The sequence below is a fragment of the Rutidosis leptorrhynchoides genome, chromosome 6, assembly GCF_046630445.1.
Source record: "Rutidosis leptorrhynchoides isolate AG116_Rl617_1_P2 chromosome 6, CSIRO_AGI_Rlap_v1, whole genome shotgun sequence".
Taxonomy (NCBI): Eukaryota; Viridiplantae; Streptophyta; class Magnoliopsida; order Asterales; family Asteraceae; genus Rutidosis; species Rutidosis leptorrhynchoides.
In genome coordinates, this window is record NC_092338.1 from 21,328,223 (window position 1) to 21,400,311 (window position 72,089).

At 31.7% G+C, this 72,089-nt stretch overlaps 3 protein-coding genes across 9 annotated transcripts in view; 2 read left to right on the top strand and 1 right to left on the bottom strand.

Annotated features, from left to right (window-relative positions):
* Positions 1–22,905: 22,905 nt before the first annotated feature.
* Positions 22,906–26,458, bottom strand: LOC139853251 (bystin-like). The gene is made up of 11 exons (XM_071842622.1): positions 26,253–26,458; positions 25,967–26,167; positions 25,533–25,656; positions 24,743–24,806; positions 24,337–24,664; positions 24,146–24,225; positions 23,958–24,005; positions 23,710–23,856; positions 23,519–23,591; positions 23,357–23,432; positions 22,906–23,018 (listed from the first exon to the last, which is right to left on the bottom strand). The coding sequence occupies exons 1-11, from the start codon at positions 26,370–26,372 to the stop codon at positions 22,939–22,941; spliced, it is 1,341 nt and encodes a 446-aa protein (XP_071698723.1). The 5' UTR covers positions 26,373–26,458; the 3' UTR covers positions 22,906–22,938.
* A 1,967-nt stretch (positions 26,459–28,425) lies between these two features.
* On the top strand, positions 28,426–33,681 carry LOC139851504 (UDP-glycosyltransferase TURAN-like). 7 transcript variants are annotated; one of them, XR_011760635.1, is made up of 18 exons: positions 28,426–28,574; positions 29,035–29,069; positions 29,197–29,252; positions 29,355–29,495; positions 29,930–30,078; positions 30,161–30,205; positions 30,381–30,447; positions 30,523–30,586; positions 30,690–30,804; positions 30,898–31,064; positions 31,158–31,268; positions 31,677–31,738; positions 31,902–31,954; positions 32,048–32,123; positions 32,221–32,349; positions 32,941–33,014; positions 33,268–33,394; positions 33,482–33,681. XR_011760635.1 is itself a non-coding variant. In XM_071840575.1 (16 exons), exons 1-16 carry the CDS (start codon positions 28,552–28,554, stop codon positions 32,962–32,964), a joined length of 1,317 nt encoding a protein of 438 aa, XP_071696676.1. In that variant the 5' UTR covers positions 28,426–28,551; the 3' UTR covers positions 32,965–33,142. The 7 variants fall into 7 exon arrangements, 4 of the variants coding, with proteins under 4 accessions (XP_071696676.1, XP_071696678.1, XP_071696679.1 ...); XR_011760634.1 differs by having other exon boundaries at positions 33,268–33,681; XR_011760636.1 differs by having other exon boundaries at positions 33,279–33,681.
* A 37,633-nt stretch (positions 33,682–71,314) lies between these two features.
* LOC139855423 (probable sugar phosphate/phosphate translocator At3g14410) overlaps positions 71,315–72,089 on the top strand; it is a 4,582-nt gene continuing 3,807 nt past the window's right edge. The window contains exon 1 of the mRNA XM_071844648.1: positions 71,315–71,438. Within this exon, the coding sequence (XP_071700749.1) occupies positions 71,355–71,438 (84 nt within the window). The 5' untranslated portion in view covers positions 71,315–71,354. The remainder of the gene's footprint in view (positions 71,439–72,089) is intronic.

Genomic DNA, 72,089 nt, shown 5'->3' on the forward strand with positions numbered 1-72,089 from the left:
CATTATTACCGTTATCCATGACGACCTCTATCAAATTTCGGGACGAAATTTCTTTTAACGGGTAGGTACTGTGATGACCCGGGAATTTCCGACCAAATTTAAACTTTAATCTTTATATGATTCCGACACGATAAGCAAAGTTTATAATGTTGAGTCTCGGAAACTTTAGAACATCTTACATAAATGCATTTGCCCTTTTGACCATTCCCGACGATTCACGAACAATTGTGTATAAATAAATAATTACATAAATTTATATATGTATAAGTGTATATATTAAGTTGAATTAATATTATACCATTTAATCATTCGAATTAAATATGTAGAGTAATATACAAAATAATCAAGATATATATATATATATATATATATATATATATATATATATATATATATATATATATATATATATATATATATATATATATGAATTCTATACACAATTAATATAAATTACAAGTAAGAATATAAATAATATATTAATATTGATATTAATATCTATCTTATAAATATTATTAAAAGTTGTTACATATGTAACTTGCTACATTATTATTATTAGTATTATCTTTTACAATATTATTATCATTATTAACAATATCACTATAATTCTTACAGTTATAGAAAATAATACAATTTATTAAAATCATATTTTTTTTTGATGATATTAGTTATTATAAGTTCTATTATTAAAAGTACTAGAAATTTAACTATTAATTAAAATATGACCTCATATGAATCAATTAAGAATCTGAATTAGTTTCACTTACCTATCATTCATACAAAATGATTCCAATTATCTCAATAACAAACAAGAGTTGTTAAAGTTGAGTTTGTCTTTTGTTATTTTTCCTTCTGACACAATATATGCTTGTCTAACGAATCAAGCTAAGAAACAAGTTTCAAATAAGTCAAATTAAGTGTAATAATATTATTTAACATCTAACTATCTTTAATCTATAGATATATTACATATTATACACATACAGACATAGGTATCAATGGATGATCAACCATTTCCTTTCCCTTCTTTCAACAACTCAACAAACTCATAAACCAACTCGCCATAGTGAAACATCATCACCCTTTCGTATTATTTTTGGTTTGATCAAGAACCATGACCACGACTCAGTTAACCATTCTCAATTCACCACGAACCACCCACGATCCCTCTCCTGTAGTTGTGAACCGAAGCAAGTGTGTTGTTACAGGTGTTCCTCTTCTACTGCAAGACCATCTCGAATTTTGCTACAATTACTTCTGTTTCAACGTATTCCATTTAAATTGTATGTATTGACATATAAACATTCACGATTAAGATAAAACCATATCACCATATAAAGTTTCTGCTTCTTTCTTGATCTTATCGAGCTCCACACACGCCATCACAACCACCACCATTTAATTTTGTACTGTTTCTGCAGCCACAACAGAACCACAATCTCTTTTTCTCTTCACCATCTTCACTCCCGGCACCACCTTCAAACTCCATTACCACCACTTCCAACATGACCCATTTACAAACCTTCTCTTGTTCCTTTATCTTCATTGATCACATCATCCTTCATTCCCTTGCCATCATTAACTAAGAAGAACTTGCTTCTATTCGATCACCATGAATCAACTAAAACGATTGTGACTCTCTGGGTTAATCGATCTAACAAAAACCCAAACCTCACAAACCTGCAACTCCAACTTACCTTGTTTCACTTTGGTATTTTTTTTTTCTTCATCGAGACCAGCCATCAATTGAAACTGCCATTGTTTTGTTACACTACTCGATTCCTTTTTCTGACTTGATCACAATCGACACCCAACACAAAACCTCCAACTACTACCATCATGATATCACCTTGAACCACCACAAACCTACTTTTATCACCACCTAGACCCCGTTAATTGTTACTACTTCTGAGTATGACTGTTTTACTATAAAAACCGAAGCCAAAATGGGTGCTACTGCTACAGCTGCTGTTCGCTAATGCTCTTGGTTGTTTCCTGTTATCTATCGCCAATTTTTTTTCTTCGATAAAGAGAGTAGGAGGAAAGGGAATGGTGATGATGAGGTTTTAATGGGATGATTTTATAATAAACCACTTGGACGTGGAGTGATACTCATTATCTTCTTTAGGGTTGCAGTAGGGTCGAAAGACATATCCACCCTCCATTTGTTCGTTGATAAAAAAAAAAAGGGAAAACGCTGGCTGCTTTTGATCTGACCGACAAAACAGAAACTGATTAATCCTAGGAACGGGTTGGCTTAATACTTGGTGAAACTGGGTGATACTAATTGGGCTGCTATTAAACCGAAGATGGGCTACTATTTAAACAGAATATGGACTGATTTTATTTCCTTTTCATGTTCCTTTTTGAACCGCCTCCTGATTCGCCCAGCTATATTTTTTTTGTTTTATATCGACAATCAACACAGCATATACGGTTGTGATATTGTGCTGTTGGATTAAAACGCGAAGACAAGAATAATGACGATGATAAATGCATAATAATAATAATGATATTAGCGAGATAAAACGATGGTGAAGGTTGTAATGAATAAGGTGAATTATGATAATGATGTTATGATCATAAAAGATGATTATGGTTATGAAATTTATTGATAAAATGACGATGATCGTATTAATGATAATGATGGAAGTTAAAATCATGATGATGATTTAATGTAGATGATATACGATGTTAAGTATGGTGATGATGAAATAGGAAACGGGTTAAGATATTTAGTTTGGGAATTAAATCAGATATGAAGTAACAGCGGAGTGGTTGGTGTTGTGTTGTTTAACTGAGAGGTCTCGGGTTCGAGCCCGGGCAATGGCATTTATTTTCTTGGCTTATTTGGAAGGATCGTGAATTCGAAGCCAACCCTGCATTGTTCAATGTCGTCATTTGTATTTTTACTACAAAATACAATATGTGAGTTTCATCACTCCCTTTTTTAAATGCTTTTGCAATATATATTTTTGGGACTGAGAATGCATGCGCTTTTATAAATGTTTTACGAAATAGACACAAGTAATCGAAACTACATTATTTGGTTGAATGATCGAAATCGAATATGCCCCTTTTTATTAAGTCTGGTAATCTAAGAATTAGGGAACAGACACCCTAATTGACGCGAACTCTAAAGATAGATCTATCGGGCCCAACAAGCCCCATCCAAAGTACCGGATGCTTTAGTACTTCGAAATTTATATCATGTCCGAAGGAGGATCCCGGAATGATGGGGATATTCTATTATGCATATTGTGAATGTCGATTACCAGGTGTTCAATCCATATGAATGATATTTTTGTCTCTAAGCATGGGACGTATGTTTATGAGAAATGGAAATATGAAATCTTGTGGTCTATTAAAATTATGAAATGATTATTTATGATAAAATAATGAACTCACCAACCTTTTGGTTGACACTTGAAAGCATGTTTATTCTCAGGTATGAAAGAAATCTTCCGCTATGCATTTGCTCATTTTAAGGATATTACTTGGAGTCATTCATGACATATTTCAAAAGACGTTGCATTCGAGTCGTTGAGTTCATCAAGATTATTATTAAGTCAATTATAGTAAGATATATTACGAAATGGTATGCATGCCTTCAACTTTCAATGTGATGAAAGATTGTCTTTTTAAAAACGAATGCAATGTTTGTAAAATGTATCATATAGAGGTCAAGTACCTCGCGATGAAATCAACTGTTGTGAATCGTTTATAATCGATATGGACTTCGTCCGGATGGATTAGGACGGGTCCTTTCAACATCGCGAGGTACTTGACCTCTATATGATACATTTTACGAACATTGCATTCGTTTTTAAAAGACAAACTTTCTTTACATCGAAAGTTGACGGCATGCATACCATTTCATAATATATCCAACTATAATTGACTTAATAATAATCTTGATGAACTCAACGACTCGAATGCAACGTCTTTTGAAATATGTCATGAATGACTCCAAGTAATTTCTCTAAAATGAGCAAATGCACAGCGGAAGATTTCTTTCATACATGAGAATAAACATACTTTAAAGTGTCAACCAAAAGGTTGGTGAGTTCATTAGTTTATCATAATCAATCATTTTCAATATTATAATAGACCACAAGATACTCATAATTAGAAAACAATCTGTGCAGGTCTATTCCTCATGTAAAATCATTCATATGAAGAACACCGGAACCTTTCCAACAACTCACCAACGGTAGCTAATGCGTAGTGCAATGACAAAATCATCTCACCGTGGTGGTTAATACAATATAATTCTTACAACGGGGGCTAATGCGTACGCAATGCAAAATCATCCCTCCGAGGGTAGCTGAAACGGGGGCTAATGCGTACGCAATGCAAAATCATCCCTCTGTTACCAACTACAAAGTCGACTATAATACAATACAATACATCGGGGGCTAGTGCGTGCAATGCAAAATCATTCCGCCGATGGTAGTTAAAACGGGAGCTAATGCATACGCAATGCAAAATCATCTCTCCGTTAACTACTAAATCGAACCTCTGAATCCAAATAATTCTATCATAGAATGTAGTTTTGAATATTTGTGTCTATTTCGTCAATCATTTATAAAAGCAGTTCAGGTATTCTCAGTTCAAAAATATATCTCAAAAGCATTTAGGAAACAGTTATAAAAACAGCGCATGTATTCTCAGTCTAAAAAATGTAAAGAGTAAAAGGGAATCAAATGAACTCATCATACTGTATTTTGTAGTAAAAATACATATGACGATATTTAATAACTGAACAATGCAGGGTTGGCCTTGGATTCACGAACCTATATCATTTGTATATTTATTAATACACATAATCGTAATCGAACAAATTTATTTATTATATCTTAATTTATATATTATATAATTAATTTGTGTATATATTCAAAATGATTTAATATCTATATAGTTATATTAATATATCCATATTTATATACATTATTGTTTAGTGTTATATTTAAAAATCATTAGTTTGTTGTATGCACGTATTTAAATAAATAATAGTAATAAGTTTGATATATATATGGTTATGTGAAATATTAATATAATTATAGTATATGTAATAAGTATATTTCATGTACAAAATATTTATTTGTTTAAAATGATAGTTTTGATAATAATAATGATTTACTAATAATAGTAATAATAACTTTATTAATAATAATACCAATAATGATATTGTTAATACTGATACTTATAATAATAATAATAGAAATTTTATTAATAATGATAATACTAATAATCATGTTACTTAATAACAAAATGATAATAATATTAGTCATAGTATTTACGTTTACATAATAATAATGATAATACATATATTAGTCGTTAATAAATATGATAATAACAATAATAATAATAGTTATAATACTAACAATATTCTTAATTATAACTATAATCATAAAAATAATAATGTTAATAATGATAATCATGTTAATAATAATAATGATAATGTTTATAATAATACATAGGTTAATAATAATAATACTATCAATCATAAAATGATACTAATACTAATATTAATAAAAACAATAATAAATTTCATTATTTTTATAATAATTATAGTAATAATAATCATAATCTTAAAAAGGAAAATAATACTAAAATGATAAAATCAATAATAATAATTTTTATAACTAATACTTATACTAATGTTAATGATAATATTGATTCTAATACTTGTAAGTATGGTTATAATAATAATTTTAAGTATAGTAATAATAACAATAATAATAAATATCATAATAATAATAAATATCATAATAATAACAATAATAATAATAATTAGTAAGAAAACTACCTCACAAGAGTTCAAAAAAAAAATAATTTCCCACGCCCGGGCTCGAACCCTCGACCTCTCGCTCATCAACAACACACTCCACCATCCAAGTACTCGTCCATTTCAGTTTTATCTCCTTGGATTAAACTATATAACCTATTTATCTTTCTATCATTTTTCTTCTTCATCGTCTAAAATTTAAATAAACCAGGAATCAATCGATAAACATAATAATGAATTTAGGGTTTGAATTAGGACGTTCAATTGAAACAACACCACTTGTACAGAAGGTTGTATTTAACAGAATAATAATAAAAAAATGCTGTAAAGTGGCTCGTGAAGAGCTTCAAAACTCAAACCTTGATTTTAGTTTTAAGACGTTTTTTGATTATAACTTCTACACGAAATGTGTAGTATTACTTTCATAGAAACTTTATCAAACACCAATTGATCCAGAAACAACAAGAATAACTAGAATTTCTTAAAGAACAATTCTGTTGACTTTTTATTTTTAAAGTTTGACTTCAAAATTCGAAATTAATAGAAGAAATTGGAATTTGAAAACTTACAGATAGTTTAAATAGGTGATTCCTAACAATCCTGCATTTTTAGATTTCGAAGTTTCGTTTGAATTTGATCTATTGATTTGAATATGTCACGAACAGAGAGAAAAAAATATAACGGTTCTAGTTCCCTTTAACTCTGTTCAAACTCTCAAATTGCAGCCTGGAACTTATGTCGTGTTTATGATTGATTTATCCAGCAACAATAATTGACAAAGATTGTTTTGTTGTGGTGATGAGAGTCGACAAGGTTTCACGTGCAGAGAAGAAAATTGAAAAGGGGAATAACAACAAAAAATAATGGAGCCTGATTGAATCTAATTATATGATATACTAAATATATAATAATAATATTAATCTTAATAATAATTATTATTATATTAATATTAATTATATCTATAATAACAATCATAATATTATTTGTAAGATAATAATGAGAATACATTTATAATTAATAATATTAATAATATGATGATATTAATAATAACAATAATGATGATTTCAATAAGTTTAATAATAATTAATAATAATGATAATAAAAATGATAATAATAATATTATTGATATTACTAATAATAATACTATAATTAATAATAGTTTTTAATATAAGAATGATAATGATAATATCATTACTTATAATACTAAATATAATAAATTATATATTTTAAATAGAAATAAAATTTACAATTTTAATAATACTAATATAATAATAATAATACTAATTATAATGATAATAATAACAATACTATAACAAATCATGTATATCAACTTTCATATCTATATAAAACTAAGACAGATATTAATAATAATGAAAGTAAGTATAACAACTATATTTTAAACTTCATATCTATATCATATATATTATGTATTAAATTAATAATATTAATAATACTGATATCAATATTAATAATGAAAGTAATATTCATTAATATAATAAATATCTTGTATTTTATATATTAACATTACATATTATTAATTATGTAATATTCATATAACATATTCGAATATTTAATACAATATACATAGTATATTAATTGTGTACAAAAATCATATATATATACATAGATTCATTCTAAATAACAGTTTAATTATTTTGTATCATACATTACGTATTTGATTCTAGTGTTTCAATTATATTTTATAAATTTCAGATTGTTATATATACTTATATTTACATTATATATATATATATATATATATATATATATATATATATATATATATATATATATATATATACATACATACATATTTATTTACAAACAATTGTTCGTGAATCGTCGAGAATAGTCAAGGTCAAATGCATTCATGAAAAATAGTTCCAACATTTTGAGACTCGGTTGAATAGACTTTGCTTATCGTGTCGAATTCATATAAAGATTAAGTTTAAATTTGGTAGGAAATTTTCGGGTCGTCACATGAAACTTACAAAACACAAGAAAATATGGTGATTAATCTAAACCTAAAAAGCAAGATTAAAAACCATCTAAGAAGGCATAACAAAGAAACTGAAACATTCTACTAACGCACAAACAATTGCCTTTAGCGAACTCTGTAAATCTATTCATTTCTTCGCCTTGTACTGGCCAATGCTTTCTTTGTGTTTTGATATTAACTGGATTATAGGTCAGGTCGTTTGAGTTAACTACAATCAACTTAGTTTTTTGATTTATTATTATTATTACTACAACTACAATATAGAGTAGTTAACTAGTCAATATCTAAGAGAATGTTAACCAATATCCAAGGTTGGAGAATTCAGATCTCGGGTAGATCTCGTTTGGACCTTTTTAGGGAGATATCAGCATCTCGGAATAATCTCGGGGAGATCTCGGACGTTGACTTACGTTGACTTTATAGTTATTTTAATAAAAATATACATAAAAACATAAATATATGTATATTTATATACGTTTTTACAAGATTTTACAAATATATTCGAGAAATGAGCGAGAAAATCTTAGAAATTACGAATTTTACAAGAAAATCTTACAAATTAGCAAGAACATACGAGGAATCGTGACTTTGACTAAGTTTGACCCCGTTGACCGAGAAATCTCGGGAGATAAACATCTCATCTCGGTTGCCTTCTAAAAACGAGATCTCGGAGGAGATCTTGGGGAGATCTCGGGGAGATCTCGGGAGATTTACAACACTGCCAATACCCTAAAGACTGTGATTAAATTTGTCGTATTTAACTTAATTTCATATTTATATTGCCAATCTGAACACCTATCAAAATTATTTAAGAAAATATAATATTATAAATGAATATTGATATTTTGTAATTAGCTCAACATGTTAGATATGGTAAGTTTAACCATATCCCTAAAGCTATGGTTAGCAATCTACGTCTGTTTAATATTTCATATTTACTATTTGTATATGTGTATTGATTGTCACATATTTTGACTTTTAAGAAAATTTTGTTCTAGCAAATACATTTTAATGTGTCTTTCGGAAACATACATTAATAATTAATAAAACTGTGTCGTCTCATTAATTTAGAAGTCATGTTCGATACAAGAAAAATGAATGTTATAAACGTTAAGTTTTTACATATAAAAAAGATAAGATTACTAATTACAATGAAATATTTTTGTCTCAATGATATTTAATCACGATATATATATGAATCATGATAGTTAATAAAATTTGGGCCCTTCAAAATTTTAGCTATGTTTGATTGCACATTTTGCATATTTCCCGAACACGCCTCTGATATCATATGAACATCTATCATGTGAATTTGCAACAACTATCATATGAACATCTAACTCTATCTTATAAATTTGAATACATAACTTTTGTTACATAACTTTTGATCCTATAAACCGGACCCATAGAAAACAAATATAAACATCTAGTTTAGTCCAATCTACTGTATAATGTGAAATAGCAACCCACTACCTATTTGTCCATATAAGTAGTTCAAAACATGTTGCAACTTAAGTTAGAGACAACTTTAAAAAGCTACAAAACAATTTTTTTCTATTTAATGTGCAAAAAAAACAAGACACGAACTATTATATTGAAACAATAATATATACTAACACACCCACCAATCATAGACTCTGTTTCATGTTTCATTCGACAACCTTATGATTTCCCATGTGCACAAATCACCCCATCTTGCGTAGATCAATGTTTTACACCACAATGTCACATTTGGCCCCCCAAAACTTCACATTGATGTTGGTCCCCTAATGTGGTCCAATATCTTGGACCAAACTAAATATCACAATATCGATTGGTTAACGAACATATCACAGTAGTAATTTATAAAGAAATTCGTCAGAAGTAGCGTCTATCATTAAAGATAACCATCACATGAATTGGGACCATTTTTGTTGTTGAGTGTACTTACTAATTCAAAGTTGGAAAGTTTTTGAAAGACGTTTATCTTCACGAGACTTTTAGTTACCTTCTAGTTTTGGAAAAACGATAACTAAATAAGATATTCGATTGTCATCATCTTGTGTATCAGGGTCACCATCATCATTAATTTTCAAGTACGTTTTAGACATCAACATTCATTTAGAGGTTCGGTATAAATATATTATGTTTTACTTACACTCCTTTCTTTTCCTAATGATAGTTAAATAAATATAAATAAGAAAATTAAATCTGAATGGGAACTAGATGTCAATCTAAGAATCAATAAGGGAAAATATGAAAATATAATCTGAATGGAGTTTGATGTCAATCACTTAAATCTGTAAAGAATGTAACGACACTGGTGGCATGTGGACATCCCATGTCAGATTATGACAAGTCAGCAAAAGCTTAAGCGACTACGACTTTGACTTGTTTTCTTGAAAAACTGAAATTTGGGGGAACCTGATGATTGAATCAAATTTAATAGGAGTAATTTTTAATCTTCATTTAAAAGACGGCATTTTTTATTATATTAAATTTATATTCCCATATTTTTTTAACAGCGATTGGGATCACCCGAACGTGACTATACCACCCACTGCGATCATCTCCCGTTTCGACTATGCCGTTGCAGCGATAATAACCCCGTCCCCATCGCTGCCCGGAAGGAAACCTTGAAACCAATCCAAGGGCACGGCCAAGTAAAATCCTCCTACCCTTTACCCCCCAAACGATATGGGAAAGGTGTCATAGGTGGATACTTAATGGGAGAGATGAAATTGTGTTTTTAATATGTAGCCAACGGGGGTCGAACTCGTGACCTCTCCTAAAGGAGGCAGGCCACCAACCGCTTGACCACATCACAACTTCTTATTCTTATTATATTTATATGTTAAGCTAAATATGTATTAAGTATGTGTATAATACAAGTTTAAGTTTAAGTATGTATTAAGTATGTGTATAATACAAGTTTAAGTTTATAATGCATGATTACAGTGAATTTATTATGTAAATATCATCACTTCAATTATAAACCTATTGAATTCTTTTAGATGATACATAATTGATAATGAAGTTACCATCTAAATCACTATATGAAGAGTGTATAAATTGTACAGTAATGTATGATATAAATAAATAAAATTTTAAAACAATTTATTAATTTTCATAGTAAACAAGTGAGTTCATACTTCATAGTAAACAAGTGAGAGGTCCAGCTGTAGAAAGTTGTTAAAGAAATAGAAAAAAAAAAAAAAAAAAGTAGGAGGAGGTAAATCGTATATGAAAAATAAGCGAGGATTAAAAGAGGGAAAAAATAGGAGGGGGTAAAGCATAATGAAAATAGGGAAGGATTAAAGGCGGACAATGGGCGGGGACTAAAAGCGGATAATTGAAAATGGAGGAACTAAAACAAAAAAATTTCAATTTAATAATGTTACGTTTATAATAGTGAACTCGAGCATAAGCAGACAATCCGAACCTAGCGCTAAGCCTAAGCTTAGGTCCGAGTCTATTTTCTCCTCATGATGTATATATATACAATTTTATGAAGAATGGGCTAATAGCCTAGTGGTGAATGACTCACTCTCCCTTAGGGGAGGTGAGGGTTCGATTCCCACTAGGTGAGGATTTTCCAAATAATTGGATCAAAAACTATTCTTACCGGGTTCAAATGATCCCTTGATCTCACGCATGCGAAGATTGAAACAATGACAATGCAGGTTCGTTTATCGGGCCTGGCATGCTGTGGGGAAATGGGTGATGGTGTTTCGCCAGGCTCCAGTGGGCTACCGGGGACCACTGGATGGGTTGACAAAGTCAACACAGGGCTAACATGTCCCTGCCGATACACATGTTTAGAAACAAATATACAATTTTATGATTAGTTATTTTCTTATCATGTTACTCGTCTATTACAATCTACTGTAACATTTTTTCATTATACTAACATTTACAATCAAATGATTATTTTCTTATAAATACAAAAGTAACAAAGTCCAGAACTAAATTTTGCTTTGTTCGACTTACAAGTTCTATTCCCGTTATGAAAAGTTTTGGAGAATTAAGATAGAAATTTAAATAGATAAATTGGTCTTGCCTCCTCTAGAATCGAGTACTTTATGTATACAGTGTAATTTAAATTTCTAACATACTTGATGAAGTATGATTTTCAATTAGGACTTGTATGTTGATTTGACTTACAAATCCTCTAAAACCCTAATTCTCATACATAAATGTGGGAGAAAAATCTTCATTAAATGACACTTCCTCCATCAATAAATTAAGGCCTTCTATAATTTTGGCTGGAAAAATGCACCATAAAATTACGGCCCAACATGTTATGTTACCAATTCAGAAAAAATCCTTGACCGTAATTTATAGTCGTTGGGTCGTAAATTACGGTATTTGTAAAATTTCTGACTTTTTTTTCTTTTTCAACATCTTTTTGTGCATTTGTTTTCAAACTTCAATAATAAAAAAAACCTCATAATATCTTCATTTAAATCATAAAATTCTCGTAACTCTCTTCGTCAAATCACAAATGTGAGTGTAAAATATGGAACGATTAGCATACAACCTCCATTTTTGTGCCTGATCTATGCTTCCTTACGATCGCCTCTACGATCGGCCATCTCAACTCGATGGGACTACTATCGAGCTAGGGTTTTACCTACGGATCCTCGTAGAGTTTTTTCACTTGTCTTCGATGGATCTCGTTAATCGGCTGGCGCCACAATCGTTAACCACCCTCCCGAGATCATCATCTCGGCTAGGGTTATTCACAGTTTACGGACTTGTGGTTAATGTCGTTAACACATAAAAAAATCCTTTTCTATTGCGATCAAGGGTGTGTTTTCTATCGATAATTATACGCTTGATCGATTAGTGCTTTCATTGAGAGACGCTACATCCTTTCTCGTACTCCTGCAATCACATGTTTGGGTATTGAATGTTTGTTTTTCTCATTGAACTATTAACTTGTTATATGCGGTTCAAATACAGAATATCTTTCATGTTGTTGTTCGGGTGCGCGCTCTTTTGCGGAGAAGTTTACGCGCTCTTTTGCGCGACAGTTCCCGTGGTTTTTACGCGCAACTGTCTGTGGTTTAACGCGCAGTCTTCATGTGATTTTACGCGCAGCTTTTCGCGGTTTTACGCACAACTATTTGTGCAGTTTTTTTTGAACTTGTTTTTTCGCAGCACAATGAGGAATTCAATGTGATACCTGACAAAGATATCTTATTGAACTTGAAAGACATGATGACGTAGGGTTTTTTGATTATGGCTTGTACGTTAACTTGACCTACAAGTCACCTGAACCTTAATTCCCATCTATTAATATGGGGTAAAAACCTACATCAAGGGACACTTCCTCCACCACATATAGCCTCCATTCTTGTGCCTAATCTCTGCTTCCTTACGAGCATCTCTACGATCGTAGGGTTTTTTTCCCTTTCCATCGATCGATTTCGTTGATCGGTCGGCGGATAAATTGTTAACCACCCTCCCGAGATCATCATCTCGGCTAGGGTTATTCACGGTTTACAGACCGTAGGTTAATGTCGTTGACGTCTAAAAAACCCTTTTCTTTCGCGATTAAGGGTGTGTTTTCTACCAGAAAATATATGCTTGATGAGTACTTGATGATTAATAAACTTCCCTAAATGATGTAGTTACAATTAAGTGGATTTGAATGTTAGATTTCTACTACCATATGCTATATGTTTTTTTTCCTTAAAGGCAAGGCTCCAAAGTATAAATAGTGGAGAATGAGTCTGGATCTCAATTAAAAATTTTTCAAGCATCAAACCATTAGGCGTATAAATAGTGGAGAATGAGTCTGGATCTCAATTAGAAATTTTTCAAGCATCAAACCATTAGGCCACCCCTTCTGGTTTTTTAAATGACAAAAAAGTAGTGAAATCACGAAGCAGTACAAAATGATAACAATGAAATCTAGAAGTGTTGTGGTTGAATATTATCGAAGCATGGGGTGCCTAGATGCAAGTTCGAGATCGTTGGGTGGCTCGCAAGTCGCGAAAGAAAGCTCATGGGGCGTGAGGATGAGATGAAAATTGGTCGAGAGCTCTCGCAAGTCGCGAGATGCACCTCGCAGAGGCGAGATGTAAAATTTCAGTTTTCCGTCTTCTCGCGGATTGTGAGCCTCGCCTCGTAGACCGTGAGGCCTAGTGGGCGCAGATTTTGAGTTTAATTAGGAAACGATTTGCTTTGATATCTATATAATGTAACCCTATTGTTCCTGTAAACCTAATCACGATATATATAAGACTCTCTCGTTGGCCGTGGATTAAAACCAATAACAACATTGGATATAATCTTGTGTGTTCGTTTACGTTTATTGCATAAATTTTACGTTTTCACTTAGTTATTTGTTTGTAGTTGGTGGGACCGATAAATTTGAGTTTTCAAGTTTTGTTAGGGTTCACTAAAATTCCTAAAGAAAGTATATGTAAGGATTGGGTAGTAGTAAATACTACATTAATTGTGCTTGTAGGAGAATATGTTATGCTAATTCTCTTATACACCCAATCGTTATGAACAAAGATAGCGGGTCTTAAATATTAATCATTTGAACCACTTATTAATAATGTAAGATCAACATGGGAGTATTTTATTAGTAAGATACTATACTATATTTTGTTAATGTTTAATTTAATGCACAGCAACTCACAAACTCAGTTTAGAATCGATAATTTTATTGATTAGGTTTTGGATTATTTTAGTATCCCATAAATCATTGATCAGTTATCAACTACTAGCTAATTGCACATAAACTATCGGATTAAACGGTTTAGCAAATTGAGACTATCATATTCATTGCATTTGAATTATCAAATACATTATATTATAGGATGACATCGGGCCGGGTTTAGGTAATCCCAGTTCCCAACCCGATTAAGAAACCTAGTCCCAAACCCGGTCTCATACCTGGCGGGTCCCCATTTATTTACTAACCATCGGGTTTCGGGTTTTCCTACGGGTATTCGGGTCTTCATTTACTTACTAACTATCGAGTAAACGGGTTTCCTCACGAGTGTTTAAGTCTCCATTTATTATAAACATAGATATATTTGAAGTATTTGATCCATTTGTATTTCTAAACTGCTTGTCTAGACTGTTACTAACTAGTATTTAAACAAAATCATATATATAAAAGAAAATTGATACACTTGTAATTACAGTTATATTATAAATATTACCGCGACTTCATACATGGACTTTTCTATGACCACTTATCAACACATTACTACTAGTAGTTACATTTATAATTACAAATTTAATTTTGTCAAGTAAAAATGATGGATGATCAACACATTACTACTTAGTAGTTACTATTATATTTACAAAAATGTTTTTGTCAAGTAAAAATGATATAGATTGTAGTAGGCTGGTGACAATGATAATGAGTAACAAGTCAATTTATATTTCATAATACATAATATATAATTATTGAAATTTAAATGGTTGGTATACGGATTCGGGTGTTTTTATCGGGCCGGTAACCGGGTTTGTGGGGAGGGGGGAGGTACTGGTGGATTTTCAATTTTCAGTGTAAAATTTTTAAATTTTTTAACTTTGCCTCCGGTGAATTTTTTTTTTCTCCCTAAAACTTATATATTTTGCCTCAAAACCTTCAAATTTTGGCCAAAACTCTTCAAATTTTGCCCACAAACCTTCAAATTTTGCCACAAAACCTTCAAATTTGCCTAAAAACTTCAATTTTTTGCCCCAAAACTTCTATACTTTACCCAAAAAAACTGCTACGGTTTTAATTTTTTTTTTGCCCACGGTGAAAAAAATCTCGGATCCGCCACTGACTAAGGCGCTTTGATGTCGTCACGAGATCTCAAGTTCAAACATCCTCGCTAAAGTTCTTGAGGTATCCATATAAAGGTTTCATAAACGATCATAGTGGTAAGGCACCTTAAGTAGTACAATAGTATTGCCACGTGGCACGCCAGGCATATTCTACAAATTTTGCCCAAAACTTCAATAATTTGCCTCAAAACTTCAATTTTTTGCCCCAAAACCTATATATTTTGCTCAAAAAACTGCTACGGTTTAGCTCGGTGAAAACTCACCCCGTATTCCATGTGAGTCAGTTGACCAACCCAACAAACAAAGAAAGGATGCCTCAAAAGTTTTTTGCCCACGGTAAAAAAAAAAATCTTGAATCCGCCACTGACTAAGGCGCTTTGATGTCGTCACAAAAGTTCAAACATCCTCTCTAAAGTTCTTGAGGTAGCCATATAAAGGTTTCATAAACGATCATAGTGGTAAGGCACCTTAAGTAGTACAATAGTATTGCCAGGTGACACGTTAGGCATGGGGTCTGTATATCCAGTGGCGGAAGCATAAATTTTTTTCAACGGGAGCAAAACAAATTAAAAACGTAGTAATTTTTTTGGCAAGATATGGATGCTTTCGGGTAAAATATGGAGTTTTTGGGTAATATATGAAGGTTTTGGGGCAAAATACTGAGACTTTTCGGCAAAATATGGAGGCTTTTGAGTCAATATAACAAGAATTTTGGACCAAAAACAAATCCACCGGAGGCAAAATCAAAAAATTCAAATATTTTGCACTAAAAATTTCGAATCCACTAGAGGCTGGTGCTAGGGGTGTTCATCGGTTCGATTTTTGATTTTTCGTTTATTCGGTTTGGTTTTTTCGGTTTTGAAACTTATTAAATCAAAACCGAAAACCAAACTGAAACCAAATTTAAATATCAAAACCATAACCAAAACCGAACCGAAAATCGAATTTGATTTCGGTTTGGTTTCGGTTAAAACCGAAAATCACTAAAAATAAAAATCCTAACGAGCATAAACTTACATATAAATTAGGAATAACGGTTGCAAAATTAATTTAAGTATACATGGTACATAACATGTTTATTGTTTAATAAAAATTTAATAATACATTAAATATAATACAAATATATAAATATTATAATTATAAGTATGTTATTAATTTGAATTCGGTTTTTAATTCGGTTTTGGGTTAACCAAATATATAATTTTCAAAACCAAAAACCAAACCAAAAACTGAATTACGAATTCTGTTTCGGTTTCGATCTCCAAAAACCGTTTAAAAAATTCGGTTTAGTTTTTTTTTGTTTGGATTCGATTCAATATTCGGTTTATTCGGTTTGAAACCAAATGGTGCACACCCCTAGCCGGGTGCCCCCACTTGTCCCTTACTACTTCCGCCCTTGTGTATATCCTGGTAGATAAAATAAAATTAATACATCCTCACCTGTATATAGTCAATTATATGCCTTCATAGGAAATTGGTTTTGTTAAAAAAATAGAGGTGAGACTAGCTATGTGATCTCGTTTTTTTTAACAGCAAACACATTCTTTCTGTTCACGACGAGACTTGAAATCACAACCTTAAGGGTGATGAGTTCCTTTGATTCCGCTAGGGCAGAAGCCCTTTGGTAGCTATCTTAAATGGAGTATTGTGTTTTTTTGTCTAGAATATGATATGGTGACATGGACAGACTACATTTACAACCTGTCATTCATGTACATATCTTAGTGTTATTGAATTCCATGTCAGCATACTCTCCCAAAATGTAAACGTCATGATGCACCTCATCCACATGAGTGCCAGTATCAACCCAACAGAATTTATGATTTAAGTTGATATAATTCTATGAATCAGTTGGTAAGTCATGTTATTGTAATCAGTATAAGCCACAATACTTTGAAGTTGTTAAGATACGGAACATACCTATGAGCCTATCGCAACAGTATATTATGTTTTCAATAAGAGAAACAATACAAATTTGTAATGTGGCAATTCTAGGACCAAGTATATGTTTTAGCATTAATAGGTTGATACTTGATTTAGTAGGCCCAAGCCCGATTTTGAGTATGTTAGTAAGGTTCATTGCATCTATAAATACCTTATGAATAATTTTAATCTATAGTCTAATAAACCCAAAGCACACAAACGTACTTGGTCCATAATACTAATGTACGGTCTAATATTAAGATCCTATACAATCAATAAGAGAATAAATTTAATTAGAGTTGCAGCCAAAAATATACAAATAATGGTAGAAGATAACATAAACTAGGTGTTGTTAATCATCATTTATCATTTATACAATTATACCACTATCTTAATCATTAAGGATCAACATGGTAATCTGTGCTGACAAAGATAATGTGGTTTGTTCTTGTTTTGCTTGCAATGTTTAATTAGGTTTGAAGTATGTGATGTTCTGTTCCCAATTGCTATAGATAGATGACTGATCGGATGATCAGTTATAGATAAACAAATTCATTAATCTTGCTTCATTGTATACGTTTTATGTATATGTAAGCTAAAAAATACATCGTGAGATGAACAAAATATATAGCATCAAGATTAAAAGAGAAACTCAATTTCCTCAACACAAACATTACAGTTAAGCCTTGGGAATTTGCAGCTGTAACGATGGTTAAATTTAGGGAGGTGTTGAAAATGCACGCATGTATATAGTTGACACGTGTCAATTACTACCAGCATATATGAAACAGACTAGCAGTAGTTCAACATACTATGTATTTAACCACAGTTACAAAATTAGGCAGACAACTTCACGTATATATGCGCTACTAAATGCATAAATCAACATTCAAAAATAATAGAATAACAACAAAAGCATTGCCACGTTGAATAGGATACAAAATTTAAAGTGACGTCATCAAGAATTTTACGTTGTTTGTCACGTGGAATGGATGTTGTCAAATAAAATTCTCACCAATAGATTCGGACAGTTCATGTCCAACCAATGACATGGACATTTGTTATTGGTTACTGGATTCCATGTCAGCAGACTCGCAGAAACACAACGCAAACATCAGTATATAGCTCACCCACATGTCAGCAGACTATCGCGTTTTAATATGGTAACTTAAAGTCAAAATAGGTATGTGCACATATCACAGATAAAATAGGCCTATATGGACTATTCTTGACCTTCTAAAAAGCCTAATGGGTGATCCGGATCCTTTTTGACCCATTTGCCCAAACTGACCCGACAGCCCATTTTGCCACCTATAGTTAACATGCTATGAATGACAAGAAGCAGTTACATAAAAAGACTTGCATTGTGTCATGTCTCTGACCATATATATGTTCTTTTTTTCTTATTATTAAAATATGTGGTGATAACAATAGAGCAAAAAACAATGAAAGTTATTAAGATTAGACAGAATCCTACATTATTATACCAACAAATCTTGTTATCTTAAGGCATCTATTGCCAGCCTTAACCAAATCTGATCTAGATTAGACTTAGAGTGGTTCAATTGGACAAGTTGTAATAGCCAACTAACATCACCATTCACCAAATGGGTACATGTTAAACAATGTGGACAAACTAACATACTACGGAGTATTAATTAATTTAAAGCGTGTTAAGATCCTTACCCGATTTGCAAAGTGGTCAGGTTGCCATTGTGGCATTAAGCCAACCATTAAATTGGATATAGGTCAGCAGCAATCCATACTTAGAAAATTCAAATGTGCTACACATGAGTTCACAATTACTAATAATTGGAAGTTCAATCGAAAGAGATATATACGAACTACTTGTGAGCCTAAGATAACAGAATGTAGGTGTTAATTAGTAATCATTTAAACCACCAGCTTATTCGTTGAGGATCAACATAGGATCTGAGCAAAGGTGGATATTTTATTTTGGGATCAACATTAAAAGTTGGTATTTTAAACAGCTCAACAAATCAGCAAAAGAAACTGATAACTTCTGCAGATTCATAATTAATATACTTATATTTTAAAATAAAAGAAATGAACTCCTAATTTAACTCAACTTTATAATCTTAGTAAAGTTAGCTGATTTGAAGTCAATCCAAGTTAAAAATTAATGGCTAACATGTGTATACATTTCATGTTTCAAGCATTTCCTCAATTAAACCCAACAACAAAGCTAATAATCTTTGAATTATTTATAGCTCTTGATCAAGTTTCAAACATTTTAGTGAATACTTGCCATAACTGGCTTTTTAATTTAATAGAAAACCATAATAAACATCGATGTTTTAATAATTAAAGTCTTTAAGAAAAACAGAACAGGAGGTCAGCTTATATTACAAGTGGATCAAAACGCTGCAGAGAATCATAAGATTCTAAATAGATATTTGTACTGCAAGAAATGCAAAGATAACTTAAATTTTTTTTTTTTTTTTTTTTTGACCACGTTGTTTTTTAATAAAAATAAATATGTGGTTGATTAACAATACACACAGTAAGCAACAGAATATGTATTTTGCTATGCAAATCTGCTAGTCAAAATTGACAAGAAACATGAATCCTGCATTATGATTTTTCATTTTTTCAGAAATGCAAATCCTTTGTTAGCCAAATTTGGCAACGTACAGCTGTGAGTGTAAATGAGCGTACGTGTATGAGTTTATGTATATGTGTCGCATATCCCTTGATTCAAGGATATGATACACAATGTATTATTTCTTGTAGATCTTTTGAAAAATTACATCTGCAATTTCCATGGCTATAGTCGCTTTAAATTTAGTCATGGGTAGACAAGATCGCAAAATTTATGTTTATTGTACGTTGACCAAAGGGTTGGTCAGCAATCATTCGCGATTACGCATACCTCACAACCACTTACCGACATGAGTCATGAAAGTCAATTCACTGTGTACTCATGTAGACCCTTTTTGTAATGATAAGATATGCAAAAGAGATGATGCTAAGGAATGTTTAAGGTAAGATGTTTAAGGAATGTATCTTTGGAAACTAGCAGTATAAGAAAAACAGTAGAAACAGGTGTAAGCCAGGCTTAATGGGAATCCAAAAAACAGAACAAAAAGGTCCTGAAAATTAGTAACTTTTTAACATGTAGCTTCTTATTTAATGATCCAAGTCACCGGCCACAACAATACAAACATCATTGTTTGCATCACCAGCATGTCACAATTACTGGTTGTATCGTGACTCGGCATCATCACTTGGCCAACTTTTTCATATTAGCAGCATCATGTGACATGTGATCATGTTACTAATATTGTTCAAACGAGAACACTCAATAATTGAGTTAAGATATGTGTAAGTTAGTGATTGACAAATTATGTGGTCGGCCTAGATAATATTTGAGAAATATAGTGCACAAAAACACCTCGTTTAATCTGAAAAATATGATAAATTTGATACTAACGCCCAGAGAATTACACTCTTTAATGGCAATCAGAGCACTTTTTAGTCAAAAAAAAAATACAAATCTACATGTGACACGGTAAGGTTAAAATTTGCCCGCGTTTAACCCTAATGTCAGATTTCAGGGTCAAATTCCATCTACAAGTCCCACCAGTTTTATATGTTTTTTATTTTTAATAAAATGAATTAATTTAAATACTAAATTTAATATGTGTATGTATAAATATTAATATTAATATTATTATTAATATTAATATTAATATTAATATTAATATTAATATTAATATTAATATTTAAAATAGATAGAACATATTATTAACTAAATTAAAGTTATTAAAGGAAATTATTTGGGCTTCAGCCCAAAGAAAATAAATCATTTGGGCCTTTCCTTTTTAATACCGCAACCTAGTTCCTAGTTCTGTGTTCCCTTCTTCATAGCAATACAAGTATACAACCACCATTTTTCAAGGAAAACCCGGCAGCCAACACATGAGCCATTTTTCAAGAAAAAAAAAGGGAAATGGGCTCAAATACACTTTTTTTTAAGTTTTATTTCAAAATACACTTTTTGTAAAAAAATTGTCTTTTTACACCATTGGGTAGACCAAAGTGTTGGTCGACCACCATATACCTTGGTCGACCACCTCATTTTTCAAGGTGGTCGACCAAGCTTCATTGAGGTCTCGGTCGACTACTGTGTATTCATGGTCGACTACCTCTCATATTTTCATGGTCGACTACCCCACAAAAAATAACGCGGGCGACCCAAATGGTGGTCGACTACCCATTGATTCGTTGTCGTTAGTGGTGTAAAAAGAAGTTTAACTTTGACTTAGAGTGTGCACCACTAGATGAAAGCCATGAAAATATAAAAAGTCAATAGGAGGTATACATTAATCTGAATTCTCAAGAAACGCAACAAAATAGACGAATCAACGGCGTACATGTGACACAGCAGAATTAATATACCGGGGGTAATAAGGTAAATGACCGTGTTGGAATAAAAGATAATTTCATTCAACGGCTACTTGATTTTCTGGGTAGTCGACCACTATTTGGGTCGCCCGCGTTATTTTTTGTGGGGGTAGTCGACCATGAAAATATGAGAGGTAGTCGACCATGTTTACACAGTAGTCGACCGAGACCTCAATGAAGCTTGGTCGACCACCTTGAAAAATGAGATGGTCGACCAAGGTATATGGTGGTCGACCAACACTTTGGTCTACCCAATGGTGTAAAAAGATAATTTTTTTACAAAAAGTGTATTTTGAAATAAAACTTTTTAAAAAAGTGTATTTGAGCCAATTCCCCAAAAAGAAAAACGGGATAAATCATACCAACCAGCTTCAGCCAATCAATCGCCTCCACGTCATCCTCACGCTCTCCCTCGTATTTCGTAACACTGGTGATTGACGCCGCAGAGGCATCACCTTTGACGCTGCGTTACGGACGTAAGAGGACGTCAAATTCCCCAAATCACCATCATATTTGGGATTTGACGTTGCATTAGGTATGGTTTAATGGAAAGCAAACGTATTCCAATGTTGCACTGTGAGGATCATATAAAAGAAAATATCAAGACTTAAACAAACATAAGCACCAGTTTTCTTACATCTACCAAACAAGGATAAATATATCAAACAGTTATACAGTTATCTTAGTTTCAATGTCATTTGATGACAGCAATAACCATCCAACTAAAAATGTTTCCCTACAAAATTGAGCTAATGTTGCTTCTGAATGGTGGATTCATACACACTTTGAGATGTGAAGTAAATGTCGACACCAATCCGAAGTCTCAAATTTGAAAAGGATCTTCAACAAGCTCCAATGTATAATTCCGTGGCTCATTAGTAGGACACGCATGAGTATATCCTGAAAATACAAAAAATTTAAAACGTTGTAGTTGACATAATCACCTGCACACATTAGGGAAGTAGGGGGATAAGCACACTTACCATAATATGAATAAATGAGTTTCTTCTACACGTTAATCTTCTTCCATGGGGACATCTGGGATATCGAATCTATCCTCATCTATGGTCTTGTTGATCACCGAAATATTGGAAGGTGATGAAAAAGTCAAGGAATAAAAGCAAAAAAAATAAAAAAAAATATGAGAAGTATCGTGGATCAAAACAACAAAATCCGTTTAAATCCGATTGAAATGACTCCTTTCAATCCGTTAACCAACACGTTTAAACCATTTTATTATATAATAAAATAAAAGGACTACTCCTTATTCAAGAATAGTCAAATTGTAAATCGATTAAATGATAACAATATACAAGAACTGTGTTGATTTTAGCTTGCCCTAGCCCGCCCGACGCTCTATTTTGCCACATCTAGTCCCAACTACCAATTAAGAGCTACAAAATGTGTAAATCTTGAATCAAGCAAAAGGATATAAATTGACATAAGGTCATCTTCTTTCTCCCCACGGTTACGGCTGTTATTCAGCTCCCTTAATATTTCAGGTGTGACCTGCATCAAAAAGGTTTACCTTACAACTTAGCACTTTTATTTAAATATTATAATATATAAGCTACTTTGTGGACCATTACACATACCAATTTATGTCTCTGCTTTTTCACAAGATAATAGATATCATCCTTTTGTTCCTTTGTCAGTTCGTGTTTGTACCTGCAAACAAATAATATCACATCATTAATATTCCAAACAGGTGAGGTGCTTATTTTAAAAATGTTAGCTGTACGTAATATAGTTTTTATATTAGGTTTGAGGAAAACACGAAATCAACCTCTCCACGAATGCAAGAAGCGACTGATGCCAGATCACAGGCATATCTCTCGAATCCTCACAAAATCTCATAAAATGTGCAACCATTGCATCAATAACTCGATATGGCAAAGCATATTTCTTCTCAACTAACAGCTTTATGAAATAACTGCATCAGAAAACCATTTGTGACAGCAAATTTTAGTCAATAATCAGGCAACTCTGATTTATAACATGTGCAATCCTTTAAAATAACTTTTGTATGAATACCTAGTGGTGCCACCATACTCCATTTCTGCAAGTTTCATTAACGCAAGACTGCACAATAAGAATAACACTTTGGTTATATTTATGTACACACACCATAAAAAAGTTTAACTTATATTATTACTCTGTTTTGATTTTATTGGTTCAGCGTTGCAATATAAGATCTAGTTAACTGAAGTTGAAAGTGATACCTGGAATGAAGTGGCGGAATAGATACTTTTTGAAGGATGCTTCCAATAATAACAGCCTCTCTTAAATTGCAAGTCCTTGACTGCAAACAAAAGTACAAAATCCTCATAATCAAAAAAACTAAAGAAAGTGAAAACTAACAACTGAAACCACATTTAAACGAACATTTATGTAGAGTTTGATGAATTCATACCTCACATAAAGGAAACAAGATTCCTTTATTGAAGGCAGCTGGTTTATATACAGCCTTTTTCAGAGCTTGATACAATGCAAAATGGAGTTTTTTGTTCTTCTTTATATCTTGTCTAATACGAGGGAGTAAAACGAATTTGTAAAACCTCTCCACTTTTTTTGAACTCATATTTGATGCAAGTATTCTGGTGGCTTGGTATACTGCATTAGGCGACCATTTTTCAGGTTCTGTCAAGTACAAAAGTTCTTCCCAGTGTTGCTTGGCTGGTATGCTTTTAAAGGCTAATGGCAATTTTCCTGAAGTATACTTCTTGAAAATTTCTCCAACACTGAAAACCAAATTAAACATTAAATGATTTCATATGTATGATATATGATCACAATCAAAAGGTAGACAGGTACATCACCTCTTGTATATTTCTATGATGGAATCATCCAGCTTTGGCACGGGTTGAGTTCCTGCAGATAAACCTATCTACCAAGGTTAAGTGATATAAATAAGAATTATATATCCAAGTAGAACCTAAACGTAGAAACAATAAAGGTAGCTCATATAGTGGCAGTAAATGAGCAGTACAAAGCAACATGGACGGTACGGTTGACCCAAAAAGCTTTTTGGGTATGTTTGGCCCAACTAGCAGGTAGATTGTAGCTAGATTGTAGCTGAATAGCTAGTAGCTTGTAGTTGTTAGCTTTTTGTATGTATTTAGATGTTTGACAGAGTAGCTAAAACTGTTAAAATAAAGAGTAAAATGACAAAAAGCTAGGAGTTTTTTCTCAATCAAACGCTAGTTCTATTAACGTTTAGCTTTTAGCTTTTTCCCTTCGTCTAAAAGCTTTAAGCTCTTTTAACTAAATGAATCTTTTTATTAAATGTGTTTTTCAGAAAAGCTAAAAGCTCCAAATAAACTCTGCTAAACATAGCCTTTGTCCTAAATAACGTTTTCAAAGGAATCTATTGAAACAAACATCATTACAACAACACTACCTCAAAATGAACAATCGAATTAAGTAAAAAAACCTATTTTTTGTACGTCTGAAATAGAATTTGTGCTACTTTAGATTTGCTTGCCCCATTAAAGTAATTAAGTACCAGGTAAAGATTCCAACCAGTAGCAAACCAAATCATAATATCAAAAAGTGCAATAATCAACAAAGCCTAAATCAGTCCTATAAGTATTAGTTAAACATTAAAACCTGTAGGCACTTGATCTTTTTCTTTGATCTTCTCCACGATGATGTCAGCTAAAGTTCGCTGTGGTCTTGCATCCCTAGAAAAGAAAGCTTGCAGTAACTTCTCTTCATCCTCGTTAATTTCTTCCTGGATCGTCATCATAATAAACCAATGTTTCAAAACAACTAAATAAACTAATTGCACCAAAACACAAAATATTCACTACACATAATTTTACTTCTCAAATTGCAGATTAACATAATTTTCTTGTCTTTGTAGTTCAAATAATCGTAACAAACGAAACATAACTTCACTGCAACCTATTACTTCTCATATTATACCAGACACACTTACATTTTGTGCACTTATATTAATACATATATAATATATAAACATATATAACATGCTACATTTATGCAATTAACCCCAAATTGTGAACCAAATTGTACGAACAAACCTCATAACCACCAAACTGACTATGATTATCAGAAAAACCAGCAAAATTATCAACATCATCATCATCATCTTGAGCTTGAGTAACAGGTTCTTCAGGGAAAACAATGTTATTAGGGTTTTCAGCATCTGTTTCTTCCTGAATCTCCTTTTGTTGAATTAAAGCTTCCTTCAATATCTTCGAACTCATTCCCTCAGAAATAAGCTTCAAAACAATTCATAAAAATTATTTAAAATTAAATGTATAAATGTATATGTATGACGAATTTAACATGTGTATTGACAGATACCGTTTCTTCATGTTGATGTTGTTTAGCCGGTTTTTTGGTACGTTTTTTGGAGGCAGATTGGTTGGTGTCATCGGATAAAAACGGTTGGGGGTTTTGGATTCGTTCACGTTTTCTCCCCATTGATGGATGCTTAAGTTGATTTCACGAGGTGAGTGATGATGTTTAATTCGCGGCTGCAAATACCCTACTAAAACCCTAGTTTTCAGTCTTTGATGTTGTTTGTAGAAAAGAGATGAAAATGTTTTTTCTGATTTAAATAGTCGAGCGTAAATATGGGTTATATTTGATTAAACACTTTTTATGAGGACTTCTTTTGTTATATTTAGATAAATCAAGGGCGATATTCTGATTATTAAGATAATGTTGTTTACAGCTATGTTTGGCGACTAGTTTATTGGACCTTTTTGTAACTTTTAGCTTTTAGATTCTACGAAAAACTCCTATTTAATATAAAGCTCTGTTTGGTTAGATGATAGTTTTTTTTTTAATAGCAAGAAGATTTATATTACTCAAGAATAACACATTACGTCATAATATACAAAGAACACGAACTGGAACGCGACTATAAACAAACAAGAAAGGGAGCTGTCATTTTACTCTTTATTTAACAGATTCAGCTACTTTGCCAAACACTAAAATATATTTAAAAAACTAAAAGCTACCAACTATCAGCTAAAAGCCACCAGCTACAAACAAAAAGCTACCAGCTACCAACTAGTTTTACCAAACATACCATATATCGCGATCATAGCTGAAGTTCCACCCTATCCTATTAGAGCATTCCCAACCCACTAATTCCATTTCGCTATGCATTTCGTCAAAATCAAGCATAAACCACCACAAAAGTTTTGGCTTTATTTACTTGTACATGTTGCTTTTAAATTTGTACTATGATTTACTATATTAATTTATAGTGGTTGAGAAATGTGTAATGGTTGCGATTGATATGTGATGGGTTCGTGATAGGAAGGAAATGAGATGGAAATAATGATATGACGCTGATGTAACAATGTCCTAATCTGAAGAAGTGGGTCATGATTGAGAATGCTCTTAGGAACATTCACCTTTCATATTTCAAGATCCTTCCTTTATTAAATTTAGCTTAACATGTGTCATAGAGTCATAACACACAATAGCAAAATCGAGATAATAAAATGATGGAATAGATCCTCATGATCCGGTCAATATCAACATATGTCGTATAGTGCTCGTTTTGTATTCAATGTAGTCGTTCATAGTGTTCAGAACGAACAGAGTGTCGATTAGTTTTGGTCGTATATGACCAAATACTCTCACTACAGGTCATCATGATCCGGTCAATATTATATATATACATATTAACATATTAATTAGTAGACATGTTTTCTTTTTCTTTTTTTTTTTTTTTTTTTTGAAAAAAAAGTTATGTGGGTTACTCCGGAAGTGATCCTCACACACGATTTTTTGATTTATCTACACTTTTATCTCATAATTATACTCTAGATTAATTTAGAGAGTTGAACTTATATTATTATTATAAGTATATGATATGATTAAGGGTATAACATTAAGTGTAAATTGATTAAAAGGTGGTTTTAGCTTTTTACCAAATCTAATAAATTATGTACTCTTATAAGACATATTTTCGTTAAAATCGTTGCTTGGAAGTTACAACAACGATCCAATTCAAATAAAAATTCTTAAAAATTCAAGAAATATTTAGGAAGGTGATTCTATACACAACTTTTTGATCTATGTAAATTTTTTTTCTCATTAACTTACTCCTAAATAGTTACTTATATTATTATTATATATCTATAAGTATTATTAAAGATAAAATAAGTAATTAAGTGTACATGAATCATACCAAAATAGGTAATTAAGTGTGATCAAAATGGTGGGTGACCAGTGGCGGAACATTGTGGAGACGGGGCGCCCCGGCTGGATTTGTATTTTTAAAAAATTAACACTAAAAAAATAAACAATTTACTAAAAAAATAAGATTTTTTTTTTAAGTTCGTCCCCGCCCGCTGTCATTAAAAAATTTAATAAAATTTTAGACCCTACCCATCTGAATGGGGAACTAGGCTGTATATTAGTTAAAATCGAGTTGCATCAGATTCATATTTCAAAACTTTCCGGTAAGTGACATAGACTGGTCAATTCATCATAATATTCATACAACAAGAAAGAATATTTTGGTTGAATTGGGTTTTGAAATTGGAAATCTGAAGAATGGAATTGGGGAAGAGACGGAGAGCGCGCAGCAGTTGTAGTAGTATTGGGTGTGATTGGGGTCGCAGCCCTCGTATGCAATACCATGCCCTTTCTCTTGCCACTCAGGTTTTTCTTTGCATTATTATTCGATGAATTCAATTAATCTGAAAACCCTAACTGACAGTTCATATGGATAATTATAATTATATTATAAATTTTACACTTAATATCAGTGAAGATGGTAGTGTTCTATGTGGGTTCAAGTTATATAGGGTTGCTCATGCAGTCATGCTTCTAAAGTTAAGAACTATACTCCCTAGTGTCTTGTGATCTTGCAAATTGACTTACTAAAGTCAAAGTATAATCTTGGAAAATGAGAGCTTTCTGGCAAACTTTAACTACAATTGTGTAAGATAGAGTCTAATTTAGTATTCATGGATAATAGTAGCAAGGTCTTTGATTTAACTTCACTATTAGCGAGTATGTTAACGAATTTTCGTTTTATGTGTTTGGTTGGTACTGGAATTGTATCAGGTGATCAGGTGGCATGTTTGAATACTCTTGACTTTCCCTTTTTATGTTGCAGGCTAATCTTGAAGTCGATATTGTTTCATATGGGGGGTATACATTATCTTGTAACTTATGATAATTTTTCATTACAGTTCTGAATAGTTTTCAAAACCCAAAAAATAAAAAGCCGATAAGTAAATTGCACTTTCAGTTAGTTATATTCTATTCTTTTGGACAGGTTCCGATCCACATTCTGCTCTTGTAGATAACCATTCTCTACATATTCATACAATGGTAATTTTTCTGTTACAAAAATGTAGTTCTATAATGCAAATGGATCCTCCAAATTTAAATTATAATGTTGTATTTTGAATTTTAATATTTTTTATTCTTCAGAGTCAATGGCCGACTAATAATGGAGCTCTACCGAAGTTATTTCGTTCTTTTATGCTCTTGCTGAAGCCGGTGATTCAATTCATTACGCTTCTTTGGTTTCTTTGTGTTAAAATAAAAGCCCCCGACGTATTCATTGTGCAGGTAAGTTTAACCTTCTACTTGAGATGTAAACTTCGTCGAGAGTCTCAAATGTTATTACCTTTTTTTGGTATAGGATGGCCATTTCAACCCATCTACTTAGGAATAGTCAGTCTTATATTACATATCCTAGGGATGAAATAGGTAAAACAAAAACTAAATTAAAAAGGCAACAGGTTAAATGGGTCGAAATTTCCCCATGATGTAATTTAGAGCATAAATTTTTTAATTTGTTTTAATTAAATACTATAGTGTTATTGGAATAATATTGTGTTAGTAATTATATACAACCCATAATCATTTATGGAAAATAAAATGCTTGTGGATCACCGCGACCCGTTACGACCCATTTTGACATATTACCCAAACTGCCATTGTCCAGTTCTAGAATAACGTTGTGCTTTTAAATGTTTGCGTTTATCTTTTTGGTTATGTAGAACCCGCCTTCTGTACCAACTTTAGTTGCTTTGAAATGGGCCAGCTGGATGAGGCAATCATCCGTCATCATCGATTGGCATAACTTTGGATATACCCTGCTTGCATTGTCTCTTGGTAGAAGTAGCCGTTTTGTAGCAGTATATCATTGGTAAAACTAAATTATTATCATCAAAAAAAATTGAGATAATTTGTTTTACATGATACTAAAACCTGATCTTTTGACTTTTTAGGATAGAATTACATTTTGGTCAATTTAACCCGAATCATACAAATAGGTACCCGTTACCCGACGTACCTTGTTTTTTATAACCTACCATGAAACTATATGGTAAGGTCTAGTTTGCAATTTTCATGGTACAAATGGAGCGTATCTGATATATCATGTTTGCTGGTTAGTGTTGTATTTAACAATATATGTTATGCCGTTTTCTTTTCTTTTTAAATATATAGAGCCACGGTGTTATATGATCAGCCTCCTGAGTTTTTCCGTCCAGCTCAGCTTTATGAAAAGCGTAAGGTAAACATTAGACATTTCAATTCTGAAACACTTTAAGAATGTAACTTCATATTGATTGGTGTTTGTTGATTATAGTTGTTTTTTAGAATTAAGAAAGATATGTTCCGGTTAAATAGTTCTATAGACTGCATCAGCTACGGTATGTTTAACCTGTTTGCTCATAAATATGTTTGTTTGGGTTATATCTTTTTTTCAATTTTAATGAGTATTCTAATTCTAATTCATACAACTTCGTATTCTAGGAATAACTGCCAATGACATGCAAGATCCAAATACAACTATATTTACAAACAAGATCGGTGACAATTATCAGTTGAGACAGAATAGACCTGCACTTACTGTTAGCAGTACAAGCTGGTGAGTTTTACAAACCTTCTCAATTATGAACGTTTTCTTTTCGACTAGTAAAACAATGTGAAGGTAACTATCTATAATGGTTTAATGTTTTAGGACCCCAGATGAAGATTTTGGCATTCTTCTAGAAGCAGTAATGATGTATGATAGACGTTTTGCTGCGTTACTAAATGAGAACGTTTCAAATGGGGATGAGGTGTTTTGGAAGGACGTTGATGAGGGGAAGACATTTTCGTACCCAAGATTATTATTCGTCATCACAGGTCATAAATTGATTATTAATTTTGTCATCTTAAATATAACAAGAAAATGAAAAAAAAGGTTTCAACTTGAAAATATATTCAAACACCATGAAGGGAAAGGACCTGAGAAAGAGAAGTATGAAGAGAAGATAAAGAAACTAAACCTTAAACGTGTTGCTTTCCGTACCATGTGGCTATCACCAGAGGATTACCCGTTACTTCTTGGTGAGCATGACCCGGTCCATTTCTGATACCAAACATAGAGGTGATAGTTTGACCCAGTTACTTATAAGTGGGTCAATTTGGGCTGTGGTCACGGGTCAGTTAATTTTTTTTTCTTTTAAAGTGGGAACAGGTTTATTGGGTTGAACTGATCATATAGGTTGAGATTAGTCCATAGATAATGTATAATGCATACAATCGTTAAACAAACTAAATTTTTATTTCGAAGGGTTTTACTGTCCTTGTAAGAATAATAATTTTGTAATCATAAACAGAATTAATTTTTTATTAAAAAGATGGATAAAAAGTGATATGTTCAAACCCTACCTATATGACCCATCACCCAATCCGTTCATTTTGCCACCTCTAGAAAATTTCTACATAGGCTTCTACTTGCTCTATATTTTACAGGATCTGCTGATCTCGGTGTCTGTTTGCATACTTCTTCTTCAGGGTTAGATCTCCCGATGAAGGTTTACAATCTGCTTAAATTTTTTGTAGTATGTGCAGGGAGTGTCCTGTTTACATTGTTGTGTTCATGTAATCATCTATAGCTTTTAGCTTTTGTATGTTATTATATATGCTTTTGGATGTGTTATAATTTACGTTTAACGCATCTGTATTGTCTGTTGTCAGGTTGTAGACATGTTTGGATGTGGTCTGCCTGTTTGTGCCGTTTCTTATTCTTGGTAAATAAATTTTGATCATCATTTTGTTCTGGTAATTTATTCTTCTATTGAAAATATAAACAAAATTTGATTTTCTTCTTGATTCTAATGAAGCATCACAGAGCTTGTAAAAGTGGACAAGAATGGCCTACTATTTTCGTCTTCGTCGGAGCTTGCTGATGAACTCATGGTAAGATGTTAAATCATAAGGAAAATGACATTTATTTATCTGAATTTGATATTTGATATATGTATTATATTGAAATATTGAATTTGCAACGTTACAGATGCTCTTTAAAGGGTTTCCTAATGAATGTGATGCTTTAAAAACGTTACGGAATGGGGTTCTGGAAACGGGGTTGTCTGCTAGGTGGGCCACTGAGTGGGAAGCTAATGCAAAGCCGTTGATTTCCAAGGCAAGCTCACTTTTTCTTAGAGGGTCTAATTGGGCAGGCTGGTTGACAGGTTAAAATGGTTCGAATTGGGTCGAGCCGGCCCACTGATACTCTCTCTCTCTCTCTCTCTCTCTCTCTCTCTCTCTCTCTCTCTCTCTCTCTCTTAATTTACGTAAACAGTCACATGATAACCTGGTCAGGCCTCTTACGTTTGAGTAAAATTACTTGCTCTCCCGGGTAGCCTGAATATGAAAAAACTTCTCCGTTTACCATTTTGTTTCTTTTTCTCTCTTTTTGTTTTTGTTTTTTTTTTTAAATTTGTTTGCAAAAGCTATACTATCAAAGTGATAGCCTTGATTTTGTGTGGTAGTAATATGACTATGAATACGAAAACATACAACTTTTCTCTTGTTTGAAACGTTTTCTTTTAAGCTAATTAATTATGAGCTTTTAGCTTAACCTGTTTTATATTAAACATAACCCAGATCGACCGATTTATTAGTAAATAGGTTAATATTTGCCACATCTTATAATTCATCCATTCACGAAAGTTCACAAGCATGCTGATCTGGCCCATTGCATTGAACTTGAATGTAAATCTTGAATTTGCAGGTGATTGCTGGTGACTTGGATTAGCATTAAGTTGATCTGATAGTGGACGGCACAAGGCTTTATACAGATCCCAGGTAACATAATTCACACAAATACCTCTACCTTATGAAAGGTTTTTTAACTTATAAGTCGGAACTTGATGTATTTTTGTACAAAACAAAATTATGTAGAACCACCTAACCTGATTCATCCTGATTGCTTTAATGGAAATTATATATATATATATATATATATATATATATATATATATATTATAGCATTTCATAAGAATGAACAACTGAGTGCAGTGCCTTATAGTTAGAAAATTAAATGTATACATTCATACAGCTTTCATTCAGATTGTACCAACAAGAGTTGAAATCTCGACGGTTCATCTATAACCTAGGTGCAGGTCGAGCCTTTGGATCGTCCCACTTGGTCATAATGTGGTCCTAGGTGATCTGTTTGAGCCGAGGTACAACCACTTAATGACATACAACAACATTTGTACAACTACTTAATGCCATGGTTGGCTCAAATTCATCACCAAACATGTGTACAGGCACATACAATGCAGCATAGTACAAGTCATGTATGTGATTAGTTGTTTAGCCCCTTGTGTACTTACAAATATGCCTGAAGCTCCGAGTGCCACAAACATCAATACCACGACGCACACCACCGTCCGAGAATACATGTACACGATCTTGATTCAAGTTCGCTGCAATCTTAGTTGATCTATTAGGGAAAGTTTACACTCACTTGAATAAACATACGTTTCAGCTCAAAGTGCGGTCGATCTGACCAGTAATATAAGAAGCTAAAGAAGCTAATCCTGAGTCGTTAGCCTGCATTTTGCATATTATATCAGTGGAAAATTATTTACACAAAGTAACTGTGATGACTTTTGAAACCAGGTAACTTATACCATCGACTCACTTCATCCATCTTGCCAGGGTACAAAACCATAGCTGCCCCACATGTAAGCCAGTTGCCGCTACAAAACCCGCAATCGGCAATATCACTACCAGACTACTAACCCGTAGTCGGCATCCAGGGTGGCCACAAGAAGTCACAGAATATAGCACAATATGTCATATACTAAGTATTCAGGTGAGTAAGCCAAGGTAACAGTAGCATAACCCGCTACTAAATACTTATAAACATTAGGATAGTCCCACTCACCTGGAAATACAAGAACTCAGTAGTCTTATTTTACTGAGCCTTCACCTTTTCCTTTATCACCTGAGAATATCATTCCTCTAGTTAGTAACCATTTCAATCAGATTATACATCAGAAGAAATAAACACATCAATACAGTAAATGGGTCAGAATTGCACTTGACCCAATCACACAAACCCTATCACTCGCACGGGTGGGGTCTCACTCGTGCGACTGACCAGCTCACTCGTACGGATGAGTATCCTCACTCGCACGACTGACAAACTACACCCACGAGTGACTTTAAAGTCCACTCGCATGATTTAGTAGCTCACACGCACGGTTGGACAACTCACCCGTATATATATATATATATATATATATATATATATATATATATATATATATATATATATATATACGGGTGAGTGCCCCACTCGCACGGTTGAGCAAGAACAGCAGCATAACTGCAATTTGAGCTTTTTTCACCCAACTTAAAGTTTGATTTAGTGTTTTAAAACCTTATCATTAGATGCTACACCTCAAGACGATTCCAACGATAGTTTATTCGTCGAAAATGGAGTTACGGTTTGAAAGTTATGACCAAAACAAGTTTCCACAAATCTGACCGGTGCTCACACGCGTGGCTGAGGCCTCACACGTGTGGTTGACCCTCAAAAGTGTGGTCACTCGTGCGAGTGACCTGTCACTCGTGTGGGAGCTGAAGAACAGCTCCAGGTCGCTGTTTTCGCGTTCTTTGACCCCAAAACTCGATTTTTGCTTGTTTTGGTCGATCCAAAGGCTCAATAATATCACATAATACATATATAAACTATTCCTAACATCAATCAAGCATAACAAACACATATAATCAAGAATCAAGCTCAAAAATCATCAAAATCCATTTTAACCCAAAACCCACTTTAAATTATACCAAATTCAGTGATATTTACCTTGTTTGATTACTTGAATCACAGAGAATCAGTTACACAAGATCACAGGGATTGATTTGCACTTTTTTAATTTTATGAATTTGGGAAGCAATAGTTATTTTAGGGTTAAGTTTCTAAAAATGGTAAAATGGAAGAACGTACAAGTTATTTAAACAGATGGGGGTTTCTTCATTGTAAGGAAACCACATTCCCCACTACACACGGGTATTTACCAGTTATCTAAAATGCAATGTACCTCATTAGGTGGTCCTAACGAGGTTCAATTCACATAACGAAACCTGTTCTGTGACCCTTGTCACAAAGCGCACATAACTAACTACTCAAATAATTATTAACCCATAATTATTAAAATCACTAATATTAGTAAAATAATATAAACTAAGGATAAAAAGGTCATTTACCGTTAGGCCCGATTCGAGGTTGTTACAATTAACTCCTGGGATAACAGTACCATCGTAGCGGTATCGCTTATTCGGCGGGGTAGAGGGTGGCTGCACGGGCTCCTCCTCGGGGTCCTCCTCAGAATCCTCCTCGCTGGTGTCATCGGATGATGAACCGTCTGAATCGTCTGAAGGTAGTGCAGGTACATCACGGGCGGGAGAAAGCGTCTGGCCGGTGGTAATGGTCCAGTATCTGCCAGGTGTAATTGGTACGACACGTCCGTGAGCGGTGCGTCTAACCCAATGTCCACGCTCGTTACGGAAGGGACCGTCCCCGTCTCCCCCAGGAATCACAGTACCACCGGAATGGTGTTGTGGCCCCGGGAGTCTAGGGCTGGGTGGAGCTGGAATCTCCTCGGGATCCTCATCTCCGTCTGAGATGTCCATTAGGTCAAGCGCGTGTCTACTATCTCCAGAAGACGAATCGCCAGAGTCGCCGGAGGGTAGCGGTGAGTTAGCAACAATAGTAGGCGAGGTAGCAGACGTATCTGAGTCACTCTCGAAGTCAAAGGTCATGGGTGTGACGACCGGGAAATTTTCAATCAAATTTAAACTTGATTTTTATATGTTTCCGACACGATAAGCAAAGTCTGTTAAGTTGAGTCTCAAAATTTTTGAACTATTTCATATATTCAAATGACTTTCGACCATTTTCGACGATTCACGAACAATTAATTATAAATAGATATGTGTGTATATATATATATATATATAATAATTTAAAAAAAAATACTATATTAGAATTAACTATGTAAAATAAAATAATATATAATAATTATTATTTAAAAACATATCTATATAAATAAAGTATATTGAATATATAAATATAGTTTCGAATTTATTTAGTAAACAATAGAAGCACTCGTTTATCATTCGTTGGATATTTAAACAAGTTAAGTTCAAACTTATGTGATTTTAACATAAATGGTGATCCGAAAATAAGTTATATAAACTTTAGCTTTATTAAAAATATATTTAGAATCTAGTTGATTGATTTTAAAAATATTTATATTTTAGTTGGGATGGAGCTCGAATAACAGATCAAATTCTATGATTAATAATAAACAAGTTTAAATTCGAATTTATGAGAAGTTGAAAATAAACATGGGTTCATAATTAAGCTTAATCAATTTTAAGTTTGCTAAAAATATATTTAGATACCCCAAATTGAGTCTTAACATTCTGTACATATTATTTGGAAATAAAAACAAATATTAGTCGAATCTTTTGACCAGGTTTACAAGGATTATGACCAAATCGAATATACAAATTTAATGTTAAAATATGGAATTTTTTACCAATACTTTTCCCGTCACGTTTAACAACAGAGCCCGAGATCCAGTCCGTGAAACATGTAGTCTAAATAAATTATGTCAACATAGTAACCTACAGTGAATGGTGGCTAGGGGTGTTCAAAACCGGATATCCGAAATTTCGGATATCCGAATTTCGGATATCCGAAATTTCGGATATTGGATTTGGCCATCCGAAATCCGAATCCGAAATTTCGGATATCCGAATTTCGGATATCCGAAATTTCGGATTCGGATTTCGGATTATCCGAATATCCGAAACTTATTTTGAGTACTTAAGATCAAATACAAATTACATAGATTATCCTAACACAAACATAACACATAGATTACATAATACATAAGTCTCAACACAAACATAACAAATTCAAAATACAAATTATCCATATTACTTTAAACTAAGTTCAACATCCAAATTACGAAACACAAACATAACAACGTGGTAAAGAACGAATCTTCAATTCTTCACTCTTTCCAATCATCAAAAGAACAAAAGCACTACCTGTACATAGAAATTAAAGTGAATAATTAACTAAAGAAATCTATATATATCACATATCACAACATATGAATAACAAAGTACTAAACATCTTGTGGAAGCTACAATTTTGTTGATACTTAACTTACTGTCATCAATCGCTCTAAATTAACAACTTTTAACATGGTTGTAAATGAGACTAACAAACACTGAACATGAACATGTAAGGAACATATCATTAGTTCACCTGTTCATAATGAGCCTAACATTTATAAATAAAAGTGTAAAAATATTATTATTTATTAATATATGTTTCGGATATCGGGTATCCGAATATCCGAATATTTTGCAAATTTCTATCCGAAACCCGAATCCGAAAAATCGGATATCCGATTTTCGGATATCCGAAAATCCGGATATCCGATTTTTCGGATATTTTTCGGATCGGATACACGGATATTCGGATTGCGGATTCGGATTCGGATATTATGAACACCCCTAATGGTTAGGGGTGTTCATTTTCCGATATCCGATTCGGATAGTGAAAAATCCCATCCGAAATCCGAATCCGAAATTTCGGATATCCGATTTTCGGATATCCGAAATTTCGGATTCGGATATCGGATTATCCGAATATCCGATATTTTTTAAGAACTTCCAATATTTTCGGATAATTTGGATATTTTTCGGATATTTCGGATATTTTTTCGGATATTTCGGATAGTTTTCGAATATTTCGGATAATTTTCAAATAATTTTCGAATTTTTTCGGATTTTTTTCGGAATTTCGGATATTCGGATATCCGAATATCCGAAAATTTTGAAAACTCCATCCGATATCCGAATCCGAAAAATCGGATATCCGATTTTCGGATATCCGAATTTTCGGATATCCGATTTTTCGGATATTTTCGGATTCGGATTTCGGATAATTCGGATTCGGATTTCGGATTCGGATATTTTGAACACCCCTACTAATGGTGGCTAATGAATTCTGCATGTTTTAAAAGTTTCATTATTATATTATAATTATAATTATTATATATTATAAATATCTAAATTATATACATATATATCGATGCATATAGATAGATTAGGACACCATTATTGAACACCCATTTTAAACTACACCTTCTCCTCTCATCTCCACCCATCACCGACCGCTGCAATCATCACCATGTCTGCCACTACCACCGGAGAATCCACCACCACCGGCAACAACATACCAAGCCACCATCATCCCTCAAACCGTCACCACTTTTCTTAAGCAAACACCCATTCAAAACTGACCAAACTGCTCCAGTTACAGCTCGGTAAAAACAGCTGCAACTTTTAGTTTATTTTCTGTTTTTGATGTAATTGAATAGCAGCCTACTGCTACGTCTATTACCTTTTTCGCTGCTCGATTTCACCTACTGCTATTGCACTTATTTCTGTTTCTTTTTCGATTACCAACAAGCACCACCACAGCCCATCTATTTCTGTTTTCTGTTACAGCTAACAAAGGTATGATGATAAAACAGACTCGATAAATAAGATAAAGAATGAAGATCATGATAATATATTGATATTTATATTGATATAATGATGATTATGAAAACGAATACATTACTTGTTCTTTTATGCAATGGCTATCTCCAAAATCATTAACCCTAATCAAACAGCAACCCGTTTCGATTGCCGCCATAATCACAACCATCTTCTACACCTGCAAAACATAAGATCTCCAATTAAACTTTTAAACCTGTGAAGAACTGACTGCTCCTGTTCTTTGTCGATTTCAACCATTGCTGCTGCTTCAATTAAATTCGCTTCAACAAAAATATTAATCGTTACTTATAAACAACCTTTCCATTAATTTTTCTCCAATTAATCGACACACACTACTCGATATCAATCCAACCCGATCCCTGATTGAATACTCACAACCCAACAGATAATTTAATTAAATAAAGATAAAATCGTTACCTTCAAACAACATCATCATCAACCACTTTGAACCATTGCTGTTAATCGACTAGAAACCCAAATAATCGATTAATGTGCTCGCCTCTGTTGTTACCTCTGCTTTCGATTTAACTGCAAGAACCACACCCCTAAATTCCATCGATAACCTCTGTTGCTCTTTTCTAGTTTCGGTTTTTATTTTTATTTTTGAAGAGAAGTGATGATAGTGGAAACTAACGAAAACGATGATGATGATTAGTATAACAAGATGAAGTTGTTGATGGGGGTGCTCGTTGAAAGTGATGAAGAGGAACCCAATTGTTTAGCGGTTTTGATTATATTTTTTTTTTTTTTTTTTTTTTTGACAGACGACACAACCCTATCGGGTTAAGTAGATGATACAACTTGGGCCGTTATATTGTAATTTATATTGGGCCGTGTTTGCTTGAGTTGTTGGGTCGTGATTTGGTCCGGGAGATATGTTTGGGTAGAATGATGATATCAATGGGATTTTGGGGAAGAAACAAATATTTACGGGATAAATAAAAATAGAATAGGAAATAAATCAGAAAAGTATAAGGTAGAGGAATGGTTAGTGTGTTGGCGGGTGAACGGGAGGTCGCAAGTTCGAGCCACGTTGAAGGCATTTTTTTTAGGACTTGTTCTTTTGAAGGTAGCTTTCTTATTTTATTATTCTTATTATTGTTATTATTATTATTATTGTTATTGTTATTGCTATTATTATTAATTATTGTGTTATTATATACTAAGATTAATAAAATAATTATTATTGTCACTAATATTATTATCATTACTAGTATTATCATTCAATATTATTATTATCATTACTATTAATTTTATCAGATTATTAATATAAGTATTATTATTAACATTATCATTATTATTATTTTCATGAGTATTATTATTAGTATATTATTATTAAGATTGTTATCATAATTATCTTTAAATATTAGTGTTATCATTATTGCTACTAATATTAAAATAAGTATTAATATGGTTATGATTATTATTATTATTATTATTATTATTATGAAAATAATACAAGTTATTATTATTTTCATAAATATTAGTATTAGTATCATTTTATAAATACTAGAATTATTATTATTAACATGAGTATAATTATTATCCTTTTTACCACTGTTAATATTATTTTGGTATTATTATAACTACTATTATTAATATACAAATGATATATATATATATATATATATATATATATATATATATATATATATATATATATATATATATATATATATATATATATATATATATATATATATATATATAGGGGCACGATCCATGGATAAGCATAAAAGGAGTACAAACAGGATAAGCAAAATAAAAATTTTTTTTTTTTGAATTTTTTTTTACATTCATAAATCTGCATTAAAATGCACCACTAATCAATTTTTTTCATAAAAAAAAAGTTCAAAATCTTTCAAAAATCGATGATGAATGGTAAAATTAACCATTCATCGGGTTAATTTATCATTCATCTTGTTTACGATTAATGATAAAATTAATCAATGCTAAAAAAAACCAGATGAATGGTTAAATTAACCATTCATCTGTTTTTTATCATTCATCATAAACAGATGAATGGTTAAATTAACCATTCATCTGCTTTTTTTTTAGCATTGATTAATTTTGTCATTCATCGCGAACAAAAATGAATGATAAATTAACCAGATGAATGGTTAATTTTACCATTCATCATCAATTTTTACCATTCATCATCGATGTTTACCATTCATCATCGATTTTCGAACGATTTTGTTCAAAAACTTTTTAAAATTTTTTCGTTTTCTTCTATTTGCATATTAAAGGATCGTTTTTTTTATAAAAAAAAATTTTGAAATTTTACTTATCCAGTTTGTGCCCCATTTAGTGTTTATCCATGGATTGGTCCACTATATATATATATATATATATATATATATATATATATATATATATATATATATATATATATATATATATATATATATATATATATATATATTTAATACATATAACATAACGAAAATTAATATTTTTATATACAAAATGAATATGTGAAACATATATATTAATAATATAAAAAGGATATAACTAATAAATTTATATATAAATTTATTCAATTACAATTATGTGTGTTAATATATATATATACAAATGATATAGGTTCGTGAATCTGAGGCCAACCCTGCATTGTTCAGTTGTTCAATGCCGTCATATGTATTTTTACTACAAAATACAGTATTGTGAGTTTCATTACTCCCCTTTTAAATGCTTTTGCAATATATATTTTGGGACTGAGAATACATGCGCTATTTTTATAACTGTTTTACGAAATAGACACAAGTAATTGAAACTACATTATATGATTGAATGGATCGAAGCCGAATATGCCCCTTTTAGCCTGGTAATCTAAGAATTAGGGAACATCACTAATTTTGAGAATTAGTGCACCCCTAATTGACGCGAATCCTAAAGGTAGATCTACGGGAACTAACAACCCCCATTCTGGAATTTGGAATGCTTTAGTACTTCGATTTTATCATGTCCGATGGGTGTCCCGGAATGATGGGGATATTCTATATGCATCTTGTTAAGGTCGGTTACCAGGTGTTCAATCCATATGAATGATTTTTATCTCTATGCAGTTTGCGAAATGCCTGATATGAGATGTGTATTTATGAGAAATGAAAATCTTGTGGTCTATTAATGATGGAAATGAATGTTTATGATAAACTAATGAACTCACCAACCTTTTGGTTGACACTTGAAAGCATGTTTATTCTCAGGTTTGAAAGAAATCTTCCGCTGTGCATTTGCTCATTTTAGAGATATTACTTGGAGTCATTCATGACATATTTCAAAAGACGTTGCATTCGAGTCGTTGAGTTCATCAAGATTATTATTAAGTCAATTATAGATGGATATATTATGAAATGGTATGCATGCCGTTAACTTTCGATGTAATGAAAGTTTGTCTTTTAAAAACGAATGCAATGTTTGTAAAATGTATCATATAGAGGTCAAGTACCTCGCGATGTAACCAAATGTAATGTATTCGTCCAGATGGATTAGGACGGGGCATTTCAATGGGCGGCATGTCCGACATCTGAACAAGGAAAAATAACTTTTTCCATGTCAGTAAGACATATAGCAAGCACGTAATCAGGCACTACAGTATCCTAGCAGTACATAGCATGACAATCGTAACATTATCAAACAAAAGTAACATGCAATCAAAGGAAGATGGTAGCATGCAGTAGCGAGAAAGTAGCAGTATCATACAGGAAGTTCACATAGCAGTAAAGGTAGGCAGTAGCATGCAGTAGTATAATACAGTAGCATGCAGCAGTTCCGCAGAAACAAGTAAACGAGCAAGTTGTAGATTAGTCCTATTAGCAAATCCTACTCGGCTCGGTCAAGACTCATTAATGCAACCTAATTCCCTACAACCAATGCTCTGATACCAAATGTGATGCCCCGTACAAAACCATCATGTACGGATCATCAACAACTACACGGTATAATACTATATGTTGTTTTAAAACAAGTTTTGCATTCATGAAAGGATAACGTTTTACAAAAGATAACGTGACACAAAGGTCGTTACAAAACCATTATTCAAAATAACATAAGTTGTGAATGCAAAATAAAAGTTCCATGATTGAGACATCTCTAAGTAATGCAGCGGAAGTCTAACACAGCGAGTCTGTAACAGCAAGTCTATAACACCAAGACAGCAAGTCTAACAGCGGAAACAACAACGTCTAAGCACCTTAGAAATACACGCTTAAAAGGTCAACACGAATGTTGGTGAGCTATAGTTTATTTGTAATCAGTAATGTAATGTAGACCACGAGATTTCGTATTCAAACAATATGAAAAGTATATGCTTATCCGTGGGCACCCGGTAACTAACTTAACGTAATATTACCCCCTAAAAGTACACTTGGCGAGTGCGTCTATTTATGAAGTATTAAACACCAGTTGAATGCTAGCGCGACTAGCCCGGGTGGGGATGTCAAACCCTATGGATCCATATCTAAGATTCGCGTTCACCGGTTCATAAACCAATGACTAAACGTTACCGAGCTAAGGGAAATATTTGTGCCGTTATGTCACCCACACATATATAAAGTTTAAGTACTCGTGTCTAGTATGTAAAACATAAAAAGCGCATGTATTCTCAGTCCCAAAAATATTAAAGTAAAAAGGGAAGCTATAACTCACAGTGAATAAGCAGTAAAAGTTGATATGAAAAGTATGCAGGTAGTAAGTCGGTCCGAAAGGTTGTCAACCTAAGTCAAAGGTCACTAAGTCAGTATATTGTCCCCAAAAGTTTTAAAAGTGAATAAATTAAGTCTTAAGTATCATCATCATCATCATCATTCGTAAAAGCTAAAGTAAGTTTTCAACAAGAATAGAGATCGAAACAAAAGGCTGACTTCGGACAGCTGGTACGACCTCTATACAAACTGAAAAGATGCGTGGTTAGTGGACAAGGCTCCGTATGTAAGTCCTCTAACCGCTGTCCAATTTTCAGATCCTAACTCGATGTCGTTTGGCCGTGGCGACGGTTCAAGCGCGAGTAGGTCAGAATTTTCATCACGTCGTTACAAAGGCTTAGTGATTTTCGGAAGGCTATAAATCCTAAACCGTATATCGGATTTAGGCGAGTCCTAAACGAAAAGTCATCTACTCGAAACGAAATATCTGAAAATAAATTTTCCAGAAGTCCTAGGAGTCTGATCAGACCCCGAAAATCAGCAAACAAGTGCTCCGGTGGGTTTCTTGGTGCTTGATGCTCATCACGGTTCTCATCCTTGATGCGTGTAAGCTTCAATTGTACAACTCTTTGATGTTTTAGCATCACTTTGACCAAGTTTCAACCATCAACACACAATGTCAAGACTAAGCAAGAATATAACTCACTTAAGAGTTTTAGAAGGATGATGAACCAAGGTTACATCACGTTCTTAGTCTTAACACAAATACAAGTTCTATCTACAACAAAGCTACAAACTTTCATTCAATCAAACAAGTAAGAACATAATTTGATCAAACAAAGTAATGGAACCCTAAGCTAGAGAGCTTGGATCCTTTTAACAAAAGTTATGAGATTTCAAAGCTAGAAAGCTTGAATCTTTTATGTTCTTGAAGATCTTCAAAGCAAAAGGCTAGATCTTCAAGTTCCATGAAGATCATAAACACAAGTTTTGATCTTTTAACAAAATAAAAGAGATCATAAGTTAGAAAACTTAGATCCAACAAAAGTAATAAAGATTCAAAGCTAGAAAGCTTGAATCTTGAATGTTCTTGAAGATCTTTAAAGCATGAAGCTAGATCTTCAAGTTTCATGAAAATCATAAACACAAGTTTTGATCTTTTAACCAAAATAAAGTGATCTTAAACTATAAAGCTTAGATTCATCAAAGTAATGAAGATTCAAAGCTATAAAGCTTGAATCTTTAATGTTCTTGAAGGATTCAAATCAAAGTTTGAATCTACAAGATATAACAAGATCAAAAAGCTAACAAGTTTGATCTTATAAAGATGATGATGATGTCGTGATTTAGAGAAGAAGAAGAAGAAGAAGAAGAAGAAGAAGAAGAAGAAGAAGAAGAAGAAGAAGAAGAAGAAGAAGAAGAAGAAAAATTTAAAACTTACAATTTTTAGAGTGAGAAAGACTAGAGAGAAAATTAGAGAGTAAGTGTGTAAAATGAGGATGAGATCAAGTGTAAAATGGATGAGAATAGCTTGGTATTTATAGTGGTGATGGGTGGTGGTGGCCGTGGGGTTTGGGGGTGGAGGGGACAAGGTGTAACACCCCAGCTTAACATGACCACAATATTGTCCGCTTTGCCCGCAGGCGCACGGCTTTTTCTTGGCGATCACACACGAGAAGCACTTTCCCAGGAGGTCACCCATCCTGGTAGTGCTCTCGCCTGAGCACGCTTAACCGCAGCGTACTCGCACTTCTACTCAGCCTGTGATCCCAAAACGCGTTGTGTCATTTAAGCGTGAGTATTACCTTATAATCCCATGATCACTCATGTTCGTGGGCGATGTGGGATTTGCCTAGGGTGTTACATTCACCCCCCCTTAGGGACTCATCGTCCTCGATGAGGTTTGCCCCACCACCCCCAACGGCACATGAGTGGCTCTGATACCATTCTGTAACACCCCAGCTTAACATGACCACAATATTGTCCGCTTTGCCCGCAGGCGCACGGCTTTTTCTTGGCGATCACACACGAGAAGCACTTTCCCAGGAGGTCACCCATCCTGGTAGTGCTCTCGCCTGAGCACGCTTAACCGCAGCGTACTCGCACTTCTACTCAGCCTGTGATCCCAAAACGCGTTGTGTCATTTAAGCGTGAGTATTACCTTATAATCCCATGATCACTCATGTTCGTGGGCGATGTGGGATTTGCCTAGGGTGTTACATTATATTAAATAATATATAAAACATATCATATGTAAACAATGGAAATGTCGGTAGCCAGAATAATGCGAATATGAGCTAATAATGCGAATATGAGCTGTAATGAGGAGAGATGTCAAGAATTGTGTATAAAGTCGACTCTTTTGGTACCGAACTCATTTTCATCTTGCAATCTTGCAATCTCTTAATCTCTTTACTCTCTATCTATATACATATTTATTATTATTATTATTATTTTTATTATTAATATTAAGATTATTAATATGAATCTTATTATTAGTAGAAGCGACATTATTAGTATTATACATAAAATACTACGACGAAGTTCTGCTCGCGTGTTTTTCAAAACGGGTTTTATGAGTAGGATAGGGCTAGGGAAATTATGGGTTATGGCTATGGAAGTGATGGGTATGGTTTATGGGTATGCTCGTAAGTCAAATCTAGTGATTGTCATCTCCGTTGTGTCTACGTACCTTTCCTGCAATATTGAATCTCAATATTGATATGTGAGTACTCATAATTTAATTTTTACATACTAATAGTGTATCCCTGACTAGTGCTCGAGAAATTAGGATTATGCATATTTGTACATTTGATATTGCCCTTAGATAGGTTATGTTGAATCTTAAAGGTTGTTATACTAGGGATGAAATAAGGTATAAGATATGCATGTCATTGGAAAGATAGCGAAAAATTAAGAACTTTTCATTTAGATATCGAATGGATTCGATGAACGGTTAGAAAGTTATGAATTAAACAATTAATTTCGTAATTAAAATTGCTGATAATAATTAGTGAACTAATTTTCTGGGTAATAAAAAGTGGTTATTTGGATTCTACTCGTCGAGTAGATGAATTTTCATATAAAGCACGTCTCGTTTCGTTGAACGGTTGTCAAGTTATGGATAAAAGAAGTTTTGTAAATTTTGATGAAACGTCGATACGGAAACTGAAATTCTCGCTTATCTACGTTGTTTCAGATTAAAACAAAAATACCACTGAATTCTTTGCTGTAAGGTCTAACAAACCACTCTAGCCAATTGTCAATTCGAGTCTCGACGATTTTTCTAAAAATCGTCAAAGTTGACTGTTGGGTCACATTTTAAAATTCTAAAAAGAGCTGAAACTTTTTTTTGTTAAAAATGTCAGTTTTGTATCAGTTGTCATGGTTGACCTGATGTGTGTTTACTTTTGCCAAAAATCATGTTATATCTTTGTGGTAACGAGAATTTGAAGGCTTTGACCGTTTGTCAATCCGAGTTTCGAGGAATTTTCTAAAAATCTCCAAAGTAGGCTACTCGGTCACTTTTGTAAATTTATTAAAGCTGAAAAATTAACTTTGAAACGCCGAAACCGCGTTGGCAACTACGAGTTGTCTAGGTTTAGTTTACTTCTGTAAAAATTAATGCTTAATCTTTTTGGTAATGTGTAACTTTTATCTTTGGCCGTTTATCAATCGGAGTTCCGATAATTTTTCTAAAAATCGCTGAAGTGGCCGTTTAGTCATGTTTGACCGAAAAATCATTTTTGTATAAGTTATTGTATTTTTGCATGCGACCTCGTTTTTACTTTAACCTTTGACTTTTGCACATTAGTCTCGAGCATTAGATTGTGGTACACTATGACTTGGCCTAATTTATTAGACAAATATTGACAAATACATAAATATATATAATTACTATAGGTTCGTGAATCCGAGGCCAACCCTACACTTGTTCAATGATGTTATATGTATTTTTACTACAAAATACAGTATGGTGAGTTTCATTATTCCCTTTTTAAATGCTTTTGCAATATATATTTTTGGGACTGAGAATACATGCGCTTTTATAAATGTTTGACGAAATAGACACAAGTAATTGAAACTACATTATATGGTTGAATTATCGAAATCGAATATGCCCCTTTTTATTAAAGTCTGGTAATCTAAGAATTAGGGAACAGACACCCTAATTGACGCGAATCCTAAAGATAGATCTATCGGGCCTAACAAACCCCATCCAAAGTACCGGATGCTTTAGTACTTCGAAATTTATATCATGTCCGAAGGAGGATCCCGGAATGATAGGGGATATTCTTATATGCATATTGTTAATGTCGGTTACCAGGTGTTCACCATATGAATGATTATTTTTGTCTCTATGCATGGGACGTATATTTATGAGAACTGGAAATGAAATTCTTGTGGTCTATTAAAATGATGGAAATAAATGATTATGATAAACTAATGAACTCACCAACCTTTTGGTTGACACTTTAAAGCATGTTTATTCTCAGGTGTTAAAGAAATCTTCCGCTGTGCATTTGCTCATTTTAAAGATATTACTTGGAGTCTTTCATAGCATATTTCGAAGAACGTTGCATTCGAGTCATTGAGTTCATCAAAGATTATTATTAAATCAATTTATAGTTGGATAGTGGATATTATGAAATGGTATGCATGCCTGTCAATTTTCGATGTAAAGAAAGATTGTCTTTTAAAAACAAATGCAATATTTGTAAAATGTATCATATAGTGGTCAAATACCTCGCAATGTAATCAACTATTGTGAATCGTTTATAATGTATATGAACGGGTCCTTTCAGTTAACTGAAATGTCCCGTTCTTATTGATTAAAAACGTTCCATATTAATTGATTTCGTTGCGAGGTTTTGACCTCTATATGAGACGTTTTTCAAAGACTGCATTCATTTTTAAAACAAACCATAACCTTTATTTCATAAATAAAGGTTTAAAAAGCTTTACGTAGATTATCAAATAATGATAATCTAAAATATCCTGTTTACACACGACCATTACATAAGGTTTACAATACAAATATGTTACATCGAAATCAGTTTCTTGAATGCAGTTTTTACACAATATCATACAAACATGGACTCCAAATCTTGTCCTTATTTTAGTATGCAACAGCGGAAGCTCTTAATATTCACCTGAGAATAAACATGCTTTAAACGTCAACAAAAATGTTGGTGAGTTATAGGTTTAACCTATATATATCAAATCGTAACAATAGACCACAAGATTTCATATTTCAATACACATCCCATACATAGAGATAAAAATCATTCATATGGTGAACACCTGGTAACCGACAATAACAAGATGCATATATAAGAATATCCCCATCATTCCGGGACACCCTTCGGATATGATATAAATTTCGAAGTACTAAAGCATCCGGTACTTTGGATGGGGTTTGTTAAGCCCAATAGATCTATCTTTAGGATTCGCGTCAATTAGGGTGTCTGTTCCCTAATTCTTAGATTACCAGACTTAATAAAAAGGGGCATATTCGATTTCGATAATTCAACCATAGAATGTAGTTTCACGTACTTGTGTCTATTTTGTAAATCATTTATAAAACCTGCATGTATTCTCATCCCAAAAATATTAGATTTTAAAAGTGGGACTATAACTCACTTTCACAGATTTTTACTTCGTCGGGAAGTAAGACTTGGCCACTGTTGATTCACGAACCTATAACAATATATACATATATATTAAAGTATGTTCAAAATATATTTACAACACTTTTAATATATTTTGATGTTTTAAGTTTATTAAGTCAGCTGTCCTCGATAGTAACCTATAACTAGTTGTCCACAGTTAGATGTACAGAAATAAATCGATAAATATTATCTTGAATCAATCCACGACCCAGTGTATACGTATCTCAGTATTGATCACAACTCAAACTATATATATTTTGGAATCAACCTCAACCCTGTATAGCTAACTCCAACATTCACATATAGAGTGTCTATGGTTGTTCCGAAATATATATAGATGTGTCGACATGATAGGTCGAAACATTGTATACGTGTCTATGGTATCTCAAGATTACATAATATACAATACAAGTTGATTAAGTTATGGTTGGAATAGATTTGTTACCAATTTTCACGTAGCTAAAATGAGAAAAATTATCCAATCTTGTTTTACCCATAACTTCTTCATTTTAAATCCGTTTTGAGTGAATCAAATTGCTATGATTTCATATAGAACTCTATTTTATGAATCTAAACAGAAAAAGTATAGGTTTATAGTCGGAAAAATAAGTTACAAGTCGTTTTTGTAAAGGTAGTCATTTCAGTCGAAAGAACGACGTCTAGATGACCATTTTAGAAAACATACTTCCACTTTGAGTTTAACCATAATTTTTGGATATAGTTTCATGTTCATAATAAAAATCATTTTCTCAGAATAACAACTTTTAAATCAAAGTTTATCATAGTTTTTAATTAACTAACCCAAAACAGCCCGCGGTGTTACTACGACGGCGTAAATCCGGTTTTACGGTGTTTTTCGTGTTTCCAGGTTTTAAATCATTAAGTTAGCATATCATATAGATATAGAACATGTGTTTAGTTGATTTTAAAAGTCAAGTTAGAAGGATTAACTTTTGTTTGCGAACAAGTTTAGAATTAACTAAACTATGTTCTAGTGATTACAAGTTTAAACCTTCGAATAAGATAGCTTTATATGTATGAATCGAATGATGTTATGAACATCATTACTACCTTAACTTCCTTGGATGAACCTACTGGAAAAGAGAAAAATGGATCTAGCTTCAATGGATCCTTGGATGGCTCAAAGTTCTTGAAGCAAAATCATGACACGAAAACAAGTTCAAGTAAGATCATCACTTGAAATAAGATTGTTATAGTTATAGAAATTGAACCAAAGTTTGAATATGATTATTACCTTGTATTAGAATGATAACCTACTGTAAGAAACAAAGATTTCTTGAGGTTGGATGATCACCTTACAAGATTGAAAGTGAGCTAGCAAACTTGAAAGTATTCTTGATTTTATGAAACTAGAACTTTTGGAATTTATGAAGAACACTTAGAACTTGAAGATAGAACTTGAGAGAGTTCAATTAGATGAAGAAAATTGAAGAATGAAAGTGTTTGTAGGTGTTTTTGGTCGTTGGTGTATGGATTAGATATAAAGGATATGTAATTTTGTTTTCATGTAAATAAGTCATGAATGATTACTCATATTTTTGTAATCTTATGAGATATTTCATGCTAGTTGCCAAATGATGGTTCCCACATGTGTTAGGTGACTCACATGGGCTGCTAAGAGCTGATCATTGGAGTGTATATACCAATAGTACATACATCTAAAAGCTGTGTATTGTACGAGTACGAATACGGGTGCATACGAGTAGAATTGTTGATGAAACTGAACGAGAATGTAATTGTAAGCATTTTTGTTAAGTAGAAGTATTTTGATAAGTGTATTGAAGTCTTTCAAAAGTGTATAAATACATATTAAAACACTACATGTATATACATTTTAACTGAGTCGTTAAGTCATCGTTAGTCGTTACATGTAAGTGTTGTTTTGAAACCTTTAGGTTAACGATCTTGTTAAATGTTGTTAACCCAATGTTTATAATATCAAAAGAGATTTTAAATTATTATATTATCATGATATTATGATGTACGAATATCTCTTAATATGATATATATACATTAAATGTCGTTACAACGATAAACGTTACATATATGTCTCGTTTCAAAATCATTAAGTTAGTAGTCTTGTTTTTACATATGTAGTTCATTGTTAATATAATTAATGATATGTTTACTTATCATAATATCATGTTAACTATATATATAACCATATATATGTCATCATATAGTTTTTTTACAAGTTTTAACGTTCGTGAATCACCGATCAACTTGGGTGGTCAATTGTCTATATGAAACATATTTCAATTAATCAAGTCTTTACAAGTTTGATTGCTTAACATGTTGGAAACATTTAATCATGTAAATATCAATCTCAATTAATATATATAAACATGGAAAAGTTCGGGTCACTACACAAGGGGACACCTTTTTGCTTTTTGGTTAGAAGTGGACTAAAGGTGGTGCTTATTGTTAGGATCTCATGCAACATTTGTGATAATGGTTAACAAAAATGCTAGTATGTTGGCTCTTATAAATGGGTTTTTGTCCTACATCTTAATGGGTCATAATCCATTTAAAGTTGGGTTAATTAAATGGTCCATTAGCTAGAGTAGGGTGTGCTAAAGTCCGATAAGGTAGAAAGTCCAACAAGACTAACTAGTGAGCATAAGTAAATTACTAAGCGTAATTAAGCAACCAATAACCCAAGTAATTGTTATTAGGAAATAACAATTAGTATTACGTAGTCGTAATATTCCAATTACGACAAAAGTTAAACGTGTACCAAAACATATAGCTCGTTCTAAACGTCAAGTGACACTAACAGTCATAAAAACATTCGAGGATCAAGTTAAGTAACTAAGTACTTAATGGCACGTTGTATGGTATTAACGAAAGTAATTAATCATGAAATAAGATCCCAGAATATAAACCAACACAGTACGCACAAATACGCAGTTTCGTGAAAGTAACAAGCACAAAAGTAAGTCGAAAAAGTCGGGTCGTTACATGATAAAAATAATCTATACATTATATAAAACAAGATTCTAAACATCTTATGTGGCAAGTTTCTTTAGCCTCTATTTTAAAAATTGATGACGTGTCAATTTAGTAAAAAAAGAGCTTTTAAATAGTTATATACTTATATCTGGAAGGTTTTCGATTATAATTGAAAGGTTTTTAGATATATTTAAATTATCCATGATATATTAATATCATTATTATTATCTATTACATTATATAAAATAACGTTATAGATTGCTTTTTCATTTAATTATATTTAAGAAAAACTTATTTGTTATTATATTAGTAAAAGATATAATTTTCAATTTAAGTTTCATTAATTTTGAAAATATATTAATTAGCAACAAATTAAATAATATATTTTTAATACTATTCTTAATACGAAAAATAATGTATATAATATTAATATATATTACGTATATATATAACTATTTTTATGTTAATTAGCTAATGAAGACCAATAATATAACTTAATAAATTTTTATGTTTTGTTTCACTATTTTTAATAATATATGTAGTAATATATGTAAAGGCTATATAGTATAAACAAATATAGATTATTATACTTTACACCTTTTAGTTTATAATTAAATATTTAACTAAAAGTTTAACTATTTTTAAAACGATTGTTTATTGTACGGCCTTAAGATTAAGTACCGGATAAATTTAAGTATGACTTATGTTTAGAATAATGCAACTTAATAAAGAAAAAGAAATGAAAATTTATGATTTTTCAATTTAGTACATAAACAAAGTTATGAATATTGATAATTTTCAAAATAAAGTATCTATTTTGATAATTTAATAATAAAGTATCTATTTTAATCAGTGTTGCAAAAGTCGGCCGACGCGTCATTTTTTAGGCATGACCGATGCGTCGTTACTAAAAAGTTGGTCAAAGTCGGTCAAATTCGAAAAAAGTCGGTCAAAGTCGGTCAATATAGAGTTTTTGGATCACATAGGATTACTATACAGTTAATAACTTTTAAACGAATAAAGAAGTGTGAATATACGAAAAAATAGAAGTAATATTGAGATTAGGGATGGCAATGGATCGGATATGGAGCGGGTGATGCCGTATCCATATCCATATCCATTTAGTTTTCGTTCATCCATATCCATATCCATATCCGTTTAGTTTTAGGTCATCCATCCATATCCATATCCATATCCAATGGATTAAGCGGGTTACTGGATATCCAATGGATATTTAAAAAAATGTTATGATATTTTCTAATATGCGATTAAAATAAAAAACGTAGTATAGCAGAAATTAATATAACAAGACATAATTAAAATCTATCCATAAGAATGTGTAATCTTTGTCGAAGATATAACAAAATTTGTTAAATTTTACTATAAAACATGAACTATAAAAATTAAATATGAAATTTGTAAGTTTATTTTATTGGATATGCGTGTTTTATTGTAATATATTATAGTTATTTTATTATAAGGTTGAAAACAAAATATAAATCTAACGGTAAATGAATTTATAATAGTAAATATGTAAGCATATATCTTTATTTACTTATTTGTATATGTATTTCGAGTGGTAATGGATATATCCATGGATGAAACTTTTCATCCATGTCCATATCAATATCCATTTATGTTCATCCATATCCGTATCCATATCCATTTAGATTCGTCCATATCCATCATGAAGCGGGTGGATCGGGTGGATATCCACCGGATCGGGTGGCCATTGCCATCCCTAATTGAGATATCAAGACTTGAATTAAATTGTAATTTAGTAAAATTACTTTATATAGAGTTTTTGGAGTATTTTTTAGATCTCAATAATTTTTGACATCTAGGTGATAACGTATTTCTCTTTAAGCATAATAGTGACATATACTTTAAATTATCATGTGAATTTTGATTATATCTATCGAAGTTGAACTAAAATTTGAAATTGAAAATATTGTTGAAACTTTGAAAAAATCTTTACATGAAAATAGTTTTTGAGAAAACTTGTAAAATTTTCCATTGCAATTTTTTATTCATTTAATTGAGTTACATATACATAGATGAATGATAATTTATTAACATACTAATTTACTTACCAATAATGCTACTAAATAATACTCCCTCCGTCTCATTCCAATAGTCCACAGACAAAAAACACGCAGTTTTAGGAAATCTCACTAACTTCATTTCTCCACCAATGAAATATCTTTTCTCTCCAGATCCACCAATGAAATATCTTCTTTCCTTTCTATTTATGGAAGTGGACTATCAGAATGGAACAGCTCAAAATGGAATACTGCCCTATTGGAATGAGACGGAGGTAGTATAAATTACACATGAAAATTCAAGAATAATGAGTTGGAGAGAGAATTAGTGGAAGACACATGTCATAATCTCATGATTGTATGAAATGGAGCTAGTAGGATGAAATGGTAGGATGAAAAATCATTTGGCTACATAGGTAGATATACATGTTACACATTCATCTCATTTTTATTTCTAGGTGTATCCTCTAACTTTAACAACACAACTTATTTTCGAGTTAATCAAACTAATCTTTTAGTTGATTTTTCAAAAATCATGCATCGCACGGGCTAAAAACCTAGTAATATACTTCTTCCGTCTCATATTAATAGTCCACCTTTTTTTTCGTCCGTCCCAAATTAATAGTCCACTTTTATAAATGTAAAAAAAATAATTGGTTAAAGTACTTTTATATCTCTGCTTTATTTAAGTAAGATAAAAATATAGGTAAACACTATAATAGTATCTCTACAATTTACAAAGCGTGAAATATAATGCTGAGCTGGCACACCAACCATGAAATCAGGAACCTTAATCCACGTGTTAATTTGTAATTAAATCAAAATTATTTATCTTAATTACAATAAAATTACAAGTGGCTCAATCCTATTCGCCGGTCTCACTTAATTACTCCCAATAACCCTTCAAATTAAACAATTAATCTACACACACAAAAATTTACACCGTAAACTTCTCACAAACTTCGCTCACTATCCTCTCTCTCCAAAAACCGTAACAGCCACCATCTAAACCGGCGATGGTCGTCTACGGCGGACATAACAAACGTTACGGATTATGCATAATTAATGGTTACAATTTTACAAGCAGAATGATACTACTTTTGTATATTTATAATTGCCGAAACGTTCCCGGTGTTGAAGTCGGAGTGATGATGACGAAAATTACAAAAAGGATTTAGGGTTTGCAGCGATTTTGTATATGTTCTTCTTTTTCTGAAACTCATAATTTAAGTATGAATACCGTTCCGAATCATCAATTTGGTTGGTCGTTGAGTCGCTACTCTATGAAACTTTCTACAATTGTTCGACATAGAATCATCAAGTTTATGGATTTTTGTCGCGATATGCGAAGTAATCGATGAAGAAATCATCGTGATTTGTGAATAAATCATCACGATTTGGGTAATGTGCGTTTGGGACTTTTTCGAAAGCTTTTTTGTTTATTTATACATGGAAACTGTAAGACCTTAAAATTTCAAACTTATTTGCTAATCGACAATTGTAGCAGTTGAATTATATATTGCTTTCAATATTTAATTACGGTATCAATTATAGGGTTTTGAATATAACGGAAGAAGAAAAGGATGTGTTCATATACCTTTACAAAAAAAAAGGATGTGTTCATATAATGCTTTTGTGCCCTTTTAGAAGTATTAATTTATAAACTTGATGAGATGACACTAAACTTTTGTATTTTGATGTGTTCAATACTTTTGGTCTTAACCTCTAATATATTATACTGGGTCAAAAAAGCAAAATAATTGAAGAATATGATACTTGAAGAATCCGATGATCATTGACTTTAATTGATTTGAATTTATTAGGATTGGTCATTGAGTTTAATTGATTTAAATTTATTAGGATAATTGAATTATGATATATGATAATATTAGGACACTGTAAGCATTACATACAGACATATAGTTGATACAACGATTTTTGATAGCGATCTTGAACAGTCAACATTTGATGATAATTTTGCAACAATAAAGCAATATAATATATTGCATATTTTTTTGCTACAGTTACCATTTTCTTTTGATCAGGTAAGGACCTAATTTTTACTTAAGAAATAACAGCCATGTAACTTCCGTTAGTTCTTTCAATCTTCAAGGTTAATTATCAGGTTGAAGTAGGATAAAACACTTTGGGCCATTTTCATTCATTACAAGAAGAATATGATGCAGATGGAGGTGAGATATTGCTCGATATCGGAATAACATATGTCACATAAAAAGGTTCACTCTCATTTTTTAGTAGAGAATATCTATGTTTGTTTGATGATTATGTTTCATTGTTAGTGTGGTATGTTTGCAAAACGGGTAGCAATTGCATAAAAATTGGTGTCTTAACTTTGACCCAAAGGTATGTTAAATTGATTTTGGTGCAATAGACACCTTTTAGTTCATTGGTGATTCGTATGTGCATTGGGCTGATACAGGACTTGGTTAGATTTTAATGGATTGTTATCAGCGGGTTAAGAATGAATGTTGATGATTTCACTGTAAAAACTAAAAGGTAAAGAAAAAAGTGTTTTAAGGCAACCAAACCGTTCCAAGACCCATTACCCAGCCTAATGGTTTTTACAAGTTTATCAGTGTATACAATATCCTAAATTACTTTTATTATTATTTGTATATAACGCATTAAGTGTTTATAGTTTTTCTAAAAGTGAATAATAAAGTGTTTTTAGCTTCTGTTAGAAAAAAAAATGTTTTCGGCTGAACCGAACCTGACCAAGATCTGTTAAAAAAACTACTCTCTATCGTCATTCTTCTAAAAGAGTTGCTCAAAGTTACATTATAATTCTTATTTGTGAATGATTGATTATGCAGGTATCCAACCAAGGATGAACTATCCCATTTCTATTGGAATCACTTTGAAAGGACCCGTCCTAATTCATCCGGACGAAGTCCATCTCGATTATAAATGATTCACAATAGATGGTTACATCGCGAGGTACTTGACCTCTAAATGATACATTTTACAAACATTGCATTCGTTTTAAAAGATAAACTTTCATTTCATTGAAAGTTGACGACTTGCATACCATTTCATAATACATCCAACTATAATTGACTTAATAATGATCTTGATGAACTCGATGACTCGAATGCAACGTCTTTTGAAATATATCATGAATGACTCCAAGTAATATCTCTAAATGAGCAAATGCACAGCGGAAGATTTCTTTCATACCTGAGAATAAACATGCTTTCAAGTGTCAACCAAAAGGTTGGTGAGTTCATAGGTTTATCATTAAACAATAAAATTCTGTGATTTTGATAGACCACAAGATTTAAATCCTGCATGGTACAAATGGGTCCGAATCCTATACCCACCTGTAATGTACATGCGATATCTTTTAAATACAGTACACCTTTCTCGTGTACGAAATCATCTTTCATAAATCTTAGTAACTGTACACATATCTTGTGCACAAAAATAGCATACACATAACCTGTGTATAAAATCATTCTCTCGATACATAACATTCATATCAATTGGTGGCAATTATCATGTCCACATAATTCAATGGTGGCAATTATCATGTCCACATATTTCAATGGTGGCAATTATCATGTCCACATAATTCAATGGTGGCAATTATCATGTCCACATAATTCAATAATAATCCGCAGAACTTCTGTCTGCATAATAATTCATTCGAGGAATGTTTTGCTTGTGTCTGTCTCGTCAAACATTTATAAAAGCATTTCATGTATTCGCAATTCAAGATATATTTCAAAAGCATTTAATAAAGCAGTTGTAAAAACAGCGCATGTATTCTCAGTCCCAAAAATGAAAAGAGTAAAAGGGAGCAAATGAAACTCACTTAATGTATTTTGTAGTAAAAATACATATGACGACATTGAACAATGCAGGGTTGGCCTCAGATTCACGAACCTATATCATTTGTATATTTATTAATATACATAATCGTAATCGAACAATTTATTTATGTTATTATTAATTGTTACATTAGTAAGTTATATGTTTCATTAATAATTTAGTTATATTTATTATGTATACTTCAGATAAATAATGTTAATAACAATTATTTTAATGTTAATAATAATAATAATAATAATAATAATAATAATAATAATAATATTCATAAAATTAATAATAATAGTAATTTTTATAGAAATAATATTAATTATAATAATTATAAAGATCATAATATTTATAATAACTCTAGTAGTAATGTTAATAATAATAATAATGATAATAGTGTATATAAAAAAAATGTTATTTTTCATAATAAAGACAATTTATTTAATCATGACTTATTTATAATTATATTCGCGACTATAACATTATTTTATCTTAATCATAATCATCTAATAAACTTATAAATACCGGAATTATAATTTTTCCATCATTATAATTATCATCATATCTATAACTATGTTCATCATGCTTTAAATAACAATAATAATAATAATAATAATAATAATAATAATAATAATAATAATAATAATAATAATAATAATAATAATAATAATAATAATAATAATAATAATAATAATAATAATAATAATAATAATAATAATAATAATGAAAATAATAATAACATAGATAATAAGATTTATACCCTCATAGTCAGAATCGTATATCGTCATCGTTATCATCATCGAACGTCTCATTAACATAATAGTTTTTCCATAATCATCATCAATATTTAAAGTCATAATCACTTATGATCATCACCTTTTTCCATTCCATTATCATTATCAATATCAAAATCTCGATTAGTTATCACCTTGCTAATATTATTTATCATTCGGGAATCCTAATCGTCACTACATCATCAGCGATATCATCCAAACTAAATCATCTAACCATCGTAACATATCATCATTATTATCATAATCAATACTATCATCATCGATAAACGCGATTATCATAACATGATTAACACCATGTCATCATCATACAGTCCACTTACGAACTGGGTCACGGCCCAATGGCACCAAGGAAAAATGCGGCCCAACTGGAAATTAAAGGCCCAATAGTATTAACAAGTTCACGGCTCAAAACAGAAATCCAAAGGAAATAATATAGCCCAAGTCATAAATGTCTTAGGTCATTCACGGTTCAAGTGGTTTTCTGTGTACACACCCATTCACGAAGCAGAAAAAAAAATATCGATATCCATCATCAACAATTCTTTTCTTCCTCTTCGATGTTAGAAGGAAACAGAAAAAGAGCAGCACAACAGATAAGTTATAGGTTGATTTGGTGATCAAGTTCAAGTAGGAACAGAAAGAGAAGAGTGCAGTAACCATAACAAATACTAACGATGGGTTTGATGGTTTTATATAGAATAGAAAAAGGTATTGAGTAATTGCAGTGTCAATGGATTGAAGGTGATTGAAGGGATGGTGTTTGTGGTTTATAAATGAGTGGTTGTTGAGTGGGTCTTGACTGATCGAACAACAATTATAACAACAAGAATTCAGGCTGCAGTTGTGGTGATGGTTTGAGTTGTCTAACAGCAGAAACATTGCAGCATCAACAATGAAATAATAAAAAAAAAATGAGTGTATCAGTTGCAGGATCAAAACTAGCAATCGCAAGTGGTTGTGTTCAATTGTTCCAATTATGTTTTAATCGGAAGAAAACAACACACCAAACAATAATATATATATGTACCAATATGTAACAGAACAAGAACATGGATGAACATATAAAACCTCCAAATTCGTATCATCTAGTTTGATCATTTCAAGCTATAACCCCAACAAAAATGTTGTTATAAATCGCTCCTCGATTGCTCGACACCAAAATTTAACTCCTGAAATAATCTACAACATTCCAATTCGAATGAAGAACTCCGTTTGACTTTTTGTTACAAAATTTTGACTATCGAATTAACAATCAAATTGAAGCTCGAGAACTTACAGACAACTTTACTAGTTGATTCATAATAACTCTGTACTTTCAATTTTTGATAATTGATTCGAAATTGATGTTCTTTGAACAACCCGACCGTGAAGAGAAAATAAAGAAAGAAAGAAAAAAAAAATATCTTTAACCTCTGATTGATTCTTCCCTTCGCAATAGAGGGTATTAGGGTGCAGTTATATTGATGTTGATTTGAATGATTGAAGCATAGATCACGGATATATCAGATTAATTTGTAGGGTTGCAATGTTGAAGGAGTCACAGGCCAAATAGAAAGACAGGATAAGGAGACAGATATATATAAAAAAAAAATCTGATACGCTTAATTTATTTTGTTTTTTTTATATATTATCTTTAATATTAATAAATAATGATAATTAAATATATTAATAATAATATTGATAATTTTATTAATAATAATAAATATTAATTACTAATAATAATAGAAATAATAATAATAATGATAACAACAAAAATGAAACAATAATAGTAATGCTAATACTTAAAAATAATAATTTTTAATATAACAAAACAATATTACCACATAAATATTTATATGAAATGAATTATTATAACTTTCTACATATATTATTTATAATTTACTTATATTACAGTATTTATATATATGTATATATATATATATATATATATGTAAATATGAATACATTTTAATTATCAAGTTTTATTACCTCACTGAATATACTAATTATATATTTTTAAACATATGAATTTAATATCTATATATATATTTACAAGTAATATTTTTATATATATAAAGATGTATCTATATATATATATATATATATATATATATATATATATATATATATATATAAAATAATAAATTCATTACTTAGTATATTATTTTACATAATTATTTATAACAACAATATCATACCATAGTTTAATAATCTTTCAAATTATAATAAAAATTTATCTAGATATATATCCATATCAATTTACAATTAGTTGTTCGTGAATCATCGGAACTAGTCGAGGGTCAAATGACTATATGAAACAGTTCAAAATTTTGAGACTCAATATTACAGACTTTGCTTATCGTATCGAAACCAAATAAGATTCAAGTTTAAATTTGGTCGGAAATTCCCGGGTCATCACAGTACCTACCCGTTAAAGAAATTTCGTCCCGAAATTTGAGTGGGATCATCATTGCTAACACTAAGAATTTTTTTTCTGACGAATATGAGCTGATAAATAGAGTTTTATTACTGTTGAGTAATATGAATAAAACAATTCGATTATTCAAAGTGTACGAATGAAGCTATCACAAAAGAGTGAAATGAATAAATGCAGATTCATTTTGCCCGGTGACGTAGTCACGGTTGATTTCCGAAAATCAAGGAATTTAGAGGAAATCTTCGTAATAAGATTTGGTTCTTCGATAAATAAGGAAATTAGAATCTTCTTTGATTAAATGCGATGATCTGTCTCAACTGTTCTGTCTGATTATTTACTATAGATTCACCCCCTTTGTTTTCTTTATATTTTGGAGTTCCATCCTTTTGTTTTCTCTTCCCGACTTTAAATCAAGCGAAGAATGGTCCAGATTTCGTACGTATGAAGTTTCGAATGAACATGACTAATGTTCTAAGAGAGAGATTGTAATAGCACGATCTTGATTAGTTAAATTATCAAAATTCAGGAGAAAAGATAGAACTATCAGGAAAATATGTTCCCGATATGTTCAGGGATTAGGTAGAATGTAAGAGTCGTGTAACATGGCACATGATGACGTTATGATCTGTGAATCATCACGTCCCATTAGAAACTCAGCATGACTTACTGTAATATAATCATGTTGATCAAGTGTCATTATATTATACTAACTCATGCTTCAATTCCTAACACTTCTCCAGAATTCATTCATAATTTATACTTAGATGTTACAGAATATTGAAAACTAAAACAGTTTTCAATATGATGTAATACAGATAGCACGAAGAGGTATATAATTTCGGACGAGAATATTTATGAAAATATCTTCAGAAGTATCGAAGATATTTATGATGATATTTTGGAATTTCTAAGTTCGAAAGTTGATCATAAAAAATTTTCCGCAAGATTTTAACATGACTTTGGAGCAGGATATTCTCTAAAGATTTCATCGGATCCAGAATTACCTGGATTCTTTGAGTATAGGGTTTGGTCCTTGTATTTGTCATTGGTCTCCTTCATGGTTAGCTCAATACATTTTCCAATTCCAACTTTTCTGAGCTTTTTCAACATACTATTCTTTATTATCAAACTTCTGATTGTTAAGATCGTTTACAGTTTTTGTTGCTTCATTCAACTTTTCAAAATTCAGAGTATTAATTCGCAGACTGGGTGCTTTTAAGAATTTCAGAATGGAAGATCATAGTTCTAAGAGATAAATGTTATATGGATACATATATCTGTTGTTGTGGAAACGTTGCGAGACTCACAATACAGATTTGTTGATTTTCGGTAATTGATATGGTAATTTTTGTTACAAGATGCAGATGAGTGCATGATGAGACTTCAATAGATAAATATAGTGATTTATCGAAGAGATTTAAACCAAGGAGCGACGAGGTTGCTGGTACATCTGCTGGTAATATGGTGGAATATAAAAGGTTCTCCAGTAACGATGATGAAAGGCAACCTTACATATCAAAGTTATAATAAGGCTTATTCGAATGAAAGGGCGATGTTAAAGTGCTGAAGCTGTGACAAAATTTGCTAATTTGGAGAGAGATTGTAAAGTTATTTTCGGTAATAACAACGCCAAAGGAGCTAGCACAGATACGTGTTAAACGTTTACTCAGGTTCTGCGTGTTTTCAGGTGCATAACTATATACATCAATTTTTTCTTCCGTAGATGAAGTGTTGTTGGTTTATCCTCTCGATTGAGGTGTTTTCAAGAATTATGAAAGGTTTGAACGCAGATTGGAATCGTCAAGATACAAATGAGGTTTAAGATGAAATCAAGTGGCAAACTTGAAGAAATGTTTAGTTTCATATGTTATAATCAATATTTTAATTCATTTTAATTGTCCAATGTTATTAGTCCACAGTCGATAGTCCACAGTTAGCTAGGATTTTTGTTAGCGTGGATTCTTAACAAAATTTCTCATAGTTAATTTGTTTGTTTCTAACAAATTTTATTCCGTCAAATGTTTTCTTCATTATGCCACTTGTTGGATTCTGATAGGTCAAAATCCAAATATGAAATTTGAATGGAAATGGTTATTCTGTGGTGAATGAATTTGTATATCTGTGGATGTAAGTAGGATAGTAGATGACTGTTGAATCAGATTTGAAAGAATGTACAGTGTAACTAATTAATGTGAAATCTAAATATTCCTCGGGTATTACCTACCCGTTAAAATATTTTCATCATTAACAGTTTGTACGAAAGAATTTTTAATTACAATCTTTATGAACATATACTTATATATATATTTTCTTCAGATGTAATCATGGATTTAATGAGTTAATATGATATTAATCTCATTTAATTTACCGTCAACACTAGAATACATAATCTCTAAAACATTTAGAGATTACTTAATCGCTATGAAGAACGAAGATAATCGATGTAAAACGATACGTAGAACGATGATTATACTCGAGGTACAGAATGAGATGTTGAGGTATGTGATGTTGATCTTGGGTTGTTGGTGGTACTTGTATTGATGTTAATGGTACTGTTGGTGCCGTTGATGTTGCTGAAGCTGGTACGTTTTGCACCATATTTTTTCAAGGCTACAACTCGGGCGCGTAGTTCGTTGACTTATTACTCCGGGATGATTGTCTGTAAGAACGGGCGAATGAATAAGGTTTAGAATCTGTGTTATGATATAGTCGTGGCGAGATATTCGGAAAATCAGGGTGAAAATGGTGTTACGAACAGGTTCGCCGGTAAGTGCTTCAGGTTCTTCATCAAGAGGTGAATTCGGTTAGTGGAAGGATCGCCTTCTGCGCGTCTCCATTGATTAAGTCGACTATGAACCCATTAGATGAATTGCGGATGGATGATTGGTTGATTCATTCTGGTGACACTGCTTTCGGAGCTTAGGTGAAACTCCATATCGGAATAGCTGTCGGAATCCGAGGAATTCGAACTGGTTGAGGGATTCATCTCGTACGATCAGATGAAGGATTTTCGATAAGAAATAGATTATAGGATGTAGATTAGTACCCTGCAATACATAATTTACATATGCATATATAATACTAAAATCCCATAAGTTACGGATGAATCTACGAAAGCTATTACGTAAAATCTACAGTAATAGATACGCTAAAATATGAATTTTATCTATACATTATCGATGCATTAAATGCATTAAGACGTGTCTAGACTTTAAGGATGATAAGCAGTTGATTTCCAACTAGAAATGATAAACAAAACTTTTGACATGCAGACGCGGTCAAAGTCCAGACTCACTAATGCATCCTAACAACTATCAGCTAGACACACTAATGCAAGACCTGGTTCGCTAAGACCACCGCTCTGATACCAACTGAAAGGACCCGTCCTAATCCATCCGGACGAAGTCCATCTCGATTATAAACGATTCACGATAGATGGTTTCATCGCGAGGTACTTGACCTCTAAATGATACATTTTACAAACATTGAATTCGTTTTAAAAGACAAACTTTCATTTCATTGAAAGTTGACGACTTGCATACCATTTCATAATACATCCAACTATAACTGACATAATAATGATCTTGATGAACTCGATGACTCGAATGCAACGTCTTTTGAAATATATCATGAATGACTCCAAGTAATATCTCTAAATGAGCAAATGCACAGCGGAAGATTTCTTTCATACCTGAGAATAAACATGCTTTCAAGTGTCAACCAAAAGGTTGGTGAGTTCATAGGTTTATCATAAAACAATAAAATTCTGTGATTTTGATAGACCACAAGATTTAAATCCTGCATGGTACAAATGGGCCCGAATCCTATACTCACCTGTAATGTACATGCGATATCTTTTAAATACAGTACACCTTTCTCGTGTACGAAATCATCTTTCATAAATCTTAGTAACTGTACACATATCTTGTGCACAAAAATAACATACACATAACCTGTGTATAAAATCATTCTCTCGATACATAACATTCATATCAATTGGTGGCAATTATCACGTCCACATAATTCAATGGTGGCAATTATCATGTCCACATATTTCAATGGTGGCAATTATCATGTCCACATAATTCAATGGTGGCAATTATCATGTCCACATAATTCAATAATAATCCGCAGAACTTCTGTCTGCATAATAATTCATTCGAGGAATGTTTTGCTTGTGTATATCTCGTCAAACATTTATAAAAGCATTTCATGTATTCGCAATTCAAGATATATTTCAAAAGCATTTAATAAAGCAGTTGTAAAAACAACGCATGTATTCTCAGTCCCAAAAATGAAAAGAGTAAAAGGGAGCAAATGAAACTCACTTAATGTATTTTGTAGTAAAAATACATATGACGACATTGAACAATGCAGGGTTGGCCTCAGATTCACGAACCTATATCATTTGTATATTTATTAATATACATAATCGTAATCGAACAATTTATTTATGTTATTATTAATTGTTACATTAGTAAGTTATATGTTTCATTAATAATTTAGTTATATTTATTATGTATACTTCAGATAAATAATGTTAATAACAATTATTTTAATGTTAATAATAATAATAATAATAATAATAATAATAATAATAATAATAATAATAATAATAATAATAATAATTATAATATTCATAAAATTAATAATAATAGTAATTTTTATAGAAATAATATTAATTATAATAATTATAAAGATCATAATATTTATAATAACTCTAATAGTAATGTTAATAATAATAATAATAATGATAATAGTATATATAAAAAAAATGTTATTTTTCATAATAAAGACAATTTATTTAATCATGACTTATTTATAATTATATTCGCGACTATAACATTATTTTATCTTAATCATAATCATCTAATAAACTTATTAATACCGGAATTATAATTTTTCCATCATTATAATTAGCATCATATCTATAACTATGTTCATCATGCTTTAAATAACAACAACAACAATAATAATAATAATAATAATAATAATAATAATAATAATAATAATAATAATAATAATAATAATAATAATAATAATAATAATAATAATAATAATAATGAAAATAATAATAACATAGATAATAAGATTTATACCCTCATAGTCAGAATCGTATATCGTCATCGTTATCATCATCGAACGTCTCATTAACATAATAGTTTTTCCATAATCATCATCAATATTTAAAGTCATAATCACTTATGATCATCACCTTTTTCCATTCCATTATCATTATCAATATCAAAATCTCGATAAGTTATCACCTTGCTAATATTATTTATCATTCGGGAATCCTAATCGTCACTACATCATCAACGATATCATCCAAGCTAAATCATCTAACCATCGTAACATATCATCATTATTATCATAATCAACACTATCATCATCGATAAACGCCATTATCATAACATGATTAACACCATGTCATCATCATACAGTCCACTTACGAACTGGGTCACGGCCCAATGGCACCAAGGAAAAATACGGCCCAACTGTAAATTAAAGGCCCAATAGTATAAACAAGTTCACGGCTCAAAACAGAAATCCAAAGGAAATAATATAGCCCAAGTCATAAATGTCTTAGGTCATTCACGGTTCAAGTGGTTTTCTGTGTACACACCCATTCACGAAGCAGAAAAAAAATATCGATATCTATCATCAACAATTCTTTTCTTCCTCTTCGATGTTAGAAGGAAACAGAAAAAGAGCAGCACAACAGATAAGTTATAGGTTGATTTGGTGATCAAGTTCAAGTAGGAACAGAAAGAGAAGAGTGCAGTAACCATAACAAATACTAACGATGGGTTTGATGGTTTTATATAGAATAAAAAAAGGTATTGAGTAATTGCAGTGTCAATGGATTGAAGGTGATTGAAGGGACGGTGTTTGTGGTTTATAAATGAGTGGTTGTTGAGTGGGTCTTGACTGATCGAACAACAATTATAACAACAAGAATTCAGGCTGCAGTTGTGGTGATGGTTTGAGTTGTCTAACAGCAGAAACATTGCAGCATCAACAATGAAATAATAGAAAAAAATGAGTGTATCAGTTGCAGGATCAAAACTAGCAATCGCATGTGGTTGTGTTCAATTGTTCCAATTATGTTTTAATCTGAAGAAAACAACACACCAAACAATAATATATATATGTACCAATATGTAACAAAACAAGAACATGGATGAACATATAAAACCTCCAAATTCGTATCATCTAGTTCGATCATTTCAAGCTATAACCTCAACATAAATGTTGTTATAAATCGCTCCTCGATTGCTCGACACCAAAATTTAACTCCTGAAATAATCTACAACATTCCAATTCGAATGAAGAACTCCATTTGACTTTTTGTTACAAAATTTTGACTATCGAATTAACAATCAAATTGAAGCTCGAGAACTTACAGACAGCTTTACTAGTTGATTCATAATAACTCTGCACTTTCAATTTTTGATAATTGATTCGAAATTGATGTTCTTTGAACAACCCGATCGTGAAGAGAAAATAAAGAAAGAAAGAAAAAAAAATTTATCTTTAACCTCTGATTGATTCCTCCCTACGCAATAGAGGGTATTAGGGTGCGGTTATATTGATGTTGATTTGAATGATTGAAGCATAGATCACGGATATATCAGATTAATTTGTAGGTTGCAATGTTGAAGGAGTCACAGGCCAAATAGAAAGACAGGATAAGGAGACAGATATATATAAAAAAAAAATCTGATACGCTTAATTTATTTTGTTTTTTTTATATATTATCTTTAATATTAATAAATAATGATAATTAAATATATTAATAATAATATTGATAATTTTATTAATAATAATAAATATTAATTACTAATAATAATAGAAATAATAATAATAATGATAACAACAAAAATGAAACAATAATAGTAATGCTAATACTTAAAAATAATAATTTTTAATATAACAAAACAATATTACCACATAACTATTTACATGAAATGAATTATTATAACTTTCTACATATATTATTTATAATTTACTTATATTACAGTATTTATATATATGTATGTATATATATATATATATATGTAAATATGAATACATTTTAATTATCAAGTTTTATTACCTAACTGAATATACTAATTATATATTTTTAAACATATGAATTTAATATCTATATATATATTTACAAGTAATATTCTTATATATATACACATATGTATCTATATATATATATATATATATATATATATATATATATATATATATATATATATATATATATATATATATATATATATATATATATATATATATCTAAAATAATAAATTCACTACTTAGTATATTATTTTACATAATTATTTATAACAACAATATCATACCATAGTTTAATAATCTTTCAAATTATAATAAAAATTTATCTAGATATATATCCATATCAATTTACAATTAGTTGGTCGTGAATCGTCGGAACTAGTCGAGGGTCAAATGACTATTTGAAACAGTTCAAAATTTTGAGACTCAATATTACAGACTTTGCTTATCGTATCGAAACCAAATAAGATTCAAGTTTAAATTTGGTCAGAAATTCCCGGGTCATCACACACTTAAGCCCTAAAGACCTGAAACAGGTACATACATATCTTGGAATGGCAACACATGATTTGCAGCCATGATAATCCCTCTTCGTATGATTGAAATTGTTGATTGCATCGCCGTTTAATCACTATATGATATATAACATAAATGGATTGATTGGGCTGACTTTAAACGGGTCAAACAGGTCAGATTATTAAACGGGTGAGATTTTTAAACGGCCCCAAACGGTAAATAAATTATGGTTGGCTTTCATATATATGCACATGAGGTCAGTAAGTGTTAGTATTTTTTTTTAAATAAAATCAACCTTATGACTCAATATCTTTTCCGGAGAGCAGGCAAAGTCAAAAATATTGAAAATTTGTGAAGCATTTGGTGCAAATTGCAATCGAGTTCCAGAGGACCTAACAAAGCAGAGTCAAATTACTTGAGAGGTATGTTTTCTTAAAGAAGTGATATCTTTGGCTTTCTCAGTGTAGATATTTCTTTTTGTTATGCCATTGATGTTTGTTTTATGCACGTTATGACGAAGTCAAGCTGTCATCCTAAACCATTCACATATAAATAAAAAAAAATGGGTTGATTAGGGTGTGCTTGATTTTTTAGGTTGAGCTAAAATATTTAACCAAAAAGGGAAAATGTCAAATGTAGTATTCATCTCTTCAACATTGTTGAAGTTGAGAAGTCAAGTCTTATTTTGATAAAAGAGAAGAGGAAACATGTCAAATGGGCTGAATGCCACTCAAATTTTATTTACATGCTTAAATTGGAGAGATTTTTTTCTTCTATTTAGCCAAACTCAGTCTAAACGTTCTAACAACAGGTATGTTTTGTACTTGAGTTTAGTTTTACTTACGTGACATTGTGGAACTTAGTGTAAATGTTGAGTCATTTAATTGAAGTGTGAGGGATACTAATAAATGGGCATTTTTATGGGCCACAAATAAGAAGTCTTTGCCGAGTTCTCCCCCATAAGCGATTTCTTTAACCTTGACTACACCTATCCCTTTTTGTCCTTTTGCCAGACTCGCCTTACTTGACCATTTTGGTCACATCTATTTATCATAAACTCAGTATACTGAGTACAATCCACAAAGTTCTTTATTTTGCCAACATTATCAAACTATTAATAATTATCAAGGAATAAAGTAAGTGCATTTGAACTTTTAAGTCACATATAATATTGTGAATTTTTATTAATCGGTGATATACACATGGGGTTGATCCCAAATTTCACACATGGAAGCTTGAAGCCTTCACCTAATCAATGGAATTACACTTCTGTTACACCTAGATATATCCTACTGAACTACAACCATCTTTAATAATGATTCTATATAATGATGTTACAAGTAACACAGCTTAATCAAGGTTAGTATTAAAAGTGCACCTTCTATCTCGGTTAGTGTTAGTAGCATTTAATATCCACCTTTTATCTGTGAAGCTGAGTAATGAAAGATTTGGGTGTGTTATAGTCAAGGATTCTTAAAACCGAATTATGGTGGATATAACTGGACTAGATACTTTGTCAAGTATTATCATATTAATTTTATCCAGCATCACATCATTGTTTACATTTGTAGTTATTGTTGAATGGGAGTGTTAATTTATGCTTCTATAATCATACAGTTGTTTCTGGGATACCAACTGATAAAGGGATTTGCTCATCAGAATTATTTGACAAGAGGTCTTAGTACAAGCATTTTGAGGAAGATCTTTTGATGAATCCAGTAAGTTATTGTTCATTTGCATCACATCTTGATCCTTATGTTCGAAATGCATCTGCTTCTATTTATGATTTCGTATATTGTAATGTTTGAAGGCATGCTGAACGTAAGTGAGGTTCATGAAGTTAGTTGCTTATCAGTCGAACATTAATATAAATGTTAATATGATTAACTCTATAAGTTTACATTAGTTTTCATGAAAATGTGACGTCCAATGTTTAGTACAGTTTACATTTGTTCCGGTTAATTGTTGCACGTTGTTCTTAGAGTACAATTTTTCACGCACAACAATATTTGTGATACTGTCTTTACCTGCAAAATGAATTTTTAAAAAACTGATTACAAAACATATATCAACATAGTACTTATAATACTACTAATAATTTGGTTGCAAAAAACATTATAACATTTACAGATACGTACGAGTTTGTAGTTTTATCATTACCTTTAATTGATATAACATATTACATTTTCAGTTTGTTTGATTAAGAGTCGCCGTGCAACGCACGAGCTCTTAAAGGCTAGTAATGGGTATATAACATGTCTACTGTTGTTAAAATAAATTAAATTAAAATGATGGTTTTAAGTGAAGGTTTTGTAACCTCTTTAATTTAATGAACATTTAAGAAAACTAGAGCTAAAAATACAAGCAAACTAGGAAACCCTCCCGTAACTCTTGGCTTTCGCTCTCTTTCTTTTTCTAGGATAATTAAGATAATTAAGAAAATAATAAATAATACAGTACTATTTATTCATTAATTTCCAAACGAACCCTCGTTACTGAATTTTTTTTTTCGAAAAATGGCGGATCAAAGTAATAATAGCAACAGCAATTCTTCATCTTCATCATCTTCAGTGATGAAGAAGAACGAAGGAATGGTGACGTATTCCTACATCCTTCTTTACATTGCTCTCTCCAGCGGCCAGATCTTCTTCAATAAGGTCACTTTTTTCTGCTGCTCTTGACCTAATTATTGTTTGTTACAGATTTATACTCGTTGCTGTATATAATTTAGATCTGTTAGGTTTCTCAGGTTAATGTTGGTTATTTAATTTGAAATTAAAATGTAAGATCGCTTTAATTGATTTTAATACTGTGTCATTATTGCTAATAAGGTCTAACTTTTAGTGATTACCTTTTGTGTTTTTATTTTTAGAAGGCTAGTGGAACAGTAGTAATTGTGAAATTATATTTACCTGCTTATAAGAGATATGCTCTATAACGAAATGTCGGTAAGTGCGCGAAAATGAATTTATGTTGTAGCCAGTTATGAGGTGAAAGATACACTAGTTTGTTAAAAGAATAGAGGTAAATGAACAATTAATGATCTACCTCTGATTTTGTCTCTGAAAGAAAAATGGTTTTGTAGGTTGATTGCATCTTATAAGTTTATGCGCGATATGGATTATCAATTCGTCATATAGTGAATTGAGACTTTAAATAGTAGGTGTTGTTTAGATTATTTTGATTTTGGTTATGATTTATAACAGTAATAGATATTGATACATATAGAAACAATGCATTGCTTGGAAGGTTTTAACGCGCCCTAATTCTCAAATATATTTGGAATGCACACACTCTTTTAATTAGAT

What these genes read in the sequence shown, in the direction of transcription:
- LOC139853251 (XM_071842622.1), bottom strand. Translation starts at nt 26,372, where the DNA reads ATGGGGAGAAAACGTGAACGAATCCAAAACCCCCAACCGTTTTTATCC. An exon ending in AAAAGATCAAGTGCCTACAG is followed by an intron (nt 24,807 to 25,532) that starts GTTTTAATGTTT and finishes CTTGGTAGATAG; the next exon opens with GTTTATCTGCAGGAACTCAA. An exon ending in AAAAGCAGAGACATAAATTG is followed by an intron (nt 23,433 to 23,518) that starts GTATGTGTAATG and finishes TTTTTGATGCAG; the next exon opens with GTCACACCTGAAATATTAAG.
- LOC139851504 (XM_071840575.1), top strand. Translation starts at nt 28,552, where the DNA reads ATGCCCTTTCTCTTGCCACTCAG. An exon ending in CCGACGTATTCATTGTGCAG is followed by an intron (nt 29,496 to 29,929) that starts GTAAGTTTAACC and finishes TTGGTTATGTAG; the next exon opens with AACCCGCCTTCTGTACCAAC. An exon ending in AACCCGAATCATACAAATAG is followed by an intron (nt 30,206 to 30,380) that starts GTACCCGTTACC and finishes TTAAATATATAG; the next exon opens with AGCCACGGTGTTATATGATC.